General features: G+C 48.9%; 2 protein-coding genes across 2 annotated transcripts in view; both read left to right on the forward strand.

Annotated features, from left to right (window-relative positions):
• Positions 1-15998, forward strand: part of LOC129716094 (SKI2 subunit of superkiller complex protein-like) — a 35698-nt gene extending 19700 nt beyond the window's left edge. Inside the window, 9 exon segments of the mRNA XM_055665981.1 lie at positions 1117-1221; positions 4793-4958; positions 6481-6607; positions 8827-9037; positions 10491-10601; positions 12400-12618; positions 13811-13867; positions 13869-13952; positions 15777-15998. Coding sequence (XP_055521956.1) covers positions 1117-1221; positions 4793-4958; positions 6481-6607; positions 8827-9037; positions 10491-10601; positions 12400-12618; positions 13811-13867; positions 13869-13952; positions 15777-15977 — 1281 coding nt within the window. The 3' untranslated portion in view covers positions 15978-15998.
• Positions 15999-29949: 13951 nt separating this feature from the next.
• Positions 29950-50266, forward strand: LOC129716095 (probable G-protein coupled receptor 139). Its single transcript, XM_055665982.1, has 4 exons — positions 29950-30013; positions 32689-32824; positions 36474-37233; positions 50255-50266. Exons 1-4 carry the CDS (start codon positions 29950-29952, stop codon positions 50264-50266), a joined length of 972 nt encoding a protein of 323 aa, XP_055521957.1.
• The last annotated feature ends 21505 nt before the right edge of the window (positions 50267-71771 follow it).

Here is a 71771-nt window from a genome sequence, read left to right on the forward strand (position 1 = left end):
TGCACCTATTGTCTGTTGTTGGGGTGGGCTAGCATGTTGACAAGGTCAGGGGGACCCACTACATTGAGGAGGTTGGGGGCGAGCCACCATGTTGAGAAGGTCAGAGAAGGCAACCATATTGAGAAGGTCAGGGCATGGGCGCCACATTGAGAAGGTATGGGCAAGCAGCCATGTGGAGAAGGTCGGGGTGGGAAACCATATTGAGAAGGTCAGGGTGAGCCACCAAGTTGAGGCAGTCGGATGACCTGCAACGTTGATACATTTGGGGCGAGTAGTAGCCTTGTTGAGCAGATATGGGCGGGGCACCATGTTGACAGCGTTGGGGTGAGCCGCCGTATCGAGAAGGTCGGAGCAAAGCGGCCGTCTTGACAAGGTCGTGTTGAGAAAAGAATGCCAAGCCCCACCAAGAGAGGGTCGGGCTGGGCCGCCATGTTGAGAGGGTCAGAGAAGGCAACCATATTGAGAAGGTCATGTTGAGAGGGTCGGGGCGAGCCACCATGTTGAGAGGGTCGGGGCGAGCCACCATGTTGAGAGGGTCGGGGCGAGCAACCATGTTGAGAGGGTCGGTGCGAGCAGCCATGTTGAGAGGGTCGGTGCGAGCAGCCATGTTGAGAGGGTCGGGGCGAGCCGCCATGTTGAGAGGGTCGAGGAGCGCAACCATGTTGAGAGGGTCGGTGCGAGCCGCAACCATGTTGAGAGGGTCGGGGCGAAGCCGCCATGTTGAGAGGGTCGGGGCGAGCAACCATGTTGAGAGGGTCGGGGCGAGCAACCATGTTGAGAGGGTCGGTGCGAGCAACCATGTTGAGAGGGTCGGGGTGGGCGTCGGTGCGAGCAGCCATGTTGAGAGGGTCGGTGCGAGCAGCCATGTTGAGAGGGTCGGGGCACAGCCATGTTGAGAGGGTCGGGGTGGGCCACCATGTTGAGAGGGTCGGGGTGGGCCGCCATGTTGAGAAGGTCGGGGTGGTGATGGAGAGGGGAGGGGACGGACACGTGAGCTGGGGAGGGGTTGTCCTAGTGGCCGGGCTGGGTGACCGCTGCCCCGCGAGGTTGCGTACCCGTGTACGGGGCTGGGTCCCGTGAGCCGCGCTGAGTCCCTGCGTCCCGTTGACCCCGCAGAAGATGATCATGGAGTCGACCAGTGTGCTGAAGGCTTTGTCGGCGGGCCGGGTGGTGGTGGTGAAGAACCGGCAGCACAATAATGCTCTGGGCGTTATCCTGCAGGTAGGTGTGGGGGGGGGGGGGGGGGGGGGGGGTGAGGAGGATGGTGAGGAGGGGATGGGGATGGGGGTGGGGAGGCTGAGCGTAATGGATGAGATGTTGACTGTATAGGAAGCAAGGACACAATCTGTCTGTCGACACAAGATTCTGGAGCATTCACTCACTCACCCACTCACCCTCTCACTCACCCACTCACCCACTCACTCACCCACCCAGGAGAGAGTGGCCGGGGTGAGACTGGTCCTTGATGCTACTGGCCTTGCCGAGGCAGCGTGAGGTGTAGATGGAGTCGATGGAAGGGAGGTTAGTTCGTGTGCGATGCTCTGGGCTGCCTCCACAATTCTCTGCAGTTCATAAAACTGTTGTTTGTCATGTACATCAATGATCTGGATGATGGTGTGGTTCAATTGGATTAGTAAGTACTCAGATGATAAACACCAGATAGGCACAAAATGTTGGGGTAATCAGCGGTTTCAAAGTCTCTTTATGCCAGAAAGGAATGGGCTGAAAGATGGCAGGTGGAGTTTAATGCTGATACGTGTGAGGTGCTACACCTGGGCAGGACAAATCAAAATAGGACGTACATGGTAAATGGTAGGGAATTGAAGAATGTAGTTGAACAGAGGGATCTGGGAATAACCGTGCATAGTTCCTTGAAGGTGGAATCTCATATAAATAGGGTGGTAAAGAAAGCTTTTGGTCTGCTGGCCTTTATAAATCAGAGCATTGAGTATAGAAATTGGGATGTAATGGAAAAGGCCCAGTACAGGCATTGGTGAGGATTGGAATTCTGGAGTATGGTGTACACCGAATTTTGTCGCCTAATGCTAGGAAGGATGTCAGCAAATAGAGAGAGTACAGAGAGAGATTTACTAGAATGGGTGCCTGGGTTCGAGTCTGAAGAAGGGTTCGACCCAAAAGGTCACCCATTCCTTCAAGTTAGGGATTTATTCTTTGGAGCGCTGAAGTTACCCATAGGTACACTTGTCTGCTCCACTTTGAAATGATGAGAGGGATAGACAGAGGTTCACGTGGAAAAGCTTTTCCCCAACTGAGAGTAGGGTAAGATGTTCAACATGGGGACTGACTTAGACATTAAGGGACTGAACGGGTACTGGGCGGGAACTTTTTTACTCAGAGACCTGGTAGCTGTGTAGAATGAGCTTCCAGTGAAGGTGGTGGAGGCAGGTTCGTTTTTATCATTTAAAAATAAATTGGATAGTTATATGGATGGGAAGGGAATGGAGGGTTATGGTCTGAGCGCAGGTATATGGGACTAGGGGAGATTATGTGTTCGGCACGGACTAGAAGGGCCGAGATGGCCTGTTTCTGTACTGTTATTGTTATATGGTTATATGGTTATAAAACTGAAAATCCAAACTGTCCCAGGATGTCGAGGGTCAGTACGTTTCAACGAGGTGCCCACTCATCCTGCTAAACACCAGCGTAGGCACAAAATGTTGGAGTAACTGAGCGGGACAGGCAGCATCTCTGGAGAGAAGGAATGGGCGACGTTTCAGGTCGAGACCCTTCTTCACACTGATGTCAGGGGAGTGGGCGGGACAGGGATAGAATGTAGTCGGAGACAGTAAGACTGGTGGGAGAACTGGGAATGGGGAGAGAATGGAGAGAGAGGGAAAGCAAGGGCTACTTGAAGTTAGAGAAGTCAATGTTCATACCGCTGGGGCGTAAGCTGCCCAAGTGAAATATGAGGTGCTGTTCCTCCAATTAGCGCTGGGCTTCACTCTGACTGTGGAGGAGGCCCAGGACAGAAAGTGCAGGATTGGAAGGAACTGCAGATGCTGGTTTACACCGAAGACAGACACAAAATGCTGGAGTAACTCAGCCGAACAGGCAGCGTCCCTGGAGAGAAGGAATGGGTGAGGTTTCGAGTCTGAAGGAGGGTCTCGACCCGAAACGTCACCCATTCCTTCTCTCCAGAGATGCTGCCTGACCCGCTGAGTTACCCATCGGGGAATAGGTACATTTCGTCTGCTCCACAAGATATGCCTACAGAGGTTCACCTGCACCTCCTCCAACCTCATCTACTGTATCCACTGTTCAAGATGTGGACTCTTATACATCGGCGAGACTAAACGCAGACTGGGCGATCGTTTTGCTCAACACCTTCGCTCAGCCCGCCTGAACCTACCTGATCTCCCGGCTGCTAAACACTTTAATTCCCCTTCCCGTTCCACAGACTCACAACTCTCTGGGTGAAAAAGTTTTTCCTCATCTCCGTTCTAAATGGACTACCCCATATTCTTAAACTGTGTGGCCCCTGGTTCTGGACTCGCCCAACATCGGGAACGTCCTGTAGCGTTTCCAATCCATTAATAATCCGATATGTTTAATCCTATATTTAATCCTGTATCATTAATAATCCTATATGTCAATAAGATCCTCTCTCATTCTTCTAAACTCCAGAGTGGACAAGCCCAACGGCTCCATTCTATCAGCATGTGGTACAGTCCCGCCATCCCGGGAATTAACCTTGTGAACCTACGCTGCGCTCCCTCAATAGCAAGAATATCCTTCCTCAAATTTGGAGACCAAAACTGCACACAGTACTCCAGGTGTGGTCTCACCAGGGCCCTGTACAACTGCAGAAGGACCTCTTTGCTCTTATATTTAACTCCTCTTGTTACGAAGGCCAACATGCCATTCGCTTTCTTCACTACCTGCTGTACTTGCATGCTTACTTTCATTGACTGATGAACAAGGACCCCCATATCCTGTTGTACTTCCCCTTTTCCCAACTTCACAATATTCGGATAATAATCTGCCTTCCTGTTTTTGCTACCAAAGTGGATAACCTCACATTAAACTGCACCTGCCATGCACCTGCCCACTCACCCAACCTGTCCAAGTCAGCCTGCATTCGCATAGTATCCTCTTCACAGTTCACACTGCCACCCAGCTTTGTGTCATCTGCAAATATGCTGATGTTACTTTTAATCCCTTCATTATTGTATATTGTAAATAGCAGCGGTCCCAGCACCAAGCCTTTCGGTACTCCACTAGTCACTGTGGTCCCAGCACCGAGCCTTGCCTTGCGGTACCCCACTAGTCACTGCTGGTCCCAGCACCGAGCCTTGCGGTACCCCACTAGTCACTGCTGGTCCCAGCACCGAGCCTTGCGGTACCCCACTAGTCACTGCTGGTCCCAGCACCGAGCCTTGCGGTACCCCACTAGTCACTGCTGGTCCCAGCACCGAGCCTTGCGGTACCCCACTAGTCACTGCTGGTCCCAGCACCGAGCCTTGCGGTACCCCACTAGTCACTGCTGGTCCCAGCACTGAGCCTTGCGGTACCCCACTAGTCACTGCTGGTCCCAGCACCGAGCCTTGCGGTACCCCACTAGTCACTGCTGGTCCCAGCACCGAGCCTTGTGGTACCCCACTAGTCACTGCTGGTCCCAGCACCGAGCCTTGCGGTACCCCACTAGTCACTGCCCAGCACCGAGCCTGGTCCCAGCACTACTGAGCCTTGCGGTACCCCACTAGTCTCTGCTGGTCAGTGTATCGCACACGGTGCCTCTCCCCACCCTCACTCTGCCCCCCTCTCACCGCAGGTCTCCACGGACTCTGGTGGACGCACCTTCACCGCGCTGGTGCTGTGTGAGGCCCGGCGGGGGGCCGATGAGGGGGAGGACGAGGGGGGGACGCTGGAGGAACAGGAAGAACCCACAGCCCCCACCCCCGAACAGCTGCTGACCAGCAAGCTCTTCCTGCCAGAGGGTGAGTGGCTGGCACGCCGCATGTGGACCCCCCCCCCACCCTCACCCATCCTCGCCCGCCCCCCCCCACCCTCACCCATCCTCCACCCCCCTCACCCACCCCCCCTCACCCCACCCTCACCCCCCCCTCCTCCCCCCCCCACCCTCCCCATCCTCCCCACCCTCCCCCCCCCCCTCACCCATCCTCGCCCCCCATCACCCACCCCTCCCCCCACCCCACCCATCCTCGCCCCCCCTCACCCCACCCTCACCCATCCTCACCCACATCCCCCCCATCCCCCCCCCCCACCCTCACCCTCACCCCATTCCTCGACCCCCCCACCCCACCCTCCCCCTCACCCCCCCATCCCCCCCTCACCCCCCCTCGCCCATCCCCCCACCCACCCCCCCTCACCCTCACCCATCCTCGCTCCCCCCCACCCCACCCTCACCCATCCTCGCCCCCCCCCCCCCCACCCACCCCCCCCCTCACCCTCCCATCCCCCCCCCCCACCCCCCACCCTCACCCTCAGCCACCCTCATCCTCGCCCCCCCCCTCACCCCATTCCCCCCTCACCCCCATCCCTCCTCGCCCCCCCTCTCCCTCCACCCATCTTCGCCCCCCCCCCCCCCCCACCCCATTCCCCACCCTCACCCACCGCCGCACCCTCATCCTCACCCTCATCCTCCATCCTCATCCCATCCTCTCACCCCCCTCACCCCATTCCCACCCTCACTATCCCCCCTCTCCACTCCCCTCTCTCCCTCTTTCTCTCTCCCCTCTCCCTCCCTCCCCCTCTCCTCCCTCTCTCCCTCCCCCTCCCCCCCCTCTCCTCCCGTCTCTCCTCTCCCCTCTCCCCCCTTTTTCCTCCCCCCCTCTCTACAATCTCGTCCCCTCTCACCTCCTCACTTCCCCCCCAACCCTCTCTACCCTCCCTCTCTCTCCTCTCTCCCTCTCCCCCCTCCCCGCTCCGCTCCCCTCCTCTCCACTGCTCTCCCCTCTCCTCTCCTCCCCCTCTCACCCTATTTCCTCCTCTCCCCCACACTCTCTCCCCCTCTTCCCCTCCTCCTCCCCCCCCTCCACACTCTCCTCTCCTCTCTCCCCCTCCACACTCTCCTCTCCTCTCTCCCCCCCCCTCTACTTCCCTCTCCCCCTTTTCTCCTTTCCTCTCTTCCCTCTCCCCTCTCACCGTCTCGTCCCCTCTCAACCACTCCTATACTTCCCTCCCCTCCCCCCCTCTCTCTCCCCTCTCACCCTCTCATCCCCTCACCTCCCCTCACCTCCCCTCTACTTCCCTCCCCGCTCCTCCCCTCTCCCCCCTCCACCCCTCACCTCTTCGGAGGGGTATTACATTACGTCGGGCTTGTGGGGAGGGGGAGAGGGGAGAGGGAGGTGGTCGGCATGGCTGTGCGATCATGTGTGAATTGGTCAGTGGGGGGTGGCTGCCGTTGACCCGTGACCTGTGACCCCGGCCTGCTGCTGACCTGTAACCCCCGGCCGTTGCTGACCTGTGACCTCGCCCATTGTTGACCTGTGACCCCAGGGCCCTGCGGCCACGCGGTGGTGAAGCTGACCCCAGCGGACATCGGCAGCGTGACGGTCAAGACTCTCCGGATCAACGCCGACAAGATCATCGACGACTTCAAGAAGCGGCAGATCCCACGCTTCAGGTACCCGACCCCGTCAGCCAACCCACTACCCACACACCCACCCACCCACACACCCACCCACGCCCCCAGGGGCGGATTAAGGCTCACTGGTGCCCTAAGCACTGACCAATCTTGGTGCCCCCTCCTTTCCACACTGATCCAGTCCATTTTAGTTGTTGACCTGTCTGAGCAGATATACAATGCAGGTTGCAGCAGTACAAAAATGTATTCATATGATAACACAATATACTGTACAAACTAAGCCAAGCTTGGGCTACATAAAGTTCTACAAAAATGCAATACAACATCTATTTTAATATTTCACAAGTTAAATGTATCAAAGTTCCAACATTCATGACCTGAAAGGCATTTTTCTACATTTCATTTTCGCAAAATCACTGATAACATCCTCGAAATTAATACTTCTCAGAATGTCTGCTTGAATTATTAATATACACAGTGAGTCGAGTCTTTCTTGAAGCATAACTGATCTATTTGGGTTTTTTATATGTTTCAGTTGTGAGAAAGACCTCTCTGTTGTGCAGTTGGTGACCATTAATGTTAAACATATTCTTAAGGCAATTTCAACATTTGGAAAGGCACTCTCTAGTTTGTCTTCTGTAATTGTGTTGTAAAGTTCCATGTGAGTGAAAGATGTTTTCCTGGTTGTTTTAAACTTATGAGGAACATATGAATGGAACTGCTGAAGCTCTGTAGACAAAGTGTTGTTCATGTCATCTGGATAAACATCAATGAGTGTCTGACAAGTCTTTGAGTACCTTTCACTTTCTGATAATTGGGAATTAGCACCTTGTTGGGTGGCATTAGGAAAATCTGCAAGACAAGAGAATCTGTCTGCTATTTCAGTGACACCTTTCGTCTCCTCATTTCCGTTTCTAACTTTTCAACAATTACATAAAAAGTGGAGATACGGAATTTTTTACAAATCTTCATTCGTTTTTTTTTCTTTTCATCCTTTCCCCAACTTTGTGGTGCCCCCTTTGGCTCCTGGTGCCCTAAGCACGTGCTTAGTCTGCTTAATGGTTAATCCGCCCCTGCACACCCCACCCAGCCACACACCTGTGGGCGACTCAGTGGGTGGGTGAGTTGGTTTGGATGAGTGGGTGGGTGAGTGAGTGAGTGGGTGAGTGAGTGTGTGGATGAGTGGGTCAGTGGGTGAGTGAGTGAGTGGGTGAGTGAGTGAGTGAGTATGTGGGTGAGTGGGTGGGAGAGTGAGTAAGTGAGTAAGTGCGGGTGAGTGAATGAGTGGTGGGTGAGTGTGTCTGAAGGGGGTGTGAGTGGTGTGGTCTGAGGGGTGTGTGTGTGTGTGGTGGTGGTGAGTGAGTGGGCGTGTGTGTGTGGTTGGTGGGTCACTGGAGTGGGTGGGTGGGTGGGAGAGTGAGTATGTGGGTGAGTGGGTGGGAGAGTGAGTAAGTGAGTAAGTGCGAGAGTGAATGAGTGGGTGTGTCTGAAGGGGTGGGTGAGTGAGGTGGGTGGGTGTGTGTGTGTGTGGGTGTGTGTGGGTGGGTGTGTGTGTGTGGGTGGGGGGAGAGTCACTGGGTGGGTGAGTGGTGGGTGGTGAGTGGGTGGGAGAGTGAGTGGGTGGGAGTGAGTGGTAGAGTGAGTGGGGGGGTGAGTGAGTGGGTGGTGGGTGGGGGTGAGTGAGTGGGAGTAGTGAGTGGGTGGGTGGGAGAGTGGTGGTGAGTGGGTGGGTGAGAGTGAGTGGGTGGGCGAGTGAGAGTGGGTGGGTGAGTGTGAGTGTGAGTGGGTGGGTGGGTGGGAGAGTGAGTGAGTGGGTGTGTCTGTGGGAGGGGGGGGGAGTGTGAGTGGGGTGGGGAGTGTGGGTGTGGGGAGAGTGGGTGAGTGGTTGGGTGTGTGTGAGTGAGTGGGTGAGTGGGGGGTAAGTGAGTGGGTGAGTGGGTGGGGGAGGTGAGTGTAGAGTGAGTGGGTGGGTGGGTGGTGTGGGGGAGGGGGTGGGTGTGAGTGGGTGGGAGAGAGAGTGGGGTGAGTGAGTGAGTGAGTTAGTGAGTGGGTCAGTGGGTGGGAGAGTGAGTGGGTGGGTGGGAGAGGGAGTGGGTGTGTGAGTGGGTGAGTGAGTGGGGAGTGGGAGTGGGCGAGTGGGTAGGAGAGTGAGTGGGTGGGAGTGAGTGGGTGAGTGTGTGGGTGAGTAGGTGGGTGGGTTGCTGGTTCAGCTCCAGTGGGTGGGATTCTCACCCCGCTCTCTCTCTCTCTCCCCCCAGGAACGATGCCCCGGGCGCGTCAGTAACGGCAGCCACGCAGGAGCTGGTGAGGTTGGCGGAGGGCAGCCCGGGCGGGGTGGCCAGCCTGGACCCCGTCAGCGAGCTGCAGCTCCGAGACCTGGAGCTGGTGGAGGTTTATAGCCGAGCTCGGCGGCTGGGCGATGCCCTGAGCAGCTACAAGTGTGTACATAGCCCCCGCTTCTCCAGCGAGGTGGGTGTCCCCTCCCCCCTCCTCAGCCCCTCAACCCTCCGCACAGACCCATCTCTCCCCCACACCCACCCCCTCACCCAAGTCAAGTCAAGTCAAGTCAAGTTTATTTGTCACATACACATACGAGATGTGCAGTGAAATGAAAGTGGCAAATGCTCGCGGACTTTTGTGCAAAAGACAAACAACAAAACAACCAAACAAATTATAAACACAATCATAACACACATATTCTTTTACATAATAAATAATGGAAGGAAAAACGTTCTGTAGAGTTAGTCCCTGGTGAGAAAGGCGTTTACAGTCCGAATTGCCTCTGGGAAGAAACTCCTTCTCAACCTCTCCGTTCTCACTCCCCCCAACCCCTCCCCCCTCACCCCGTTCCCCCCGCACGGTGACACAGTGTGTACATAGCCCCCGCTTCTCCAGCGAGTTGGGTGTCCCCAACCCCCAACCCCCAACCCCCCCAATCCCCTAATTCCTCCCACACCCCCCCTCACCCCCCACACCCCACGACCCCTCACCCCCACTCCCCCTCACCGCCCCCCCCACCCCCACACCCGCCCACCCCCCCACACAACTTCACCCCCCAATCCCCTCCCCTCTTCCCCTCTCCCCCCCCCCTCACCTCCTCACCCACTCTCTCCCCCACACAGACCCATCTCTCCCCCACACCCCCTCCAACCGCCCTCCCCCCACCCCAATCCCCGCACAATGAATCGGAGTGTACATAGCCCCCGCTTCTTCAGCGAGGTGGGGACCCACACCCCAACACCTCCCTCACCCTCTCTCCCTCACCCCCTCTCTCCTCCCACACGGTAATCTCTCTCCCCTCGCACAGCGACCCATCTCTCCTTCCCCCGCCCCCCCACTCCACACACACACACACACACACACACACACACAAAATTTGAGGAAGGACATTCTTGCTATTGAAGGAGTGCAGCGTAGGTTCACCAGGTTAATTCCCGGGATGGCGGGACTGTCATACGCTGAGAGAATGGAGCAGCTGGGCTCGTACACTCTGGAATTTAGAAGGATGAGAGGGCATTCTCATTGAATCATATAAGATTATTAAGGGTTTGGAAATGCTAGAGGCAGGAAACATGTCCCCGATGTTGGGGGAGTCCAGAACCAGGGGCCACACAGTTCAAGAATAAGAGGTCAGCCATTTAGAACGGAGACGAGGAAACACTTTATCTCACAGAGAGTTGTGAGTCTGTGGAATTCTCTGCCTCAGAGGGCGGTGGAGGCCGGTTCTCTGGATGCTTTCAAGAGAGAGCTAGATAGGGCTCTTAAAGATAGCGGAGTCAGGGGATATGGGGAGAAGGCAGGAACGGTGTACTGATTGGGGATGATCAGCCATGATCGCATTGAATGGTGGTGCTGTCTCGAAGGGCCGAATGGCCTCTACTCCTGCACCTATTATCTAACCCCCCTCTCTCTCCCCCCGCAGTACACACGGATGCACGGGCGGATGGTGATCAAGGATGAGCTGGAGCGACTGTGTTACCTGGTGTCAGACCAGAGCCTCCTGTTACTGCCAGAGTACCAGCAACGCATCCAGGTGAGGGGGGGAGGGAGAGAGAGGGGAGGGGGGGGGGGGATGGGGGAGAGAGGAGGAGGAGATAGAGAGGGAGGTGGAGAGGGGGGAGAGAGATGGGGGGAGATAGAGAGGGAGGTGGAGAGGGGGAGAGAGAGGGAGATAGAGAGGAGATAGATAGAGAGGGAGAGAGAGAGAGAGACAGAGAGAGAGATAGAGGGGGAGAGATAGAGAGAGACAGAGATAGAGAGATATATGAGAGGGAGATGGAGAGAGATAGATAGAGGGGGGGAATGAGAGGAGAGGAGAGAGAGAGGGGGAGAGAGAGGAGGGAGGGGGAGAGAGAGGGGGGGGAGAGGGAGAAAGAGAGAGGGGGAGAGGGGAGAGAGAGAGAGAGAGAGGGAGAGAGAGGGAGGGAGAGAGGGAGAGGAGGAGGGAGAGGGGGAGAGAGAGGGAGAGAGATAGAGAGAGGGAGAGGGAGAGACAGGCAGGGAGACAGTACAGGAGAGAGGAGGAGAGGGAGAGGGAGAGAGGGGAGGGAGGTAGTGAGGGAAGGGAGAGAGAGGGGAGGAGGAGGAGGAGAGAGGAGAGGGGGAGAGGAGAGGGACGGAGAGGAGAGAGAGGGAGGGAGAGAGAGGGAGGGGGAGGGGGAGAGACGGAGGAGAGAAGAGGGGAGAGAGGGGAGGGAGGGGGAGAGGGAGGAAGGGGGGGAGACGGGAGGGGGAGGAGAGTGAGGGGAGTGAAAGGGGACACAGGTCACGGGGAGAACGTGACGCGAACTCCGTACAGACAGCACCCATGGAGGGAGGATTGAACCCGGATCACCGGCGGGTGAGGCAGCAACTCTACCCGCTGCGCCACCGTGGGAGGGGAGGAGAGGGAGGGGGAAGGGCTGGGTCCGACTGGGGTGGGGGGGGGGGGAGAAGGGGGGGGGGGGGGGAGAAGAGAGGGAGGGTTTTGAGGGGGAGTGAGTGAGAGAGAAACCCTACGGATCTTCTTCACTGCTTCTCGCTCTCTCTCTCCCATCTCTCCCCCTCTCCTCTCTCCCCCTCTTCTCTTCTCTCCCTCCTTTCTCTCTCCCTCTCTCCCCCTCTCTCTCCCCTCTCTCCCTCTCTATCACCCTCCTCTCTCCCTCTATCTCCTTCCCTCTCTCCATCTCTCTCCTTCCCCCTCTCTCCCTCCTTCCTCTCTTCCTCCCCTCTCTCTCTCCCTCGTTCCTTCCCTCTCTCTCTCTCCCCTCTCCCTCTCGCTCCGATATATTCCCCACTCTCTCCCCCTCCTCCCCCTCTCTCCCTTCCCTCCCCTCTCTCCTCTCTCCCTCTCTCCTCTCTCTCCTCCCCTCTCCCCTCCGCTCCCCCTATAGATCCCTTTCTCTCCTCCTCTCTCCTCTTCCCCCTCTCTCTCTCTCCCCTCTCTCCCCCTCTCTCCTCTCTCCCTCTCTCCCTATCTGTCACCCCTGTATGTCTCCCTCTCTCTCCCCTCTCTCTCCCTCTCTCTCTCTTTCCCCTCCCTCTATCTCTCTCTCTCTCGTCTCTCTCTTCTCTCCCCCCCCTTTCTCTCCCTCTCTCTCCTCCCCCCCCCCTCTCCCTCGTCTCTCTCCCCCCTCTCTCTCCCTCCACTTTCTCCTTCCATCTCTCCTTCCTCCCCTCTCTTCTTCCCTCTCTCCCCCTCTCTCTCCTCTCTCTCCCCCTCTCTCCCTCTCTCCTTCCCTCTCTCATCCTCTCCCCTTCCTTCCCCCTCTCCTCTCCCTCCCCCCATTCCCTTCTTCCCCCATCTCTCCCCCCTCTCCATCTCCCCCCCCTCTCTCTCCCCGCCCCCCCAGGTTCTGAAGCGTCTGCACTATGTGGATAGCAGCAGTGCGGTGCAGCTGAAGGGCCGAGTGGCCTGCGAGATCAGCAGCCACGAGCTGCTGGTGACGGAGATGGTGCTGGAGAACGTTCTGACGGAGCTGCAGCCCGAGGAGATCGTGGCCCTGCTGTCCTGCATGGTCTTCCCGCAGAAAAGCCAGCTGCAACCGCAGCTCAGTGCAACGCTGCAGCAGGTCAGAGACGGGGGGGGGGGGAGAGTGGGAGGGAGAGAAGGAGAGAGAGAGGTGGAGAGAGGGGAGCACAGAGAGAGAGAGAATCCAGCTACAGCCTCTCTGCGCCAGGGATCCCTGCCTCTAGCGTGTCCAAACCCTTAACAATCTTATATGTTTCAATGAGATCCCTTCTCTTCCCTTCTGAACTCCAGAGTGTACAAGCCCAGCCGCTCCATTCTCTCAGCATATGACAGTCCCGCCATCCCGGGAATTAACCTTGTAAACCTACGCTGCACTCCCTCAATAGCAAGAATGTCCTTCCTCAAATTAGGGGACCAAAACTGCACACAATACTCCAGGTGTGGTCTCACTGGGGCCCTGTACAGTTGCAGAAGGACCTCTTTGCTCCTGTATTCAATTCCTCTTGTTATGAAGGCCAACATGCCATTCGCTTTCTTCACTGCTCTGGAGCGTGGGGGGGGGGGGGGGGTGGGAGTGGAGTGTGTGTGGGGGGGGGGGAGAGTGTGTGTGGGGGTGTGTGTGTGGGTGTTGTCTGTGTGTGGGGGGTGTGTGTGTATGGGTGGGTCTGTGTTTTGTGTGGGGGGAGGAGTGTGTGGGGGGGGGGTATGTGTGTGTAGTGGGGTTGTGTGTGTGTGTGTGTGTGGGGGGAGGAGTGTGTGGGGTGGTGTGTGTGGGGGTGTAGTGTGTGGGCGAGGGGGGTGTGTGTGTGGGGGGATGTGGGCGGGGGGGTGTTGTGTGGGTTGGTGTGTGTGTGTGGGGAGAGTGTGGGTGGGGGGGGGAGTGTGTGTGGGGGGGTGTGTGTGTGGGGGGGTGGGTGTGTGGGTGTGTGTGTGTTGTGGGGGGTGTGTGTGTGTGTGTGGGCGGGGGGAGTGTGTGTGTGGGGTGGTGTGTGTGGGGGGGAGAGTGTGTGGGGGGGGTGGTGAGTGTGTGTGGGTGGGGGGGAGTGTGTGTGGGTGGGGGGGATGTGTGTGTGGTGTGGGGGGGGAGTGTGTGTGGGCGGGGGGAGTGTGTGTGGGCGGGGGGGGGAGTGTGTGTGTGGGGGGGTGTGTGTGTGTGTGGTGTGTGTGCGGGGGGGAGTGGGAGAGTGTGGCCGGGCAGGGAGAGTGTGTGTGGGGAGGGAGGAGTGTGGAGTATGTGGGTGCGGTGATTTCTCCCCGGGGGCTGACCCACCGTGTCTACCCCGTGTGGACAGGGCGTGGAGCGGATCCGGGCGGTGGCCGAGCGAGTGACGGCGCTGCAGCGGGACTGCGGGGGTGCGGGACACGGGCGAGGATTACGTGGAACAGCTGCGGTTCGGCCTGGTGCATGTGGTGTATGAGTGGGCCCGCGGCATGGTGAGGTGGCGGGGGGGGGGGGAAGTGGGGGAGATAGAGTGGGGGAGGGGAGGGGGGGAGATAGTTTTTTTTCACACAGAGAGTGGTGAATCTCTGGAACTCTCTGCCACAGAGGGTAGTTGAGGCCACAGTTCATTGGCTATATTTAAGAGGGAGTTAGATGTGGCTAAAGGGGATCAGGGGGTATGGAGAGAAGGCAGGTACAGGATACTGAGTTGGATGATCAGCCATGATCATATTGAATGGCGAATGGTGCAGGCTCGAAGGGCCGAATGGCCTACTCCTGCACCTAATTTCTATGTTTCTATGTTTAGAGAGAGGGGGAGGAGATGGAGGGAAGACAGAGAGGGGAGGTGAGGGGGGGGAGAGCGAGTGGGGAGGGGAGGGGGGAGAGGGGTGAGAAAAGGTGGGGAGAGAGAGGTGAGGGAGGGGAGAGGGAGAGGGGGGGAGAGAGAGAAAGAAAGAGAGGGGGGGTGAGGGGGTGGGGGGGAGGGGGGGGGGGGGGGGGGGGGGGGGGGGGGGGGCGGGGGGGGGTGGGGGGGGGGGGGGAGGGGGGGGGGGGGGGAGGGGGTGGGGGGAGTTGGTTTTACGCGACCAGAGGGATCGGGAAATGTTTGGGAGACAGACCCTGGTTTCCCCGGGGAGACAGATGGCTAGTGAGGGGGGTGAGGGGAGATGGGGAGACGAGCTTTCGCGTTTGAATGGGGGACTCTCACTCCTCTTCTCTTCTCTCTTTCCCCCCCTCTCTTCCCTTCCCCCTCTCTTCTTCTCTTCCCCCCCCCTCTTCTTCCCCCCTCTTCTCTTCCCCCCTCTTTTGTTTCCTCTTCTCCCCCCCCCTCTTTCCCTTCTTTTTCCCCCCTCCTCTTCCTTCCCCCTCTTCTCTCTTTCCCCTCTCTTCTCTTCCCCCCTCTTCTTCCCCTCTTCTCTCTTCCCCTTCTCTCTCTTCCCCCCTTCTCTTCTCTCCTCTCCTCCCCCTCTCTTCTCTTCCCCCCCCTCTTCCCTCTTCCCCCCCTTCTCTCTCTCTCCTCTTCTTCCCCCCTCTCTCTTTTCCCTTCTCCTCTTCTCCCTCCCTCTTCCCCCTTTTCTCCCCCTCTCTTCTCTTCCCCCCCCCCTCTCTTCCCCCTCTCCTCCCCTTCCTCCACTCTCTTCCCTCTCCACTCCCTTCTCCTCTCCCCTCCCCTCCTTCTCTCCCCCACTCTCTCCCTCTCCTCTCCCCCTCTCTCTCCCTCTCTCCCTCTCTCCCTCTCTCTTTCTCTCCCTCTCTCTCTCTCTCACTCCCCCTCTCCATCTCTCTCTCTCTCCCTCTCCTCTCTATCTCTCTCCCCTCTCTCTCTCCCCCTCTCTCTCTCTCCCCCTCCCTCTCTCACCGTACAATATACAGATGGCCGTGTAGAGAAGGCACTTGTTCAGTAGGTCCATAATGGCCGCATCAGACAGTGCAGTCGGCTCAGTATCTGCATCTCTCTCCCCTCTCCCCTCTCTCTCCTCCAACCTCCTCTCTCTCTCTCTCTCCCCCCCTCTCCCTCTCTCTCTCCCCCTCTCCACCTCTCTCCCCCCTCCCTCTCTCTCTCTCTCTCCTCCTCTCTCTCCTCTCTCTCTCTCTCTCTCCCCCTCTCCATCTCTCTCTCCCCCTCTCCCCTCTCTCTCCCCCTCTCCATCTCTCTCTATCCCTCCCTCTATCTCTCTCTCCGTCTCTCCCCCCTCTCTCCATCTCTCTCTCCCCCCCTCCCATCTCTCTCCCCTCATCTCTCTCTCCCCCTCACCTCCCCACTCCCCTCATCTCTCTCCCTCAACTCTTCACTCCCCCCTCTCTCCCCGCGGCAGCCTTTTGCCCAGATCACGCGGCTGACGGACGTGCAGGAGGGGATCATCGTGCGCTGTATCCAGCGGCTGAACGAGACGTGCCGGGACGTGCGCAGCGCCGCCCGCATCATCGGCGACCCCACGCTGCACGCCAAGATGGAGCAGGCATCGCAGCTGATCAAGCGAGACATCGTCTTCGCCGCCAGCCTGTACACCCAGTGAATAAACAAGCTCGTCCACACAGTCACCGCATCCTCCCCTCTGTACACACCGCGGAAATAATCCACTGCCTCCCCTGACTAAAATGATAAAATGGTAATTATTAAATATAAATAGTAAAGGACGGGAGAATTATGCTGACCTAACAGATCGATCTCTCAGGGAGGCATAATTCTCCCTTCCTTTTCATCCGCAGTACATCTAACACGGTAAAGTCTGTGCAGTCCACGTGCCGTCGATGCTGCTTCAAGCCGTTAATGATAGGAAGAACTGAAGGCAGGTGAAATTCTGCCTTTGCAGCGTAGATTTCCGTACTGCGCATGCACAGCGCAAGTTTCTTGGCAGGTTTTTCCAAACAAGGATTGTCATTATCTTAAGAGTATCTTAAGAAACAAAGAGAAGAATGGAGTCCGTGTACAAATAATGTGCTCAGTAGATTTCTTTGAGCTTTATGTTTTTAAATACTGTTTTTCCCGGCAATGATGACGCTATTTTTTACCCAAAAATAAGGCATGAAAATGTACCTGCATCTTGGAGGCCGAGGGTGAGGTTGATAGCCAAGAAAGATAGACTTGGCTATCCGTCAGTACAGCAACATCAAGAACAATATAACCATATAACAATTACAGCACGGAAACAGGCCATCTCGACCCTTCTAGTCTGTGCCGAACACATAATCTCCCCTAGTCCCATATACCTGCGCTCAGACCATAACCCTCCATTCCCTTCCCATCCATATAACTATCCAATTTATTTTTAAATGATAAAAACGAACCTGCCTCCACCACCTTCACTGGAAGCTCATTCCACACAGCTACCACTCTCTGAGTAAAGAAGTTCCCCCTCATGTTACCCCTAAACTTCTGTCCCTTAATTCTCATGTCATGTCCCCTTGTTTGAATCTTCCCTACTGTCAGTGGGAAAAGCTTTTCCACGTCAACTCTGTCTATCCCTCTCATCATTTTAAAAACCTCTATCAAGTCCCCCCTTAACCTTCTGCACTCCAAAGAATAAAGCCCTAACTTGTTCAACCTTTCTCTGTAACTGTTCAACCTTTCTCTGTAACTCTGTAACAATGTTGCTGTGTTGAGGGATAGTCAATTTTACTTCGGAGACTGCGTGTAGAGACACAGGCAAGTCTTATGTATGGAGAAAGGTGGGAGGAAGAATAGTAAGCGCACCGCAGTAAGCACTCTATAAGACAACGCGTCTGAGAGTAGCGGGTGCCCGAATAAAAAGTCGATTGTAAAGAAATAACTATTTTACACGGGATGGGAAAAGTCCCGTTGAAACTCCCATAGGGAGCAAGGCCATAAAGAAATCACAGGCCTGGAAGACTCGGAGGAGTCTGAACTATAGAATTTATAAACTAGAATTCCTCATGGGTAAAACAAACTCCAGAAGGAGTATAAAAGACGTGGGCTTAAAGAGCAACCGCATGGAACACCCAGAAGAGGTTCTGGGAAACGTTGGCCCAGATTTGAGCCAGCGACCAAAATGCCTGATGATAACGATGAATATATGGGCTGACCTGACAGGGAGGCAGCACCAGAAATGTCTGAAAGATACTACAGACGTTGGTCTACAGGAGACCCAGAATATGGAGCAGCACCCAAAAGTGTGCTGCCAATATACAGCTCAATGCAAGAGCTTGATGTACCCCAAAGAGGGACAAAAAAGCGTAGGCCTATCGTGGAGCCATCGCATGTAATACCTGATATGAAAATCCAGGTGAAACCCAATATGAGGAGGAATATCCAGAATACTGTGATAACGAATTGAGGACCAGAGCCAATGCAAAAAAGAAACGTGCCAGGGCTGGCCCAAACGTTCTCTAGTCCCAGAAACAAGGGACAACCTCTATCAGAGGAGATAGCAGAGAGTATAAATTACCTGCTTTCCCATCAGTTGGAAGAACCAACGATGGATGAAATTGTGAACAAACATAAAATCCCACAGAACTGTGCTCGGTTAGGAGTTCCAGCTGTTAACAAAGAAGTGTGGAATTATATGGGCACTGCAGTAAGAGCTCAAGAAATTAGATTACAGCGGGTATTAAAATTAATGGGGTCAAGCATTATGGCATTTGCCAGAGATCTGGAAGAAGGAAATGTGACAACATGTGATGGGACTGGTGTGTAATGCGCATTTTTGGAGTAAGTCTGTGATAACCATATAACAATTACAGCACGGAAACAGGCCATCTCGGCCCTACAAGTCCGTGCCGAACATCTTTTTTCCCTTAGTCCCACCTGCCTGCTCTCATACCATAACCCTCCATTACCTTCTCATCCATATGCCTATCCAATTTATTTTTACATGATACCAACGAACCTGCCTCCACCACTTCCACTGGAAGCTCATTCCACACCGCTACCACTCTCTGAGTAAAGAAGTCCCCCCTCATGTTACCCCTAAACTTCTGTCCCATAATTCTGAAGTCATGTCCTCTTGTTTGAATCTTCCCTATTCTCAAAGGGAAAAGCTGGTCCACATCAACTCTGTCTATCCCTCTCATCATTTTAAAGACCTCTATCAAGTTCCCCCCTTAACCTTCTGCGCTCCAGAGAATAAAGACCTTACTTATTCAACCTTTCTCTGTAACTTAGTTGTTGAAACCCAGGCAACATTCTAGTAAATCTCTGTACTCTCTATTTTGTTGACATCCTTCCTATAATTGGACGACCAAAATTGTACACCATACTCCAGATTTGGTCTCACCAATGCCTTGTACAATTTTAACATTACATCTGATTTATAAAGGCTAGCATACCAAAAGCTTTCTTTACCGCCCTATCTATATGAGATTCCACCTTCAAGGAACTAGGCACGGTTATTCCCAGATCCCTCTGTTCATCTGTATTCTTCAATTCCCTACCATTTACCATGTACGTCCTATTTTGATTTGTCCTGCCCAGGTGTAGCACCTCACATTTATCAGCATTAAACTTCATCTGCCATCTTTCAGCCCATTCTTCCAAATGGCCTAAATCACTCTGTAGACTTTGGAAATCCTCTCAATTATCCACAACTATCTAGGTATCATCTGCATACTTACTAATCTAATTTACCACACCTTCATCCAGATCATTGATGTACATGACAAACAACAAAGGACCCAACACCGATCCCTGAGGCACCCCACTAGTCACCTGCCTCCAACCCGACAAACAACCATCCACCATTACCCTCTGGCTTCTCCCATTCAGCCACTGTTGAATCCATCTTGCTACTCCTGCATTTATACCCAACAGTTGAACCTTCTTAACCAACCTCCCATGAGGAACCTTGTCAAAGGCCTTACTAAAGTCCATATAGACAACATCCACTGCTTTACCCTCGTCAATTTCCCTAGTAACCTCTTCAAAAAATTCAAGAAGATTAGTCAAACATGACCTTCCAGGCACAAATCCATGCTGACTGTTCCTAATCAGACCCTGTTTATCCAGATGCTCATATCTATTATCTATATAAGACCTAACATACATCCTAAGTTTGCAGGGCTTTGTAAAACATCTAATATATAATTGCCACACTTACTCTTTGGAGTGGTGCTTGCCAAAAAACCGAAGGTTCTCAACGAAGAAATAAATAACCATCAGAATGATGAAGCCACCGATGTTTGGCAGCACAGCTAGAAGGCAAAATCCATACTGAAGGGGAACTGAATAAAACCCCAGGACGTGGAAGACATGGTATTCCCACAAGGGGCAAGGTACAACAAGTAATATCGGTAAACCCTGAGGTAGGTGGTTCTGGTTCTGAAAGAAACATATCAGATGTGTCCTACTTACAAATTGGGGGTAGGTTACAATTTTTTTTTTAAAGAATGGAAACTAATAACATCTGATACATATATACTGTGCAGTATAATGAGGTTTAGAATTGAATTTTAACAAAATGAAATTCCCATACTCAACATATTCCAAAAAGTATTAAATTTTCTCTAAAGAAGAGATTATAAAATTCAAATAGAAATGGACATTTTGAGTAAAAAAGGGGTAATAGAGAAAACAACATAAAACACTCACAAATCTCAAACCTTTTTTGTACAGTATAAACATTTCAAAATGGTGATTTTACTAATGCTTTGTAATTAATTTCAACAGAATGCTATATGGCAAGCATACATCTCCAAGATAAAGATCGTAGAGATTTCAAATTTGTCTGGATGGCTCAATTGTGGCAATTCAAAGCATTGCCTAGTGTGTTAACTTCAGTTACTAGATTGTTTACAGAACTGCTGAAACCATTCTTAGCATTGTTAAGAGCTCAAGGCCATTTGACAATGGCTTATTTGGATGACGTTAGTGTGGGAGACACTGAAGACATGGCAACAAGCCTCAGTTTTAAAAGTTAAACTTACATTTCAATAACTGGACTTTGTGATTCACCGAGAGAAATCCAGACTGACACACAACAAAATAATTGATTACTTGGGATTCACGATTAATTCAAAACACAAGACAGTGAGCTTACCCAAGGACAAAAAGTTGCAAGTGATTAAGGGTTGTAAGAGCTAATTTCAGGCAAACAACCAACAACCAGGCAAGTGGCAAGTCTAATTGGCAAGTTAATTGCTTCATTTCCAGCTGTTCCGTTTGGACCACTGAATTATCAGCAGCTGCAGTGAGCAAAGATATCAGGATTGGGAAGACATGCTGGACATTTCGATAGGCCAATGCCACTAACTAACACAGCAATTGAGGATATAAAATAGTGAATTAAAAATGTGGATTACTCTTACAGGAAAATTCTGATTGAATCACGAGCTGTCATTTTACAAACAGATGCAAGTGCACTGGGATGGGGAGCTGTGGATGCCATCTCAAGCTGTGGAGATAGATTGAGTGCAGAGGAAGAACCTTTGCTCGAGACACATGGCATAAATTATCTTGAATTACTAAGTGTATTGCATAGGTTGAAAGCCTTTTGCCGAAAGGTACAAAATTTGCATGTACAGGTTCAGATTGACAACACTACGGCAGTGGCACATGTCAATCACATGGGTGGAATCAAGTCAGAAGCATGTGACAGATTGGTAAACATGATTTGGCACTGGTGCATTGAGAAAGATATTTGGCTTTCTGCAATTTGCCTACCAGGTAAATTCAACATAATTGCAGATACTAGGTCAAGAAATTTCAATGACAACACAGAATGGATGTTAAATCGTGACATTTTCCACAAAATTGTGAAAACATTTGGGAAGACCAGGGGGTAAATGAATGTACGTTAAATTGGGGGTGGAATGCTTGTATGCATTTTCTCCCTTTTGTCTCATCAATAGGTGTTTACAGAAGATCAAACAAGATTATGCCTCAGGAGTGTTAGTGGTTCCAGATTGGCCCACGCAAACATGGTATCCATTAGGGTTACAAATGGTGACTGAACCCATTATGGATGTCTTTAGACAAGAAAACCTACTTGTGCACCCTGTAACTGGTAAATTTCATCCTTTACATGATCGTATTGATTTGCAGATTCTAAAAAGGACCTAGAAGCAGTACATTTCCTATATTAAGAATTGGGAACAGTTTCTTCAACACAACATATTTCTTCCCACACTGCAGACGCTTCAGATGTTGTAGAAATTTGTCAAAATTACATTTTGATGATAATTTAAGCTATAGTGTGATCAACACAGCAAGGAATGCTTTGTCGGCATCCTTATCGAGACCATCGGAACATCAAGTTCTAGGATCACACCCTTTGACTTGTAGATACATGAAGGGCATCCTTAATGCTACTTAAGGATTGGGATCCTCTCTCAAATTTGTCATTAGACAAAATTACGATAAAAGTAGTCATGTTAAGGGCTTTGGTATCAGCTCAAAGAGTACAAACATTACACAAGTTAAGGATAGACAGAATGGGAATGAAAACAGAGGAAATTATATTCTATGTCTATGACCTGCTAAAACAGAGCAGACCAGGAATCCCGTGGGTGTAAATTGATTTTCAGCATATCCTGCAGATCAAAGACTTTGTGTAGTTCCATATTTAAAATACTACATTGAGACTTCCAAACATCTTAGAGGTGTAGAATCTGGATTATTCATCAGCCATAAAAGCCACACAAAAAAGTGACAACACAAACAATTTCAAGATGGCTGAAGATGCTATTGGATGCAGGAATTGATACTGACAAATTTAAACCTCATTCCACCAGGGCAGCGGCAACATTGGCGGCCAAGGATTTGGACATTCCAATAGCAGGTTGGGAAAATGAAAGTATGTTGCACAAGTATTATCACAAAGAAATTGGAGACCCTGGTGTATTTGGTGGTACTATTTTGAATTCAGTATTAAATGTTTTACCATAAAATAAATCATTAATTAATTAAACAAGTATGATGGTTTGCATGTTATTGACTGTTTTTCACTCGTAGAGTCAAGCAAAATGCAGTGACACGCCGTAACCCAATCTACGGCCTGAAATCACAGAAGCTTTAAAATCTTCACGTAGTCACTCACGTGACTCCGAAGTAAAATAGAAAGATTAAACGAGAACTTACCAGTTTGAAGTTTGATCTTTATTTTATGAGGAGTTACGTCGAGGGACTACGTGCCCTCCGCTCCCACCCTAATAAGATCAAAGGTAAGTTAAGTTTGTATCATGTAGATTACTATTATGCTTCGGAGTATATCATCTGTGATTTCACAACGCTGCTTTGAAGTTTGACGTGCATGCGCATGGACGGCCTTCTTCACGTAGTCCCTCGACGTAACTCCTCATAAAATAAAGATCAAACTTCAAACTGGTAAGTTCTCGTTTAATCTTACTAGTCTATCCCACATTGCTGGCAGTTGATGGCAAGCGGGGGCGGGGGGGGGGGAGTTCCTTTCACAGCATGTGGGGAGTCTGGCCTGGGGTAAAGTTGTGGGGAGGGCAGGAGCGTTGAGAAGGAGGGGATCGGGGATCATGCCAGCATCCAGCTCAAGAGCAGGTCAGGGGGCGATGGATAACAGGACAGCGGGCGTGTGTCAGTGGGAGTAACCTCAAAGATAAGATATCGTTTATTGTCGTTTATACCTGAGTTCAAATGAAATTGGTCCCTTGTTCGCGCTGACACAGGAGTAAGCTCCGCTGCCCACTGTTCTGTTATCCATCACCCGCTGACCCGCTCTGATCTTTGCTCTTGAGCTGATCCCTTCACTGTTCAGATGGAGAGCACTGCCAGAGGTGAGCAGGACGGCAGAGGCGCTGAGGTCCCGGCGGCCGCTCACAGCCACCCGAGCTACTTCCCTCCCCGGCCACAATGTGGTGGCTCCGCGCTGCGGCAGTGGTGAGTGAGTGAGTTACTGGCATGATCCCTGACCCCCTCCTTCTCAACGCTCATGCCCTCCCCACAACTTTACCCCTGGCACTGACACCCCACACGCTGTGAAAGGAACTCTTCCCCCCAATTGGTCCCTTGAACTAGTATTGTCGCTCCATAAGATCACAACTGATTCAACTTGTCCCGTGTGCTCCCGTTTTTCCCACCATCTCCACCTGCCGTCACCTTCCACCCCCCACCCATTCAGTAATTCAGCATGAAGGAGATTTGGCAACATTGGGCAAACTGAATTGTTATTTTCTTTATTTTTATTTTTACGGAGTGGAGAACAATCTGCGCATGCACGGTTTAAGATATTTTAAAAGCCGACCCTGAGTAATTACTCACGGCACGTGCCTGCTGTACTGGTAAATAAACCTCCGGCAGCGTTGAACTTTAACATCGGGAGCCTGGGATATCTCGCCGAGATCACCAGTGTTGGATCTCCGAAGTTGGCTTCGGAAGTCGCGGTCTCCAGTAAGGAGGCGGCCGTTCCCGGCATCCCAAGCCGCTGGGAGGGTTCTCCCGACGCCGGATCACCATCGTCTGGTGAGAAGGGCCTGAAACATCGAGCCCCATAGCGGCGACTGCGTAGGCCTCAACAGGCCCGACTATGGGTGGACAACAGAATGTGGACTGGACTTTGTGCCTTCACTCACAGTGGGAATCATTGTGTGTGTGTGTGTGTGTGTGGGGGGGGTGTCTTTATGTTTTATGTTAAATTTCTTTATAATGTTATGTTGTATTATCAATGTGCTGCAATGGCAACTCGAATTTCACCACACCAATTGGTGTATGTGACAATAAATGAACCTTTTGATAATAATAATAATAATAATAATAATAATAATAATAATAATAATAATAATTTTATTTATAGAGCACTTTAAAAACAAACATAGCTGCAACAAAGTGCAGTACATCACTAATCATTGACAAAAAAGTTAACACACACCAAAAATAACAATCAAAAGAAATAGTAGGAAAAGGCATGCAAAATAAAGAAACATCAAAAACACCACAAACAGAAGCAAAGCCTCAGGCATGGTCAAAAGCCAGGGAGTACAAATGTGTTTTAACACTGGATTTGAAGATGGCGGTTGTGGGCACATCATCGGGGCGCACAGGAGTCTGGTGGTAGCCGTGCACCAGATCCTCCTTGGAAAAAACGATAGCACCATCCAGGTGGGCCTAAATGTGTGTGACTATGCAGTGATCAATGGTTGTGATAGCGTTCAGGCAGCGGGAATCCCCACACGGTCTTCACCACTCAGGTGATTAATGGCTCGATGGTTCGATAGGGCGATGGCTCGATGATTCAATGGTTGAATGGGTTAGTGATGTACTGGTCAGTTGTTCAATGGTCAAATGGTTCAATATTGAATCTTCCAATGTTTCAAAGATTCAATGGTCAAATGCTTCAATGTTCCAATGGTTCTATATTCCAGACCTTCCACGGTACAATTGGCAATAGTTCAATGGTTAAATATTCCATTGGCACAATTCTTCTCACAGAGAGTGGTGAGTTTGTGGAATTCTCTGCCTCAGAGAGCGGTGGAGGCAGGTTCTATGGATGCTTTCAAGAGAGAGCTAGATAGGGCTCTTAAAATAGCGGTCAGGGGATAAGGGGAGAAGGAAGGAACGGGATACTGATTGGGGATGATCAGCCATGATCACATTGAATGGCGGTGCTGGCTCGAAGGGCCGAATGGCCTACTCCTGCTCCTCTTGCCTATTGTCTATTGTCTCTCCCTCGCACCATACCCTCTCTGTACCCTCTCTCTATCATATTATTAGTGAGTCATCTATATATTACTAAAACTCTGTTCTTGACTGCTTTTCTCGATCTGTGCTGCGATTTCCGAGAGAACGCCGCCACCTACGGCCGTCATTTTTGGCCACCTTGCTCAGAGCCCCACTCCGCCACATGTGTGCCGAGGATTTTTCCCGTCGATGAAATATGACCGAGATATTAATGTTTTTACATCATTCATGAACATGAACACGAACCATTTAGATTTACTAGAATGTTGCCTGGGTTTCAGCAACTAAGTTACAGAGAAAGGTTGAACAAGTTAGGGCTTTATTCTTTGGAGCGCAGAAGGTTAAGGGGGGACTTGATAGAGGTTTTTAAAATGATGAGAGGGATAGACAGAGTTGACATGGAAAAACTTTTCCCACTGAGAGTAGGGAAGATTCAAACAAGGGGACATGACATGAGAATTAAGGGACTGAAGTTTAGGGGTAACATGAGGGGGAACTTCTTTACTCAGAGAGTGGTAGCTGTGTGGAATGAGCTTCCAGTGAAGGTGGTGGAGGCAGGTTCGTTTTTATCATTTAAAAATAAATTGGATAGTTATATGGATGGGAAGGGAATGGAGGGTTATGGTCTGAGCGCAAGTATATGGGGCTAGGGGAGATTATGTGTTCGGCACGGACTAGAAGGGTCGAGATGGCCTGTTTCCGTGCTGTAATTGTTATATGGTTATATGGTTATTCCCCATTCTCTCTGCTGGCGGCAGGGGAGGGAGGGACTATAAAACCCGGAAGCGTCCCGCTTCTATCACTTTCTTCCCGACCACGAAGTGAAGTGGTCACGGCTATCTGAGCTGCAGCTCTACTCCCAGCTGATTCCCCTGCATGTGCTTTTTCAGCAAATTGATATGTATGTTGTTCACCATTCACCATGGTCTGAAGATTCTTGGCATTTTATTGGAAAGAGTTTGTATATTTGTATATTTATATTGTCTTTTGAAATGTGTATCGAACATGAAATGCATTTGTATATTTGTCTATTTATATTGTGTTTGAACTCTGTATTGAAAATATAAACCATTTGTTATTGTTATAAAGCGTTTGCAAATTTGTCTATCTATATTGTGTTTGAACTGTGAATTGAAAATAAAAACCATTTGTAAATTTGTCTATCTATACTGTATTTGAAATGTGAATTGAAAATAAAAACCATTTGTTATTGTTATAAAGCGTTTTCAAATTTGTCTAACTACATTGTGTTTGAACTGTGAATTGAAAATAAAAACCATTTGTTATTGTTATGAAGCGTTTTGCAAATTTGTTTCTCTTGGGTTTTAAAATGGTTGCACCGGTTTTCAGGTAACTAAAGCATGATGTCAATTGTGTTTGAAAAGGTGATGTAAATTGAAATGCATTTGTTGCAACGTTTTCAGGCGAGTAATGCGCGAATGAAGCTTTTTATTTCGACCAGATCTGTGTATAAATTTAATATGTCGGCGATTACGTCATTTCCGGTGATCGGTAAGCCGACGGCGATTATGTCATTTCCGGCGATCGGTAAGCCGGTGGCGATTACGTCATTTTCGGTCAGAGGCAAGATGGCGCAAATGACGTAATTTCCGGTCAGAGGCAAGATGGCGCTGAAGACGGAATGCACGAGGTGTTGAATAATTCTACAGAACTGGTAAGTGTTTGTTTGTTGCAGCCACGGCGGCAATTGTGTTTCAGGAAAAGCTGCAATTGTGTGTGTGTATGTGTGTGTGAGTGTGTGTGTGAATAATAAAAGGAGGAATTGTGTCCAGAAAATAACATGGGTGTGTTGGTGAGACGGAGATTTATATTTGTAGCTGCAATTGTGTTTCAGCAAAAGCTGCATTATGTTGCAGCATTGTGTTTCAGCCACAGACTACAACAGGATTTGAAGATTCGTTCAAATATTCGGCTGCTTTCTCTGTGGTAAGTCTGTTTGTTGGACGTTATTTAAAAGCAGCATTTTGTTTCAGCAAAAGACTCTACAGCAGGATTTGAATATTCGTTTTGCACAGTGTATATGTGTTGTGTGTAAATGTGAGGCAGAGGTTCACTTGCACCTCCTCCAACCTCATCTACTGTATCCGCTGTTCCAGGTGTCAACATCTGCACATCAGCGAGACCAAGCGCAGGCTCTGCGATCGTTTTGTTGAACACCATCTTAAGTTTAAGCAATATAAGTATCCTTTATTGTCATTCAGACATTTCAGTCTGAGCGAAATTGTATACCTTGCAGTTATAACATAGAATAAAATAACAAAACACACAGTTAACACAGTTTAACATCCACCGCAGTGAGTCTACCAGGCACCTCCTCACTGTGATGAAAGGCAAAAGTCTTAAAGTCCTTGACTCTTCCCTCCTCGTCTGTCTCTACGTTGAGGCGATCCTGGCTTCCAGTGTTGCCTCCCCAACCCCCCCACCGGGTAAACGGGCCGGTTCAAACTCCGCGGCCTGGGGCGGTCGAAGCTGTCGTTGCGGGAGCTCCGGAGAACAGATCACCAACCTGGGATCTGCGAGCTCCCGACATTGTCGCCCACTGGGCCCGCGGCCGAGCCTCCGAGGATCCAAAGTCGGGTCGTCGCCGCCGCTTCGCGATGGTAAGTCCTGGCTCTGATTTATCTCGGAGCCTCGAGGTCGGCCCCAGTTGTAGGCCGCCAGCTCCGCCATTAGGCGTCAGCGCAGACGGAGACGGAGACTGGGATGCGACAAGAAAAGATCGCATCCCCCCCCGAAGGGGGATACTAAAAACAATTTATCTCTGCCCCCCCCCCCCCCCCCCCCCCCCCCCCCCCCCCCCACCCCCCCCCCCCCCCCCCCCCCCACACACACACACACACTAAAATAAAATAAAAATAAACTAAACAACAGGACATAAGAAACAACAACAACAAAAGAAAAGACAGAAGGACTGCAGGTGAGAGGCAGCTGCTTGGGCAGCGCCGCCACTTCCGGACATCGAAATCTGATAGAGCCAGGGCCGGATTTACCTTTAAACTGGACAAGTTTAAGTTTAGGGCCTCGAGGTCTAGGGGGGCCTCCGGCCAAGGCAGGACACCTACCGTTCAACTCTGGGCGGGCCCCCCCTCTCTATCTCTCTCTCTCTCTCTCTCTCTCTCTCTCCATCTCCCCCCCGCTATCCGTGTCTGGGCTCCGCTCGCTCCTCATCCGCCGGCACGGCAGGCCGCCTTGCGCATGCGTATTGCTGCGGCCTGCACGTCCTCACCCCTGCACATGCGCACAATCACGGCCAGCACATCATCGGCCACCCTACGCATGCGCACTGCAACGGCAACTGGTCGACGCTGGGCACTTTCTCCATCGCTTTGAATTGTGGGAGATTTGGCCGCCATGGCGGACCGGTCGCTGCCTCGCCGCCAGCGATGAAAACCAACGCGGAGGGGGCCTCACAAGTGGAACAGCTTCATCTAAATCAGGCCCTGGATAGACCAAGGGTCACCTAAAGGGTAGATAGTAGTTCAGGACTGCTCTCTGGTTATGGTAGCGTGTATCAGTCGCCTAATAACAGCTGGGAATAAACTAATAATAATAATAATACATTTTATTGTAATTGCACATCAGTGCAACGTGATTTGGTATGCAGCTTCCATCCGATGTCAAAAAATAGTTCGAACAGTCCATTACAAGGGTGTGAGGAGTCTTTATGGATGCTGACGGCCTTCCTGAGGCACCGTGTGTGGTAGATGCCCTCCAAGGCTGGTAGCGGTGTCCCAATAATCCTCTGCGCTCTGTGGACGACGCGCTGAAGAGCTCTCCTCTCCGCCTCCGTGCAGCTGAGATACCACACAGAGATGCCATACGTTAATATGCTCTCTGTGGTGCAGCGGTAGAAGGTTGTCAGCAGCTGTTGGGGCAGACCAGTCTGTTTTTAATGTCCTCAGGGAGATCAGTCGTTGCTGTGCCTTCTTGACCAGCGCAGCGGAGTTGATGAACAATGTGAGGTCCTCTGAAATATCCTCTGAAACTGTGCCTGAATGTGATGATGTGCCTTTTTCAGATCAAGTTTCAGATCAAGTTTCCGAGCTGTATCACTTAACAAAACTAAAATAAACAAATCTAAACAGGCTAGATGCAGGAAGAGTGTTCCCGATGTTAGGGACGTCCAGGACAAGGGGTCACAGCTTAAGGATAAGGGGGAAATCCTTTAAAACCGAGATGAGAAGAACTTTTTTCACACAGAGAGTGGTGAATCTCTGGAACTCTCTGCCACAGAGGGTAGTTGAGGCCAGTTCATTGGCTATATTTAAGAGAGAGTTAGATGTGGCCCTTGTGGCTAAGGGGATCAGGGGGTATGGAGAGAAGGCAGGTACGGGATACTGAGTTGGATGATCAGCCATGATCATATTGAATGGCGGTGCAGGCTCGAAGGGCCGAATGGCCTACTCCTGCACCTAATTTCTATGTTTCTATGTTTCTAAACTAAACTAATCTAGACTAGACTAGACTAAACTAAACTCAATTAAACTAAACTAAACTGACTTAGCTAAATTAAATTAAACGAAACATAATGAAATGGAACAAAACTAAACAAAACTAGACTAATGATAACATAACTAATTAAAGCAAACTAATACACTAAAGTAAACTAACTAAAGCAAACTAACGAAATTAAATTAACTAAAGCACACTAACTAAACTAAACTAAACTAGTGATGTAATGACTGGTGCCTGTGAGTGCAACGTTTTCTCTGAGGATCATTAGGTCTCATTAGTGCTGGTTTGCGAAACCTTGCGTTGAATATTTGCTCTGGTTACTGACATGGATGTCGCAAGAGACCATCTGCTCACATATAAATCCTACCGTTTCCAAAGCACCCCATGCATAGAGCGCCTCCTTTCATCAGAGGATGGGAGCGTACGCACTTCACATCGAGATCTTCTACCCGATTATTGCAGTCATTGGTGTGCCTGGTAAGTCATTTCATGGGCTGAAAGATGGCAGATGGAGTTTAATGCTGATAAATGTGAGGTGATTTGGCAGGACAAATCAAAATAGGACGTACATGGTAAATGGTAGGGAATTGAAGAATACAGTTGAACAGAGGGATCTGGGTATAACCGTGCATAGTTCCTTGAAGGTGGAATCTCATATAGATAGGGTGGTAAAGAAAGCTTTTGGTATGCTAGCCTTTATAAATCAGAGCATTGAGTATAGAAGCTGGGATGTAATGTTAAATATGTACAAGGCATTGGTGAGACCAAATCTGGAGTATGGTGTACAATTTTGGTCGCCCAATTATAGGAAGGATGTCAACAAAATAGAGAGAGTACAGAGGAGAGTTACTAGAATGTTGCCTGGGTTTTAACATCTCAGTTACGGAGATAGGTTGAATAAGATAGGTCTTTATTCTCTGGAGCGCCGAAGGGTAGGGGGGTGTTTGATAGAGGGCTTTAAAATGAGGAGAGGGAGAGACGGTGGTGATGTGGGCAAGCTTTTTCCTGGGAGAATAGGGAAGATGCAAACAAGAGGACATGACTTCAGAATTAAGGGACAGAAGTTTAGGGGTAATATGAGGGGGAACTTCTTTACTCAGAGAGTGGTAGCGGTGTGGAATGAGCTTCCAGTGGAAGTGGTGGAGGCAGGTTCATTGGTATCATTTAAAAATAAATTGGATTGGCATATGGATGAGAAGGGAATGGAGGGTTATGGTATGAGTGCAGGCAGGTGGGACTAAGGGGGAAAAAAAATTGTTCGGCACGGACTTGTAGGGCCGAGATGGCCTGTTTCCGTGCTGTAATTGTTATATGGTTATATGGTTATTTAATGTAGCGGTGGTTTTCTCTCCGCCCCTCCCCCACCCTAGTTGTCGTACTAGTTTCACTGTCGTCTTGTTGGGTTTCACTGTCTGTATAACTCGGTATCGCCTCGCCCTCAGCCAACAATGGACCATCATGGGCTCTCATGGCCTTGATCATCGTTACTTTATGCATAGCTTTCATTCATTTGTTCTTTATCTCTCTCTATCACCGACTATATCTCTCGTTTCCTTTTCTCATTACTAGTCTGAAATAAAGGTCTCGACCCGAAATGTCACTTTTTCCTTCTCTCCAGAGATGCTGCCTGACCCGCTGGGTTACTCTAGCATTATGTGCCTATTACCAGAATGATACCTGCTTTAGCGGGAATCAGCTACAAGGAGAAGTCGGACAGACTTGGATTGTATTCTCTGGAATACCGGAGGTTGAATGGAGACCATCTATGTCTCTTCATTGTTTTTGACTGCAGAGTTGATTTCTCTGCACCCATTGTTTCACTCGGTGGTCAGAGTCAGGGCAACGATGAGATTGTTTACCTTTGTGCTCTTGGTTTCAATTCTAAGGGAAGACGGATTGCTTCTCTCATTGGGCAGGTAGTCGCTGGTCTGCGCAGACCCGACGGGCCGAAGGGCCTGTTGTCACGCTTCACCTCTTATTGTGTAAAATTAGTGCACAGTGGCGAAAGACCTGGGTTCGATTCTGACCACGGGTGTTGTGTATGGTCTGGATGGGGTGAATGTGAAGAGCCCGTCAAGTCTACTCTAACATTCAGTCGTGGCTGATCTATCTTCCCCTTATCACCCCCATTCTCCTGCCTTTTCCCCGTAGACTCGGCTTGTACTCGCTAGAATTTAGAAGATTGAGGGGGGTGGGGGGGGGGGGGGGATCTTATAGAAACTTACAAAATTCTTAAGGGGTTGGACAGCCTAGATGCAGGAAGATTGTTCCCGATGTTGGGGAAGTCCAGAACAAGGGCTCACAGTTTAAGGATAAAGGAGAAATATTTTAGGACTGAGACGAGAAAAACATGTTTTACACAGATGGTGGCGAATCTCTGGAATTCTCTGCCGCAGAATGCAGAGGCCAGTTCATTGGTTATATATAAGAAGGAGTTAGATGTGGCCCTTGTGGCTAAAGAGATCCGGGGGTATGGAGAGAAGGCAGGTACAGGATACTGAGTTGGATGATCAGCCATGATTATATTAAATGGCGGTGCAGGCTCGAAGGGCCGAATGGCCTACTCCTGCACCTATTTTCTATGTTTCTATATTTCTATGTAACCTTTAACAAACTTATTGATCAAGTACCTGTCAATCTCCGGTTTAGAAATACCCAATGACTTGGCCTCCACCGCCGTCTGTGGCAATGAATTCCATGGATTCGCCACAATCTGACTGAAGAGATTCCTCCTCATATTTCTCAAGGAATGTCCGGAATTCTGAGGCTGTGCCCTCTGGTCCTAGACTCTCCCACCAGCGGAAACATCCTCCCCACATTCACCCGATCTCGCCTTTCATTATCGCATTCAGTTCAGTTGAGTTTAGTTCATTAGCACGTGTACCGAGGTACAGTGAAAAGCGTTTGTTGCGTGCTAAGAAGTGAGAGGAAATACAGTCAGTGTACACATACATGTTGAGGGTATAACGTTCAGTGCAAGGTAAAGTCCATCAAGTTCCGATCACACATAGTGCGAGTGCGCCAATGAGATAGAAAGTAGTTCAGGACCTCTGAAATTCTAGTTAAATGTATTGCCAGAAACTGTAGATGCAGTTCCCTGCGTCTCTATCCCATTTCCCCCTTGCTCCTCGCTGTTCTGTGCTTCCTTACAGCCAACTTGATGTCCTTGGTGATCCTGTTTCGAGGAAAGTGCGGTCTCTCCAAAGACATCACCTGCTACATGATTGCCATGGCGATGGGTGATCTCATGGTGTTGGTCTTCAACGTCATAGTCAGCCAGATAGTCAGGTAGGTACTGGATACCTGCTCCAACCTCATCTACTGCATGTGTAGCAAGGAACTGCAGATGCTGGCTTACGCCGAAGATAGACACCAAATGCTGGAGTAACTCAGCGGGACAGGCAGCATCTGCGGATAGAAAGAATGGGTGACGTTTCGGGTCGAGAGCCTGCTTCAGACTGAGAGTCTGTGTAGGGGGACACGTAGAGATATGAAAAGGTAAGGTGTGAAAAAGAGACATCAAATGGGACGTTGTTACCATACAATACGATATAACATTACTAATCCCCGGAGGGGGTTCAAATGTGATCTGCCAGCAGTCATTAAAAAACCAGTAGGAGTAAACTCCCCACATTAAATTGCCTTTCAGAAGTGGAGTTTAGTTCAAGTAGTGAGACCGAGGTACAGTGAAAACAAATGTTGCGTTGAGAGAGGAATTCAGACAAATACACATCCAAGTGTTTTTATTAATTGGAGGGCATATTCTGTGAGAATGTAGGTGCCTCTCCTCTGATGTCCCCTAGTGGCACAATGAGATTACCTTCAACTTCTAGTTTAATGTTGAAGATGTTTCGAGATGCTTTTTCTCTTTATACATTTCATTTCCGATTATTATCACATTCTCATCCACTCCCCATTCAGGTGTGCTTAAAGAAAGCCAATGGCATGTTGGTTCATAAAGCCCTGTTTCCCAGGAACGTCTGGAACGCCCACCTAACGTCAAAGACACCAAATGCTGGAGTATCATGCATCGCATGTGCATTTAAATTAGGCATCTTCAGAGTCATAGTTCAGATGTCAGGTGTCTTAGGGGGACATATGGGTTTGTACTCATGTAATCTCATCAAGCATGCGTAGTTGAGCGTGACTTACGTCGTGTCCCTAGGATAGATCGTTCTAATTGTTCTGTTGGGGAAGTCCAGGACATCTCACAGCTGAAAGTCTTTCTAAAACCGAGATCTTTTTTCATCTAGAGAGTGGTGAATCTCTGTTCTCTGCCACAGAGGGTAGTTGACTTTCTATATTTACTAGGGAGTTAGATGTGGATTGTGGCTGGGGATCAGAGGGTATTTCTTTCAGGTAAGGATACTGAGTTGGATGATCTATCATAGTCGGTGCAGGCTCGAAGGGCCGAATGGCCTACTTAACCTAATTTCTATCATATGAAAGGGATTGGGCCAGCATGTGCAAAAAACAAGATTTACATTAAATTGACGATTGGGAGGTGGGGGGGGGGGGGGGGGGGGGGGGGGGGGGTGGGAAGGGGGGGTGGGGGGGGGGGGGGGGGGGGGGAAATGTATTCTGATCAAGGGAAAAGTAGAATAGACCACTGTTAGCTCGGGGAAGTGGACAACGAAGCAAAGAGAGATACAATTTAATAAAGGGACAGTCAGACTGGTCGGAGAATTAGGGTGGGGAGGGATGGAAAGAGAGGAAAAGCAAGGGTCACTTGAAGTTAGAGAAGTCAAGCTGGGGTGTGAGCTGCCCAGGCGAAACATGAGGTGATGTTGCTCCAATTTACGCTGGGCCTCACTCTGACAATGGAGGAGGCCCCTGACAGAATGGGTAGGTGTGGGAATGGGAGGAAGAGTTAAAGTGTTTGGCCACCGGGAGTTATCCCAGTTCCCGATGTGGCCTCCTGTACATCGGCAAGACAATGCGTAGACTGGGCGGCAATTTCGCGGAACTTTACATGCGCTCGGTCCGCCAAGACCTGTTGGATCTCCCGGTTTTTAACCATTCCCTGCCCGTTGCCACACACTGACCTTTTTTATCCTGGGCCTCCTCCACTGCCAGGATGAGGCTCTGGAGGAACTGAACAGCATCTTACAACCCAACGGTATGAACATTGAATACTCCGATTTTAGGTAACCTTTCATAGAAACATAGAAACATAGAAATTTAGGTGCAGGAGTAGGCCATTCGGCCCTTCGAGCCTGCACCGCCATTCAATATGATCATGGCTGATCATCCAACTCAGTATCCCGTACCTGCCTTCTCTCCATACCCCCTGATCCCCTTAGCCACAAGGGCCACATCTAACTCCCTCTTAAATATAGCCAATGAACTGGCCTCAACTACCCTCTGTGGCAGAGAGTTCCAGAGATTCACCACTCTCTGTGTGAAAAAAAGTTCTTCTCATCTCGGTTTTAAAGGATTTCCCCCCTTATCCTTAAGCTGTGACCCCTTGTCCTGGACTTCCCCAACATCGGGAACAATCATCCTGCATCTAGCCTGTCCAACCCCTTAAGAATTTTGTAAGTTTCTACAAGATCCCCTCTCAATCTTCTAAATTCTAGAGAGTATAAACCAAGTCTATCCAGTTTTTCTTCATAAGACAGTCCTGACATCCCAGGAATCAGTCTGGTGAACCGTCTCTGCACTCCCTCTATGGCAATAATGTCCTTCCTCAGATTTGGAGACCAAAACTGTACGCAATACTCCAGGTGTGGTCTCACCAAGACCCTGTACAACTGCAGTAGAACCTCCCTGCTCCTATACTCAAATCCTTTTGCAATGAAAGCTAACATACCATTCGCTTTCTTTACTGCCTGCTGCACCTGCATGCCTACCTTCAATGACTGGTGTACCATGACACCCAGGTCTCGCTGCATCTCCCCCTTTCACCAACCTCCCCCAAAATCCATTCAATTCTACCCCACACCACGCCTCTGTCTTCTTCACGCACCCCCCCCCCCCCCCCCCCCCCCTGCCCGCTCCTGTTCCCCACACAGCACGAAAGACCTGGGTTCGGCTCTGACCGTGGTGTGCATGTGTGTAGTTTGTACGTTCTACCTGTGACTGCGTGGGTTTTACCCGGGGGCTCCGGATTTCTCCCACACTCCAAAGACGTGTTGGCTTGTAGGTTAATTGGGTGCTGTACCCCCCCCCCCCCCCCCCCCCCCCCCCCATCCCGGTGTGTTTGCAAAAGTGGGAGGAAACCGGAGCACCCGGAGAAAACCCACGCAGTCACGGGGAGAACGGCCAATCTCCGGACAGACAGCGCCCGCAGTCAGGATCGAACCAGGGTCTCCGGCACTGTGAGGCAGCAACTCTACCGCTGCGCCACCGTGCCGACCCGCTGCGTTACTCCAGCGTTTTGTGTCAATCTTTCCTCCATTTGATGCCTGGCCCGCTGCGTTACTCCAGCTTTCTGAACAAGTTAGGGCTTTATTCTTTGGAGCGCAGAAGGTTAAGGGGGGACTTGATAGAGGTTTTTAAAATGATGAGAGGGATAGACAGAGTTGACGTGGAAAAGCTTTTCCCACTGAGAGTAGGGAAGGTTCAAACAAGGGGACATGACATGAGAATTAAGGGACTGAAGTTTAGGGGTAACATGAGGGGGAACTTCTTTACTCAGAGAGTGGTAGCTGTGTGGAATGAGCTTCCAGTGAAGGTGGTGGAGGCAGGTTCGTTTTTATCATTTAAAAATAAATTGGATAGTTATATGGATGGGAAGGGAATGGAGGGTTATGGTCTGAGCGCAGGTATATGGGACTAGGGGAGATTATGTGTTCGGCACGGACTAGAAGGGTCGAGATGGCCTGTTTCCGTGCTGTAATTGTTATATGGTTAAATCTATATGGTTATATGGTTTTGTGTCTATCTTTCTCCTCCAGAGCCGCTGCCTAATCCCCGGCGTTTCTTGTTATTTCAGGTACCACTTCCCCGGGTCTCCGCTCCGCTACACGCCAGTGTGTCGGCTCAGTTCCTATCTGCAAGGCTTCAGTTTCCAGCTCAGTACCTGGTTCACCGTATCCTTCACGTGTGACCGTTTCGTGGCTATCTGTTGCCAGAAGCTGAGGCGCACGTATTGCACCGAGAGAACCGCGGCCATGGTGCTAGCGACGGTAGGAATGGTCAGCGTGTTGACCAACGTGCCCTTGCCGCTCCGGTACCGGCCCTGTTACACCGTTCACCGTGTGGCCTACGGTTGCTGCCCTGTGCCGGGTCACTTGGAATCCCCGCTGTGGTCCGCCCATGGTTGGGCCTCCAACCTGCTCAACACCTTCCTCCCCATCCCAGCCCTGCTGCTGCTGAATTCGCTGACCGCCAGATACATCCTGGGGGCCAGCAGGGCCCGGCTGGCCTTGAAGGGCCCTCGCCAGGTGGGCGGTGACGACGACCCCGAGGTCAGGAGCCGGAGGGCGTCGGTCGCACTGCTCTTCGCCGTCTCCGGGAGCTTCGTGGCGCTGTCCGTTCCCATCATGGTGATCGACGCCTGGGTCGGGGTGAGCGGGACGGTGATGTTCCGCGGGCCCCGCTCGCTGTACGCGGCCGTGCAAGTCGCGATGCTGCTGAAGTGCCTCGGTTCCTGCACAAACACCTGTGTGTACGCGCTCACCCAGAGCAGGTTCAGAGCGCAGATGATCGGCCTGCTCACACCCCCCTTCGCTGGTCTGTGCATAGGTGTGAAGGTGAGGGGAAAAGATTCACGAGGAACCTGAGGGGTACCCTTCAGCCAAACTTGCTCACAATGGCAACCATGCTCCATCTAGAATTTAGGAGATTGAGAGGGGATCTTATAGAAACTTACAAAATTCTTAAGGGGTTGGACAGGCTAGATGCAGGAAGATTGTTCCCGATGTTGGGGAAGTCCAGGACAAGGGGTCACAGCTTAAGGATAAGGGGGAAATCCTTTAAAACCGAGATGAGGAGAACTTTTTTCACACAGAGAGTGGTGAATCTCTGGAACTCTCTGCCACAGAGGGTAGTTGAGGCCAGTTCATTGGCTATATTTAAGAGGGAGTTAGATGTGGCCCTTGTGGCCAAGGGGATCAGAGGGTATGGAGAGAAGGCAGGTACGGGATACTGAGTTGGATGATCAGCCATGATCATATTAAATGGCGGTGCAGGCTCGAAGGGCCGAATGGCCTACTCCTGCACCTAATTTCTATGTTTCTATCTACGCTAATCCCACCTGCCTGCATTTGACCCATATCCCTCCAAACATGTCATATCCAAAATGCAGGAGCAACTCAGCGGGTGAGGCAGCATCTATGGAGCGAAGGAAATAGGCAACGTTTCGGACTAATGTGAGGATGGTGGGGGAAGAAGAAAGGAAGAGGCGGCGACTGAGGCTGAGGGAGAGCTGAGAAGCGGAGGAGAAAGTAAGACGACAGATGGCACAATGAGCTAAGTGTTCGGCTGGCGACCAGAAGGTAGCCGGTTCGAATCCCGCTTGGAGTGCATACTGTCGTTGTGTCCTTGGGGCAAGACACTTCACCCACCTTTGCCTGTGTGTAATGTAATGTTATTATGTGAAGCACTTTGGGGTCAATGCAAGTTGACTGAAAATGTGCTATATAAATAAGATGATTAAAGTAAGGACCACCTGAAATTGGAGAAGTCAATGTTCATATCGCTGGGGCGTAAACTGCCCAAGCGAAATATGAGGTGCTGCTCCTCCAATTTACGGTGGGACTCACTCTGGCCGTGGAGAAGGCCCAGGACAGAAAGGTCGGATTCGGAATGGGAGGGGGAGTTGAAGTTCTGAGCCACCGGGAGATCAGGTTGGTTATTGCGGACCGAGCGAAGGTGTTGGGTGAAGCGATCGCCAAGCCCACGCTTGGTCTCACCGATGTAGAGCAGCTGACACCTAGAGCAGCGGATGCAGTAGATGAGGTTGGAGGAAGTGCAGGTGAACCTCTGCCTCACCTGGAAAGACTGCTTGGGTCCTTGAATGGAGTCAAGGGGGGAGAGATGCCGACTTTGAAGAAGTTCTCCTCCTCAAGGTATGTCATATCCATGTACTTGTCTCAATATTTATTGAACGTTGTGATAATGTCCTGTTCTTAAAACTTGGAACCTATCACTGGAACACAATGTCCGTGCCAAACGCGATGGCAAGATCAGCTAATCTCTATGTGACCGCGTGGGTTTCCTCTCGGTGCTACATGTCCTTCCACATCCTAAGTATTTTGTAGGATAAGTGGACTCTCCAAATTGCCCATTAGAGTATAAGGATTTCTCCCCTCTCTCCTCTTCTCCCCTCTCCCATCGTGCAAACGGTATAGAAATATGAAAACGCACACCTCCAGTTTCAGGGATGGTTTCTTCGCAGTTGTTATCAAGAAACTGAAGCATCCTACCACAGCCAGTGAGCAATGCTGAACTACTATCCACCTCATTGTTGACCCTCGGACTATTTTTTAATCGGAATTTACTAGATTAACCTTGCACGAACGTTATTCTCTCCATAAGAGACCTGGGATATCCCCTACTGTGGACGGCTAAAGTTCATCATGTAACTCCTCTCCAATTAAAACATAGCACATAGAAATGGCCTCAACTCCCTACTCGTGGCAGAGATCACAAATAAGTTTCACCTACCACTGTGCTTCGACTAGGAAAAATAGTTCTTTTATTCATCCAGATTTTTAAAAAAATCCAATTTCCCCTTATAAAGTTTAAACAGTTGACCCCCTTCCTGGACAATAAAAACATCCAAAACCAAACAATCTTCGGAATATCATCTAGCCTGAACTAACCCCTTAGAAGATTTTGTAAGTTTCTATAAGATCCCCTCTCAATCTTCTAAATTCTAGAGAAATGCGCCCACACAAACAAAAAAATCCAGTCTTTCTTCATAGACAAATCCTGTTTGATCCCAGGAATCAGAGATGGTTTCCTCCCAGTAGTTATCAGAAAACTGAGACCATCCTCCAAAGACAGGTCTATGTTTCTGACCTATTACCACCTGATTCTTGACCCTCGGACTATTTTTTTTAATCGGAATCGGTACAGGATTGGTAACGAACGGTATTCCGTTATCATGTATGGTACACCTGTGGCGGAGCTCGAATGTAATCATAGAGCGATTGTCCCTTTTTCCTTGACTGGGTAGCACGAAGTGTTCACTGTTCTTCCGTACTCGTGACTCACAAACCTAAATTTCTTATTCCAACACTGTGCTGCGACTAGGGAACGACTCTACGCGCATAGACTTTTTTCCTTGGTCCAGATTTTAAAGCTAAAAAAACATGGATTGGTAAGTTAGAAAACAGTTGGTCATGTCTGCGGAGGGCGCTCAGCATCGCCAAATTTACTGCTTATAACCCAAAAAAAAAACTTTTTAAAAGGAATTTACTATATTAACCTTGCACGAACGTTATTCCCTTATCATGTATCTGTACACTGTGGACGGCTCGAGTGTAACTCAGTATTTGTCTTTCCCCTGACTGGGTCTCACGCAACAAAAATTGTCCACGTCACTGTCCATCCCCCCCCCCCTCCCCCCACCCCTTATAATTTTTTATTCAAATCGTGTGCTATGTCGCTCTTCAAGGGAGATGCTAAATGCATTTCGTTGTCTCTGTACTGTACAAAAACAACAATTAAATTGAATCTGAGAGCTGATTGGAGTCCTGCAGTCATTAAAGAGTAACAATTCGTATGACGTTTCACACAATGCGTGACATCTCCCACGAGTTAAAACCAGATCAAGATATGTGTAGGAAAGAACGGCAGGTGATGATTTAAATCGAAGATAGACACAAAAAGCTGGAGTAACTCAGCGGGACAGGCAGCATCTCTGGAGAGAAGGAATGGGTGACGTTTCGGGTCGAGACCATTCTTCAGACTGGCTGAATGAGTTAACAGCAAAAGAATTGTATTGATTCAAACGTCGGGTTCATGTGGTGACAGACCCATTAAAACCTACAGCCCAGATGAGTGGGGCACGGTGGCGTGGCGGTAGAATGGCTGCCATACAGCGCTAGAGACCCGGGTTCGATCCTGACTATATAACCATATAACAATTTACAGCACGGAAACAGGCAATCTCGGCCCTACAAGTCCGTGCCGAACAATTATTTTCCCCTAGTCCCATCTACCTGCACTCAGACCATAACCCTCCATTCCTTTCCCATCCATATACCTATCCAATTTATTTTTAAATGATAAAATCGAACCTGCCTCCACCACTACCACTGGAAGCTCCCCCACAGCCACCACTCTCTGAAAAGAAATCCCCCCTCATGTTACCCCTAAACTTCTGTCCCTTAATTCTGAAGTCATGTCCTCTTGTTTGAATCTTTCCTACTCTCAATGGGAAAAGCTTGTCCACGTCAACTCTGTCTATCCCTCTCATCATTTTAAAGACCTCTATCAAGTCCCCCCTTAACCTTCTGCGCTCCAAAGAATAAAGACCTAAGAACACCAAAACAAAACTCGAAACTGGTGCGGAAAATGAGGAAGAAAAGTATAGATAAAGCCTAAATATAACGTTGCTGCCCGAGGGGAAATGAAGCCGATTCAATTGGGGAACCGGAAAGAGGAACGAAGGGAGGAGTGTGTCAAAGTGGAAGTGGCGAGAAACGGAAAGAGAAAGTTTCAAGGTTCGATGTTTCATGGTCAGTTTATTGTCACGTGTACCAGTAAAGTACAGTGAAATTTGAGTTACCATACAGCCATACCAAGAGAAAAGCAACAAAAGAAGATAGGCACAATATGCGGGATTAATGCAGCGTGGCAGGCAGCGTCTCTGGAGAGATGGGTGACGAATCGGGGCGAGACCGAACTAAATCATTGCTTCATCTGTTTGTTTAAAGTACCATAACTAATGCTAGTCATTTGGCAACGTCATTGTCCCACTGGAGGTTTTCCTGGGGTACAAATAAGGGATTGGATTGAAGTCTCTTGATCAGACCGTGTTTCTACGGCATCCAATTGCTCGGGAAGATGGGTCGATCAATCCTGGGCGAAATTAGATTGATTTACTATCCAATTCTCGTGGCGTTTGGCGTTCCAGGTGAGTCCTTGTTACCGCTTGTTCATTGGGACTTGATGTTTTCAAATTTCACCACCCGATTTCATTCGCGGTTTGTTTTGACTTATTGGCATCGTGTGCTCAACCTAAGTGCACAATTCTCAGGACAATTATGGTTCCTCTCCCCTTTCAACAGTCAAGAATTTCAGACTCTTTAATCGAAATTCCAGTGTATTGGGAGATAGGAACATAGAAACATCCAAACATCGAAACATAGAAAAATAGGTGCAGGAGTAGGCCATTCGAGCCAGTACCGCCATTCAATATGACCATGGCTGGTCATCTAAAAGCATTACCCCGTTCCCGCTTTCTCCATATATCCCTTGATTATTTTAACCCAAAGAGCTAAATCTAACTGCCTCTTGAAAACATCCAGTGAATGGACCTTCATTGCCTTCTGCGGCAGAGAATTTCACAGATTCACAACTCCCTGGGTGAAGTTTGTTTTCTTCATCTCAGTCTTAAATGACCTACCCTTTATTGTTAAACTGTGACCCGGACTCTCGGATTTCGCTTTGTGATGACAATTAAAAGAGATCCTCTGGCTGTCGTTTGCTCCCGCTCTGGGCTCTGGCCCTGGCGAGAAGGCGGCTCGCACAGAGCCGGGAATCAATATGCATCTGTATCCGAGCAGTGAAAGGCCTGGATAGAGAGGATGTGCAGAGGATGTTTCCACTAGTGAGAGAATCCAGGACTAGGACTAGTCATATCCTCATACTTAAATTACGTTCATCTGGAAAGGAGATGAGGAGGAATTTCTTCAGCCAGAGGGTGGTGAATCTGTGGAATTCTTTGCCACGGACGGCTGTGGAGGGCAAGTCAATGGATATTCTTAAAGCAGAGATAGATAGATTCTTGATTAGTGCGGTGTCAGGGGTTATGGGGAGAAGGCAGGAGAATGAGGTTAGCAGGGAGTCATTAAGACGCTGTTTGGCGACTATGGACTACCTGCAGGTGTTATCACGGGGATTGTTGGTGGAGATTTGATTAAACTGCAGGGTTAATGGCGCGGTGAACGGGAAACCATGGACCAGGAACCGGGACTTCACCTCCGCCACTGATAGTCTGAGAATCTGATCACGGTGATAGAAAACAAGCGGTGAAAATTCCAACAAAATCGGCACCTTAATACCGCACTGTGGTGCAGCGATAGAGTTGCTGCCTCACAGCGCCAGAGACCCGGGTTCGATGCTGACTACGGGTGCTGTCTGTACGGAGTTTGTATATTTTCCCCGTTACCTGCATGGGGTTTCTCCGACATCTTCGGTTTCATCCCACACTCCAAAGACGTACATGTCTGTAGGTTAATTAACGTGGTGTAAATGTAAAATGTCTCCGATTAGAACGGACTCCGTGGGCCGTAGTTAATAGTTTCTGCGCTGTATCTCTAAACTAAACGAAACATTCTGTTAACAGTAATTCACTGACATTGAAGCTGCCGCACTATTAAACATCTGTCTTATATGTTCCCATCCAATAATACCTATATTGACCTCGGCAATTTTGAACGACAACTTTTGGGGGAACTTATACTTTTCCATAATTAGTGTAAAGCTAAAAGAATTGTGGAAACTGGTTCATAAGTTCACAAGTTCATGCACGATAAGAGTAGAATTTGGACATGGGGTTTTCTCCGCCATTCATAGAAACATAGAAACATAGAAATTAGGTGCAGGAGTAGGCCATTCGGCCCTTCGAGCCTGCACCGCCATTCAATATGATCACGGCTGATCATCCAACTCAGTATCCCGTACCTGCCTTCGCTCCATACCCTCTGATCCCCTTGGCCACAAGGGCCACATCTAACTCCCTCTTAAATATAGCCAATGAACTGGCCTCAACTACCCTCTGTGGCAGAGAGTTCCAGAGATTCACCACTCTCTGTGTGAAAAAAAGTTCTCCTCGTCTCGGTTTTAAAGGATTTCCCCCTTATCCTTAAGCTGTGACCCCTTGTCCTGGACTTCCCCAACATCGGGAACAATCTTCCTGCATCTAGCCTGTCCAACCCCTTAAGAATTTTGTAAGTTTCTATAAGATCCCCTCTCAATCTCCTAAATTCTAGAGAGTATAAACCAAGTCTATCCAGTCTTTCTTCTTCATAAGACAGTCCTGACATCCCAGGAATCAGTCTGGTGAACCTTCTCTGCACTCCCTCTATGGCAATAATGTCCTTCCTCAGATTTGGAGACCAAAACTGCACGCAATACTCCAGGTGTGGTCTCACCAAGACCCTATACAACTGCAGTAGAACCTCCCTGCTCCTATACTCAAATCCTCTTGCTATGAAAGCCAACATGCCATTCGCTTTCTTTACTGCCTGCTGCACCTGCATGCCTACCTTCAATGACTGGTGTACCATGACACCCAGGTCTCGCTGCATCTCCCCCTTTCCCAATCGGCCACCGTTTAGATAATAATCTGCTTTCCCGTTTTTGCCACCAAAATGGATAACCTCACATTTATCCACATTAAACTGCATCTGCCAAACATTTGCCCACTCACCCAGCCTATCCAAGTCACCTTGCAGTCTCCTAGCATCCTCCTCACACCTAACACTGCCCCCCATTCAATCGTGGCTCTGCCTCCTAACCCCATTCTCCTGCCTTCTCCCCACAACCACCGACACCCGTACAAATCACGAATCTATCTGTCTCTGCTTTAAGGATTTGTGCCTATGACGAGTAGAAACGTGTTCACATTCTCGCCTGGTGTATCTCATATCTCACACCAACTGTTGACATAGTTGTCTGAAGTGTCTCTGTCTGTCCCTTGTCTATTTGGGCAGCGATGGGTGGACGGTGCATTCTGTGTCAGTGTAAGTGTCCACACATAATGTACCCAGCGGCATTAACCATATACCATATAAACATAACAATTACAGCACCGAAACAGGCCGCCTCGGCCCTACAAGTCCGTGCCGAACACTTATTTTCCCCTAGTCCCATCTACCTGCACTCAGACCATAACCCTCCATTCCTTTCCCATCCATATACCTATCCAATTTATTTTTAAATGATAAAATCGAACCTGCCTCCACCACTTCCACTGGAAGCTCATTCCACACAGCTACTACTCTTTGAGTAAAGACGTTCCCCCTCATGTTACCCCTAAACGTCTGTTCCTTAATTATCAAGTCATGTCCTCTTGTTTGAATCTTCCCTACTCTCAATGGGGAAAGCTTATCCACGTCAACTCTGCCTATCCCTCTCATCATTTTAAAGACCTCTATCAAGTCCCCCCTTAACCTTCTGTGCTCCAAAGAATAAAGACCTAACTTATTCAACCTTTCTCCGTAACTTAGTTGCTGAAACCCAGGCAACATTCTAGTAAATCACCTCTGTACTCTCTCTCTTTTGTTGACATCCTTCCTATAATTGGGCGAACAAAATTGGGCGACCACTCTCGACTTATTCTCCCAAACGCCCATGTTGTCTCTTGATGTGTCCATTTACTCGCCCTCCTACTTGCCTTCTTTCTCCGATTGAAATAGTTTCTTTACCGCTGTAATGCCCCAGGCATCAAATGTCTCTCTAGAGAAGGGAAACCAGCCGAACCGGGAGATGTGAAAAGAGAGAGTGTCACAGCATCTAAATGAAGTGGTGATGGTGAGAAAAGGGGATAGGAAGCGAGTAAAGAGCTTTGTTGGAAGTTAAGGTGTCTGCCCATTGTCTACTTGGGCAGCGAGGGATGGACATTGTAAGTAATCTTACTTTGCCGATTCCCACGAACATCTTCTGCAGCTGGCCAAGCGATAGATGCCACTTGTCACATCCAAAACACCCTTTCGTTACCTTGTTCAAATCCAATCAAAATTAAATAAGGAATGGTATTATTTTTTCTTTATGATCTTTATGCCCAACACTAATGGTAAGAAAGAGTATTAATATTTTCACTTATTAATCATTTACAAAAATTGAGGCATATATTTCCGATTGTACTTTTGGTTGGAACCCATCCTTGAGCTGGCAAAAGAATACCCCCTTGTGCATTCGAGGGGATATTGGCCCAAACCCAACATTATAATCAGATAAGGAAGTTTGTTTTTTTTCGTACAGCAGCGAGTTCACTGTGTTCTGTGTGGAAGTTGTTCGTTAGATTTCATATTTCATCTTTTACCTTCCTCTTGATTCTTGTAACTATCTAGATGCCCCACTTCACCCTCATATTCTCTCTGGTCCCACACAATGTTAGTATATCCATAAGTATTTAATACTACAAATATAGCTAATAAGGAATATGTATACATATTGACACAATTTCTATCACTACAAAATGTTATGGTTTTTGGATTTCCTTTTCTTCGACGGTTTCGTCTGAGTGGTACAGTTTACATCTGGTGGCGTGTACCCAATCGTGTTTTTCTTTTACTTTTACTGCTGTTTGTGTTGTTAGCAGCAAGAAATATGGTCTCTTCCATCTAGGAGAGAAAGAATGATAGGTAGACAGACAGACAGACAGACAGACAGACAGACAGACAGACAGACAGACAGACAGACAGACAGACAGACAGACAGACAGACAGACAGACAGACAGACAGACAGACAGACAGACAGGCAGACAGACAGATACTATATTAATCCCCTCAGGGAAATTCAGAGTTTTTCGCAGCACACCATTAAAAGTAAGACGCCACATTAACAAAGAATTGAACATAAAACAAGAATAACCCCCGACAATGGTTCCCACTGTGAGGAAAGGCACAAAGTCCAGTCCTCTTCCCCTTGTTCACCCATGGTCGGGCTGATTGAGGCCTCCGCAGTCGCCGCAACGGCGGCCCGATGTTCAGATTCAGATTCAATTTTAATTGTCATTGTCAGTGTACAGTACAGAGACAACGAAATGCATTCAGGCCCTCCCGCCGGATGATGAGGCTTGGGCTCATTGTGGAATTGCCAGCGGCTGGGAGCGTCTAGAACGGCCGCTTGCTGCCAGAGACCGCGGCTCCCGAAGTCCACAGGCCGCGCTGGCCGGAGCTCCAACACTGGCGACCTCGGCGAGAGATCCCAGGCTCCGTGGTGTTCAGAGTCAGCGCCGCCGCGGCTGGAAGCTCCGTAACGACAGCTCCGCGATGTTGGGAGTCGGCGGTCACGGCACACCGGAGCCCACCGCACGGCGACCCGGATAGCGCCGCCGCCGAAGTCCAAGTTCTGGCCGGTCCCGGCAGAAACGCCGCTCTAGTCCCGGTGGTAGGCCGCGAGGAAAGGGCGAAGATACGGCCCGGAGAAAAGCCGCATCTCCGACCAGGTAAGGACTGAGAAAAATAGTCCCCACCCCCACCCCACCACATGAAAAAGATTAGATCTCCAAACTGACTTTTTTTAAGGGTGAAAGGGCGACATAAACCTGATCCCCTGGTTTAAACGGGTGCATATTTCCTTCTGCCGGAGGATCCGCTGCCTGTTTAACGTTCTCATAGATTTTTACCAGCTGGTTTACACATAGGTTGAGCATATGTTAAGGATTTTTTACAATTCCATATTCGAACTACATTCTCAGGAGTAATCGCGGGTCGGGTTCCTGTTATCATGGATTTCAACACCCCATCAATATCTCGTGAGGTGTTCGGTCCGTGTTTCTATGTTAACCATATAACCATATAACAATTACAGCACGGAAACAGGCCATCTCGACCCTTCTAGTCCGGGCCGAACACATAATCTCCCCTAGTCCCATATACCTGCGCTCAGACCATAACCCTCCATTCCCTTCCCATCCATATAACTATCCAATTTATTTTTAAATGATAAAAACGAACCTGCCTCCACCACCTTCACTGGAAGCTCATTCCACACAGCTACCACTCTCTGAGTAAAGAAGTTCCACCTCATGTTACCCCTAAACTTCAGTCCCTTAATTCTCATGTCATGTCCCCTTGTTTGAATCTTCCCTACTCTCAGTGGGAAAGCTTTTCCACGTCAACTTTGTCTATCCCTCTCATCATTTTAAAAACCTCTATCAAGTCCCCCCTTAACCTTCTGTGCTCCAAAGAATAAAGCCCTAACTTGTTCAACCTTTCTCTGTAACTTAGTTGCTGAAACCCAGGCAACATTCTAGTAAATCTCCTCTGTACTCTCTCTATTTTGTTGACATCCTTCCTATAATTAGGCGACCAAAATTGTACACCATACTCCAGAATTGGCCTCACCAGAGAAATGTTAGCAATTTCTCTGGACATACATCACCATGGGCAATGGTGCCTGGCCACAACAATCTATTGTGCTGGCATACTTTAGCCAAAGTAGCGTTTATCTCACCATTAACTCTGTCCACCATCCACAAGGTTGATATGGTTGGTATAATTTCCACTGGCGGTATTGTTGCTAGTCGGCAGACCTGTGGTGCTGTTGCCCGTCTCGAAACGAGCGTAAAAGGAGTTCAGGTCATCAGCTAGGGAGGTGCCGGCACTTCCTGTTGAGGGGGGGAGGGGCTGCTCCGGTAGTTGGTTACAGTCCGTAGCCCCTGCAACAGGCGTCTGGTGTCCTGCTGCTCCATCTATGACTCCATCTTGTCCCTGTACCTTTTTGCATCCTTCACCGCCCTTCGCAGTCGGTAGGACTCTGCCTTGTAGACGTCCATGTTTCCTGATGCCAGGCCCGAGTTGTAGGCAGCCGTGAGAGCATTCAAGGCAACACGAACGGGAACGGGAACGTGGGGACGATGTTGTCGGTTATTGTTGCAATGAAGTCCGTGACTGCTTCACCCACTCCACTCTCCAACACATTCCCACACAAGAGATAATACTCGAATCGTATGTTGCCAATTCCCGCGAACGTCTTCTGCACGTGGTCAGGCGTGAGATGCCAGTTGTCACATCCAAACACCCTTTCGCTACCTTGTTCAATTCCAATCAAAATTAAATAAGGAAGGATATTCATTTTATTTCACAACAACATAATGTGTAAACATAGTACTCTGTAAACATCATAATAAACGAAAAAAACCAGTATATATACATTATACACACATTGACATATAGTATGTAAACATTATAATGAAAGGAAAAAAAATAGTATATGGATATGTATTTTTACAGATATCAAGTTCAGTGTATTGCAGCATATTACAGTCTACAAACGGGTGTCGACCCGAAACGCCACCAATTCCTTCTCTCCGGAGATGCTGCTTGGGCCGCTGAGTTACTCTGGCATTTTGTGTCCGCCATCAATTTAAACCAGCATCTGCACTTCTTCCCAACATTTCCTTCCAACACATAAAGTACAGAGCAGTTACAGGTCCTTCGGCCCTCAATGTCCATGCCAAACACGGCGCCATGTTAAGCCAATCCCCTCTGCCTGCATGCGATCCATATGCCTCCAGTCCCATGTGCCTCTTTCACAGTCTCTTAAACACCTCTATCCTATTTGCTCCCACCGCCACACCTGGCAGCGCATTCCAGGCACCCACCACCCTCTGTATCAAAAAACCCTGCTCCTCAACACTCCTTTCGTGTGTGTGTGTGTGTGTCAATAGTCAATAGTCAATAGTCTATTTAATTGTCATTTGGACCCCTGGAGGTCCAAATGAAATGCCGTTTCTGCAGCCATACATTACACACAAATAGACCCAAGACACAACATAATTTACATTTTACATAAACATCCATCACATAGCTGTGATGGAAGGCCAAAAAAAACTTATCTCTCCATTGCACTCTCCCCCCCCCATGTCAGAGTCAAAGTGAAAGCCCCCGGCTGGCGATGGCGATTGTCCCGCGGCCATTGAAGCCACGCCGGGTGGTGGTGCGAGGTCGCACACCGAGTCTTGGTGTTAGAGCCCCCGGCATGCGCTCGCAGAGTCCCGCGGCCATTCCAAGCTGCGCGGGGCGGTGATGTCAGGCCCCGCTCCAGGAGCTCTTCGACCCCACAACTCGGGCGGGAGAAGTCGCCGTTGCAGGAGCCCTGAAAAGCGGGGTCTCCCTCCAGGGACCCGCGGGCTCCCGGTGCCGCCGTCCGCAGACCCGCAGTAGCAGCCTCCGCATCAGCAGCAGCAGCGGCATCAGCAGCAGCAGCAGCGGCAGCGGCAGCGGCAGCGGCAGCACTCCTCCACCGCTCCACCCGCTCCGGTCTCGGCCAGCTCCGCGACGGTGAGGTGAGTCGGCACCAGAGTCCCCGGCTTCTTCTGTTGGAGGCCGCTCCTCGTTGCAGCCCCAACGACAACTGAGACCCGACGAGAAAAGGTCGGGTCTCCAGTGCAGGGAGAGATTTAAAAAGTTTCCCCCTCCCCTCCCACCCCCCCCCCCCCCCCCCCCACACACACACACACCCAAACACAAAACATGTGTGTGTGTGTGTGTGTGTGGATATGGACGTGTGTGCGCGTGTGTGTGCGCGCGCGTGTGTGTGGCTATATATCTTCTTACATTTAACGTTTGCATTATGGTCAAGAACAGCACGGGCATTGGAAGACGGAGACATTTCCCCACCCGGAATCATGTTAGTGACAATGAGGAGGTTTTACGATAGTTCAGTAGTTCAGTATCCACAAGGGCTTTAATTGTTTTTTTATTAATCAATTGCACTTAAAAATTCTTGTCGTTTTAATGAGATTTAAACTGGGAGAATGCTGATCCCATGATAGACTTCCATAAATGTCAGACGCTTTCTTCTTCACCCGTCCCAGCCACTAGTTCCGGGACCACGTTCCTCACGTTTCCATTTCTTCCTTGCAGCGAACATACTGACGATGGTGGTTGTGCTCCGGGGAAGGTGCGGACTCTCCAAATGCATCAGCCGCTACCTGTTGTCCATGGCACTCGCCGACCTCATGGTCTTGGTCGTGAACATCACTGTCGCTCGGATTAAGCCCATGTACTTCCCAGGGTCACTCCTGGACATTACTCCAGTCTGCAGCATCATCTTCTACCTGGGTGTGGTGGCCATTGACTGTTCCGTCTGGTTTACTGTTCTCTTCACCTTCGATAGGTTTATCGCTATTTGTTTCCAGAATTTTAAAGTGAAATACTGCACCGAGAAAACCGCGACTGTGATTATAACATCAGTGTGTGTGATCAGCCTTGTACTGAACGTTGGTTTTTACTTCATATTTGAACCGGCAAAAGTAATCGACAATATACCAATGTTCTGTGTTATAAAATCCACCTTCTACACATCGCCTCTCTGGGTGGCTTATTACTGGCTGCGGGTAGCATTGACCCCGTTGGTTCCGTTTGTGCTGATCGCGCTGCTCAACGCTCTGACCATCAGACACATCACCCGGGCCAGCAGAGTCAGGAGGGAACTCCGGGGCAGCGGGAAGGGCGAGAGTCACAGTGACCCCGAGATAGAGAACCGAAGGAAATCCATCGTTTTACTGCTCGCCATCTCGGGCAGCTTCATCCTGTTGTGGGCCGTGAATGTGGTGCATAAAATCTGCATCGGTATCACCGCTGCTGTATTCTTCCAGAAAGATATCAACAACATCTTCAGCATCATTGCGATTATCGGGGTCATGCTGCAGTCTTTGAGCTCCTGCACCAACACGGTGATTTACGCGGTGGCGCAGACCAAGTTCAGAGATGAGATGGTGACTCTGATCAAATCCCCCTTCGTTCTATTGGCTAAACTCTGTGTAAAGAAATAAATCTGAAATATAATTGTGTGTTTTAACACAGTTGACTGCACAGAGCTGCTTTTTTTCACCAGCACTGGTCATTATCTTAACTTTGGTGAGATCTGGCGGCAAAGACATTTTATTCGTTGCGATTCCATGAAGGTAGTTTGGCCACTGCCGATGAAGAACCACACCACGCCTCAACCTCACACACATAGACACGTTGGCAAGGTGGCGCAGCGGGTAGATTTGCTGCTTCCCCCACAGTCCAAAGACGTACGGTTTGTTGGTTAATTGGCTTGACCAATTACTATAAATGTAAATTTGTCCGAAGCGTGTGCAGGATAATGTTAATGCGCCGGGGTGGATGGTCGGTGCGGATTCCGTTGGCGTATTCCAAATACTTCATTCAGATGCATTTGGGACACCACCTATAGACTATAGACCTGCACGGAAAGGTGGACGCTCCCGCCCCCACGAGTCTCGGGTAGATGGGGCTCGTCAACCTGGGAAGGCGGTCCATCTAGGAGAGGGAAAGCGCTGATTTAAAACCTCCACTGCCTTGTGGCCACATCCAGTCATTGAAAAGGCTCCTGGAGTAAACCTCAAGAAAATGCTGAATGGGAGCCCCTAAAGTTTGTCATTGACCACAACCTCGCTCTGGCAGCTTCAGCGACGGCGCTGCTGCCAAACTGTAACGGCCCTGCTGTTCCTTTGGATCGAGCAGCGAGGTGGAGAGGAGAGGGGGGACGTTATGGATGGGCTCCATATGACATCGCCCAGGCTTACATCCAATCACACATCTCCTGCAAACTAGGATGCATCACCCATGGTCAGTCATGACCGAGGGGGTCCTACTAACATTCAGGCCGAATATCGACTGGGAATGCCATAGAGCTGAGGGCCTGGACTGGGTAGAATTTGTTAGGTGTTTTCAGGAGCATTTTGTCAACCAATGTGTAGATGGGTCTACAAGAGCGGCAGCAGAAGTAGAACTCCCCTGCGGAAACAAGGCTTGCATGTCAATGAAGTGTTAGAGATTGGGAACATTGGGTGGTGAAGCTGTGGAATTCTTTGCCTCAAAACTCTGTGGAGGTCAAGTCAATGGATATGATTTAAGCCAGAGATGGATAGATTCTTGATTAATAATAATAATAATAATAATAATAATAATAATAATAATAATAATAATAATAATAAATAATAATAATAATAATAAAAAACTTTCTTCCGGAATAAAGGTGCAGACAAGGAACAAAATTACGTAACATCTTAGCATATCTTCTTATATATTACTAAAAGTCTGTTCTTGACCGGTTTTGGCCATCTGTGCTGCGATTTCCGAGAGAACGCCGCCACCTACGGCCGTCATTTTTGGCCACCTTGCTCAGAGCCCCCCTCCGCCGTATGTGTGCCGAGGATTTTTCCTGTCGATGAAAAATGACAAAGATATTAATGTTTTTACAAAATTCCCCATTCTCTCTGCTGCCCCCGCTGGAGGCAGAGGAAGGGACTATAAAACCAGGAAGTGGTGTGCCTCAATTAGTCTCTGCAAGCTGGAGCTCTGTCAATTAGTCTCTGTCACTCTGAGTTCTGAATGACACTGAACAAATGGCTACAGCACTGTGAGTACCCTTAATTTGGCTTGAAAATGAAAATATAGTTAGTTTGAAGTAAAAAAAGCCCTGCCTGCAAATTGTTGTTTGGGTTGAATTAAAAAGGCTCTCTCTCTCTCTTCTCTCCTCTCCTTCTCTCATCCTCTCTCGCTCTCTCTCTCTCTCTCTCTCTCTCGCTCTACTCTCGCTCTCTCCTCTCTCTCTCCTCTCTCTCCTCTCTCCCCCCTCTCTCTCCATCACTCTAGTCTCGGTCTTAGAGAGATCTTCTCTCAAAAGTCATACTCCTCTAGTCCTCTCCTCACCTCTCTCCCTCTATCTCCTCATTCTCCCCACTCTCCTCCTTAAACCTCTCTCCTCTCCACTCTCCTCCTCCAGCCCACTCTCACTTCTGCCATTGAGACTATCAGCTCCCTAATCTTACCCTACATCCCCATCACACCGTAAGCGCTTCTCCTCTCTCTCCTCTCTCCTCCAATCTCAAACTCTCCCCTCCTCCTCTCCTCGAACGTCCTCTCTCCCTCCCCCCTCTCTCTTTCCCCCCACCCTTCCTTTCCCCCCTCTCCTTTCCCCCTTCTCTCCTCTCCCCCCTCTCCTCTACCATCCACCCCCTCTCCACTCCCTCTTCTCCTCTTTTCCCCCCCTCTCCTCTCCTCTCCTCCCCTCCCCCCCACCACGCCCGCCTTCGCCTCTCCCCCCTATCCTCTCTCCCCTCTGTTCTCTCCTCTCCTCCCTCCTTCTCCTCCTCCTCTCTCCCACACTCCTCTCCCCCTCCCACTCTCACTCTCCCTCCCCCCTCATCCTCCCCCTCCTCCCTCTCCCCCTCTCCTCTCCCCCACCTCCTCCTCGCCACCCGTCCTCCTCTCCCCTCTCTCCTCTCCCTCTCTCCCCTCTCCTCTCCTGCTCCTCCCCCCTATCCTCCTCCCCCCCCCTCTCCTCTCCCTCCCTCTCCACCCCCCCTCGTCTCCCCCCATCTCCTCTCCTCCCCTCCCCCCCTCTCTCTCTCTCTCCCCTCTTTTTCCTCCCCTCCATCCAACTTCTAAAGTACTGACTCCTGCAGCCAGAAACATGTTACTAGCACTACATCATCTCGGTTTCCTTAGCAGTGTTCTCACGGCCTCATTATATGACACCTTTATGCCCCTGTCCCACTTAGGAAACCTGAACGGAAACCTCTCGACACTTTGCCCCCCACCCATGGTTTCTGTGTGGTTCCCGGAGGTTGCAGGTGGTTGCCGGAGGTTGCAGGTGGTGGAAGCAGGTAGGGAGACTGACAAAAACCTCAGAGAACTGCACGGAAACCTTGGGTGGGGTGCAATGTCTCCAGAGGTTTCCGTTCAGGTTTCCTAAGTTGGACAGGGGCATTAGTCTCTGCAAACTTGTCTTTCTATAGTTCGACCACAGGCGTGCAGTATAGAGTGTTGTGCAATATGCTCTAAACAGCGACATCTTCATCACATCTGCACACGCACCAAACTTACACAAGAAGACATTCGCCTGTACATACAGCATGCGTCGTTGCCTATAAATATCCTCATCATCTGTCATTTGTTCTGTAATAAAATGCCCTAGATATTTTACCTTATTACAGACACTAAGATTATTGTCAGACAATTTAAAATCAGGAAATTTTTAGACATTTATCCTCTTTGGTTCTACGGATCATAACAGCGCTCTTACAAGCATTATATTAAATATCATGTTCCACACCATACGCAGAACATATAGTAAGAAGCTGCTGGAGACCAGCGCTAGATGGTTCTAAGAGTAAACCTAGCAATTATAGACCTGTTAGTTTGATTTCAGTGGTGGGCAAATTAATGGAAAAGATACTTAGAGATAATATATATAAGCATCTGGATAAACAGGGTCTGATTAGGAACAGTCAACATGGATTTGTGCCTGGAAGGTCATGTTTGACTAATCTTGAATTTTTTGAAGAGGTTACTAGGGAAATTGACGAGGGTAAAGCAGTGCATGTTGTCTATATGGACTTTAGTAAGGCCTTTGACAAGGTTCCTCATGGAAGGTTAGTTAAGAAGGTTCAACTGTTGGGTATAAATGCAGGAATAGCAAGATGGATTCAACAGTGGCTGAATGGGAGAAGCCAGAGGGTAATGGTGGATGGCTGTTTATCGGGTTGGAGGCAGGCGACTAGTGGGGTGCCTCAGGGATCTGTGTTGGGTCCTTTGTTGTTTGTCATGTACATCAATGATCTGGATGAAGGTGTGGTAAATTGGATTAGTAAGTATGCAGATGATACCAAGATAGGGGGTGTTGTGGACAATGAAGATGATTTCCAAAGTCTACAGAGTGATTTAGGCCATTTGGAAAAATGGGCTGAAAGATGGCAGATGGAGTTTAATGCCGATAAATGTGAGGTGCTACACCTTGGCAGGACAAATCAAAATAGGATGTACATGTTAAATGATAGGGAATTGAAGAATACAGTTGAACAGAGGGATCTGGGTATAACCGTGCATAGTTCCTTGAAGGTGGAATCTCATATAGATAGTGGTAAAGAAGGTGGTAAAGAAAGCTTTTGGTATGCTAGCCTTTATAAATCAGAGCATTGAGTATAGAAGCTGGGATGTAATGTTAAAATTGTACAAGGCATTGGTGAGACCAAATCTGGAATATGGTGTACAATTTTGGTCGCCCAATTATAGGAAATATGTCAACAAAATAGAGAGAGTACAGAGGAGATTTACTAGAATGTTGCCTGGGTTTCAACAACTAAGTTACAGAGATAGGTTGAATAAGTTAGGTCTTTATTCTCTGGAGCGCAGAAGGTTAAGGGGGGACTTGATAGAGGTTTTTAAAATGATGAGAGGGATAGACCGAGTTGATGTGGACAAGCTTTTCCCTTTGAGAATAGGGAAGATTCAAACAAGAGGACATGACTTCAGAATTAAGGGACAGAAGTTTAGGGGTAATATGAGGGGGAACTTTACTCAGAGGGTGGTAGCAGTGTGGAATGAGCTTCCAGTGGAAGTGGTGGAGGCAGGTTCATTGGTATCATTTAAAAATAAATTGGATAGGCATATGGATGAGAAGGGAATGGAGGGTTATGGTATGAGTGCAGGCAGGTGGGACTAAGGGAAAAAAAGTTGTTCGGCATGGACTTGTAGGGCCGAGATGGCCTGTTTCCGTGCTGTAATTGTTATATGGTTATATAATATATGTGTGCGTTTTTGCATCTTCGCCAAAAACCGATGAAAATTTTACAGAAAATATATGTGTGTGTGTGTGTGTATTCACACACATTGAACTTTTTGTCTCATTCATTATATTGTGTACAGAGTACTAGAGTATGTTTATGTATTCTGTTGTATTGCTGCAATGAAGAATTTCATTATTCTGTCTGGAACATATGACAAGAAAAACACTCTCTCTCTTACAGTATTCCCTGAGATTTCTCACGCTATATTTTGAAAGAGACAGAGTCCATCTACACAGAAACAGGTTTTTGGCCCATCTATCCCATGTCCCTCTGCACTAGTCCCATTTGAACCATATCCCCTACACCTTTCCAATCCACATACCTTTCCAAATGTCTTTTAAATGCTGTTATAGTACAACCCTCAAAATTCTCCTCTGACAGCTCATTCCATATACCCGCCACCCTCTGCGTGGAAAGGTTGCCCATCAGGTGATCGCTGGTCGGCGCGGACTCGGTGGGCCGAAGGGCCTGTTTCCATGCTGTATCTCTAAACTAAACTAAATTTGTCTTTCACATTTTGGAATCGAATGAAATCATCGTCGTGGAAAACCAAATTTTATTGTCATTTCGGATTGGAAGGCAGCGGGTTTAGAGAAAAAATAAAGACTTTACACACACGAACGTGTCAGGAAACAAGATGCAGAAACATCGAACTTAACAAATTGTTATTAGAAGAGTCGGCATTTTCCACGCATTAAAGTCGAGCCACAGGGTTAAACTGAAGGGAGGGCGGCACTGCGGGGGCTGGAGGGTCAGAGGGGGGTGGTGGGTGTGGTGGAAGGGGGAGGGGGAGGAAGGTGGAGAGAGGTGGTTGATTGTGCAAGAAAAGGGAGGGAGGGATGTGGGGCGTTCGGGGAAGGGGAAGGGCAAGGTAGTGAGGGGGGTGGGAGGGAAAGGGAGGGACAGGGAATTTAGAGGGAGAGTGGGTGTTAGACGGTTAATGGGGAGGGAGAGAGTTAGAGGGAGGGCATCTGGTGGAAGGAAGGGAGGAGGAGGGTTGGGAGGATGAGGGATGGGTCGGGGGATCTGGGGAGGTGGAGGGCGGGAGAAGGAGTTAAGTGGAGGAGAGGTAGGGGAGGAGGGGACAGTGATGGGAGTTTGGGGGGAGGGGTGAGAGAGAGGTGGAGGGATGTGGAGTGAGTTGGAGGGAGGGAAAGGGGGGTGGGTGATGGAGTTACAGTTAGGTTGTTCTACCTCCGCCCCATCCCAACTATACAGAGAGGGGGATGGGGCAGCACAGAACGGTGTGTTGAGAGAAGGCTAAATGTAGACATTGACCCTACACCCACCCCTCCATTACCTGATGCCACCCCCCACCCCTCCATCGCGTTCCTCCATCCCAGCCCCCACCTCCCCCCCAATCCCCTTCCCCTTCCATACCCCTCACATTCATTGCTCATATTTAGGGGGCAGCACGGTGGCGCATTGGTGGAGTTGCTGCATTACAGCGCCCGAGACCCGGGTTCGATCCCGACGACGGGTGCTGTCTGTGCGGAGATTGTCCGTACTCCCCGTGACCTGCGTGGGTTTTCTCCGAGTGCTCCGGTTTCCTCCCACACTCCAAAGACGTACAGGTTTGTAGGTTGATTTGCTTCTGTAAATTGTAAATTATCGCGTGTGTGTGTGTGGGACAGTGTCCGTGTGTGGGGTTCGCTGGTCGGTATGGACTCGATGGGCCGAAGGGGCCGTTTCGCTAAACTAAACTGAACTAATTTTGAAACAAGCAAATTCTTGTGGGAAGAGGATAGATTTGCAAAGAAGCGATTCTCAGGACCATGGAATGATGCGATGCTGTTTTATCCAGAGGTTGCTTCCTGCGGGAATTGTTTGATCACAAAGCAGCCTCGTGCTGGAGAGGAAGGATTTACAGCTTTGACAATGGTCCTGCAAGCAGCCTGTTCAAAGATAATTAAAATATATATTATTACCATGATACACCCTGATGTGTATGCACCTCCCTGGTTAACTCATCCCTTCCCACCCAAACCACCTGCTCCCCAGGTACCCTGCCCTGCAACCGCAGGAGATGCTACACCTGTTCTGCTTGGGACGGCATGGTGTTGCAGTGGTAGAGTTGCTGCCTTATTGCTTACAGCCCCTCGTACTTTAAACCTATGTCCGATCCATCTATCTGTCTGGTTTAGTTTAGTATTAGTTTAGTTTATTATCACGTGTGACGAGGTACAGTGAAAAGCTTTAGTTGCGTGGTAACCAGTCAGCAGAAATATATGATTACAATCGATCCATTTACAGTGTACAGATACATGAGTTTAGTGCAAGGTAAAGCCAGCAAAGTCCAATCAAGGTACACAAAAAAGCTGGAGAAACTCAGCGGGTGCAGCAGCATCTATGGAGGAAGGAAATAGGCAACGTTTCGGGCCGAAACCCTTCTTCAGACTGATCGGGGGCGGGGGTGGGCGGGGACAAGAAAGGAAAAAGGAGGAGGAGCCCGAAGGCTGGGGGATGGGAGGAGACAGCAGGGGGACTGAGGAAGGGGAGGAGACAGCAAGGACTAACAAAATTGGGAGAATTCGATGTTCATGCCCCCAGGATGCAGACTCCCCAAACGGAATATGAGGTGCTGTTCCTCCAATTTCCGGTGCTGCTCGCTGTGGCCATGGAGGAGACCCAGGGCAGAGAGGTCGGAGACGGAGTGGGAGGGGGAGTTGAAGTGCTGAGCCACCGGGAGGTCAGCTTGGTTATTGCGGACCGAGCGGAGGTGTTCGGCGAAACGATCGCCCAACCTCCGCTTGGTCTCACCGATGTAGATCTGCTGACATCTAGAGCAGCGGACGCAATAGATGAGGTTGGAAGAGATGCAGGTAAACCTCTGTCGCACCTGGAACGATTGCTTGGGTCCTTGAACGGAGTCGAGGGGGGATGTAAAGGGACAAGTGTTGCATCTCTTGCGGTTGCAAGGGAAAGTGCCCGGGGAGGGTGTGGTACGAGAGGGAAGGGAAGAATTGACAAGGGAGTTATGGGAAGAAAGTTCAATCAAGGATAGTTTGAGGGTCATCAGAGAGTTAGATAGTAGTTTAGGACTGCTCTCTGGTGTGGTAGGATGATTCAGTTGCCTGATTACAGCTGGGAAGAAACTGCTTCTTAAATGCTTCTGAAGAAAAGCATTCTTAATGGGAAGAAAATCTAGAAAGAAAAACATTCTTAAATGCTTCTGAAACATTGCAACTGTACCCGACTCAAATACCTCCTCCGGCAGCTCATTCCACACACCCACCACCCTTTGTGTGAAGAAATTGCCCTTCATATTCCTATTAAATCTTTCCCCCCTCATCTTAAACCTATTTCCCCTGGTTCTCGATTCCCCTACTCTGGGCAAGAGACTCTGTGCGTTTACAAGATCTATTGCTTTCATGATTGTGTACACCTCTATAAGATCACCCCTCATCCTCCTGCGTTCCAAGGAATAATGTCCTAGCCTGCCCAACCTCCCCCTCGAGCTCAGGCAGCATTCTCGTAAATCTTCTCTGTAAACTTTTCCAGCTAAAATGTTAATTTAGTACAACATGCTTGTTATGACATGATTGTGGACCAGGTACACGTTACCTTAAAGTTAATACTTCATGTGACGGTTGTGAATGGCCCGACATTCTTTCATGGAGGATGTGAAGGTTTCGAAGACGCACGTGAACACATCTACAGCAGAAGTGAAATAAGAGACAGAATCATTGCAGAAACCAAGTGCATCCAACACAATTAATGTTGTCCATCTTTCAATAGTGGTCACAAATAGCAGGAGTAACTCAGTGGAACAGGCAACATCACTGGAGAGATGTGATGGGTAACGTTTCGGGTCGAGGCCTTTCCCCATGAATTTTTGAGTTACATTGTGGTCCCAGCCTCATGCAGCCACAAATAGTACCATCCCACTGCCCACACCTTCCCCACTCCCCACCCATCTTGTTCCCCAGTCCAGCACTCATTCACAACAACTCTCACCAACTGCTACAGATACACCATAGAAAGGTGTATCTCAGCTTGGTTTGGGAACAGCTCCATCCCCGACTGCAAGAAATTGCAGCGAATTGTGGACGCAGCCCAGACCATCACACAAACCAACCTCCCTTCCATCGACTCTATCTACACCTCAGGCTGCCTCGGCAAGGCCAGCAGCATAAACAAGGATGAGTCGCACCCTGACCACTCCGTCTTCTCCCCTCTCCCATCACGTAAATGTATAGAAGTGTAAAAACTGGCAACTGAACCATTCCCCCTGCCCCTTCCCTCCACCCTCACTCCCTCTACCCACTTCACCCTCTCTTTCCCTCAGGTAACTGAACCATCCTACCACAACTAGCGAGCAGTGCTGAGCTACTATCTACCTCATTGGTGACAAGTGCACTATCTTTGAATTTGCTGGCTTTCCCTTGCACTAAATGTTATTACCTTGTGTATCTATACACTGTAACTGGTTCGATTGTAATCATGTATTGTCCTTCCACTGCCTGGTTAGCATGCAACAAAAGCTTTTCACTGTACCTCAGTACACGTGACAATAAACTAATCTAAACACACTGTATCTTCCCCTTTGCACCACATTCAGACGGGGCGACACAGTGCCGCTTTCGTTTAGTTTAGAGATAAGTCAAGTCAAGTCAAGTTTATTCGTTACATACGCATACGAGATGTGCAGTGAAATGAAAAGTGGCAATGCTCGCGGACTTTGTGCAAAAAGACAAACAACCAAACAAACTATAAACACAACCATAGACACACACATATTCTTTTACATATTAAATATTGGAAGGAAAAACGTTCAGTAAAGTTAGTCCCTGGTGAGATAGGAGTTTATAGTCCGAATGGCCCCTGGGAAGAAACTCCTTCTCAACCTCTCCGTTCTCACAGCATGGCAACGGAGACGTTTGCCTGACCGTAGCAGCTGGAACAGTCCGTTGCTGGGGTGGAAGGGGTCTCCCATGATTCTATTGCGTGATACAGCATGGCAACAGGCCCTTCGGCCCACAGAGTCCTCGCCGACCAGCGATCACCTCTTTCACATGAGTTCTACATTATCCCACTTTCTCATCCACTCCCTACACACTAGGGGACAATTTACAGAGGGCCGATAAACCCACAAACCAGCATGTCTTTAGACGTGGGAGTAAATCGGAGCACCTGGAGGAAACCCACTTGTCACAGGGAGAACGTAGAAACTCCACACACACACAGACAGCACCTGAGGTCAGGATCGAACCCGGGTCTCTGGCGTTATGAGGCAGCGATTGTACCAATGCATCACTGTGCCTTATAGTGCCAGAGACCCAGGTTCCATCCTGACCTCAGGTGCAGTATATATGTGCGGAGTTTGTACTTTCTCCCCGTGACTGCGTGGGTTTCCTCCGGGTGCTCTGGTTTCCCCCCACATCCCAAAGACGTGTGGGTTTGTAGGTTAATCGGCCCTCTGTAAATTCCCTCCAGTGTGCAGGGAATGGATGAGAAAGTGGGATAATGTGGAACTACTGTGTGAACCTGTGATCGATGATCGGCGTGGACTCGGTGGGCCGAAGGGCCTGTTTTCCTGCTGTATCTTCCAAACTAATTCGATCAACCGACCAAAAAGCTTTACACTGTATCCTGGTGTAGAGGCCACAATAAATCTGAAGCTGAACCCAACATGTTACAGGTTTCAGAGATTTGAGTCAGTGCTTACCTATAAAATGATAGTCATCGCCATCGCCTTCAGTGGTTTCTTGTGATGAGATGGTATCATGTACAGAAGGGAAAATGACACAACAAATGGCAGGTTATTTCATCTTTTGAAATATCAGTTGCAGTTTAGGGCAGGTTGTTCATGAGGGAGCTTTAGGATGAGGAATGAATTGAGAGGAGTACTGGACCGGCCGAGTGACAGTTATTCTTCTCAAACTGGCCTTTTAATAGTATACCAGACAAAGTATATATATATATACTAGACTAAGTGGGACCCGTTGGGTCCAAGTCACATGGGAAGCCTGGTCCCCCAAAGCAACCCATTCCCCAACACAATATTCCAACACTCACCTGCTCCCCAATGCAACATGTTCCACCACTCACCCATAGCTCCTAACTGCGCAGACGCAGCTTATTTCCCCTGAATATCCAGTTTCAGGAACAGCTTCTACCTACGGCTATCAGGCTATCAAACCATATAACCATATAACCATATAACAATTTCAGCACGGAAACAGGCCATCTCGGCCCTACAAGTCCGTGCCGAACAATTTTTTTTTCCCCTTAGTCCCACCTGCCTGCACTCATACCATAACCCTCCATTCCCTTCTCATCCATATGCCTATCCAATTTATTTTTAAATGATGCCAATGAACCTGCCTCCACCACTTCCACTGGGAGCTCATTCCACACCGCTACCACTCTCTGCGTAAAGAAGTTCCCCCTCATATTACCCCTAAACTTCTGTCCCTTAATTCCGAAGTCATGTCCTCTTGTTTGAATCTTCCCTATTCTCAAAGGGAAAAGCTTGTCCACATCAACTCTGTCTATCCCTCTCATAATTTTAAAGACCTCTATCAGGTCCCCCCTTAACCTTCTGCGCTCCAGAGAATAAAGACCTAACTTATTCAACCTATCTCTGTAACTTAGTTGTTGAAACCCAGGCAACATTCTAGTAAATCTTAGCTCATGAGGGAGCTTTAGGATGAGGAATGAATTGAGAGGAGTACTGGACCGGCCGAGTGACAGTTATTCTTCTCAAACTGGCCTTTTAATAGTATACCAGACAAAGTATATATATATATTAGACTAAGTGGGACCCGTTGGGTCCAAGTCACATGGGAAGCCTGGTCCCCCAAAGCAACCCATTCCCCAACACAATATTCCAACACTCATCTGTTCCCCAACGCAACATATACCATATAACCATATAACAATTACAGCACGGAAACAGGCCATCTCGACCCTTCTAGTCCGTGCCAAACACATAATCTCCCCTAGTCCCATATACCTGCGCTCAGACCATAACCCTCCATTGCCTTCCCATCCATATAACTATCCAATTTATTTTTAAATGATAAAAACGAACCTGCCTCCACCACCTTCACTGGAAGCTCATTCCACACAGCTACCACTCTCTGAGTTAAGAAGTTCCCCCTCATGTTATCCCTAAACTTCAGTCCCTTATTGTCTCATTGTTCAGTCCCATCAACCATTCCTCCGCCCACCCGGCCAATCGATCCAGATCCTGTATGACTATGGCCCTATGAATACATGAATCTATGACTGGATTTCCCCTGGTCAAGGAAAATTTCTCTGCAAATTCCCTTGTTGCACTTTGCGAATTTGTCTTGGAACTGAGAAAAATGGCTTTGTTGCTGGGTCAGAGGCCCCAGCTCTCTCCCCTCAAACGGAATTGTCAAAAATAACAAAATACAAGGTGTAGGAGACAGCAGCTGTGGAGGGAATGGACAAGTGATGTTTTGTGTCAAGGGATCGACTCAAAATTCTGGAGTAACTCAGCGGGACGGGTAGCATCTCAGGAGAGAAGGAATGGGTGACGTTTCGGGTTGGGACCCTTCTTTAGGCTGAGAGTCAGGGGAGAGGGAGAAGCAGAGATATGGAAGGGTAAGGTGTGAAAATTACAGATCAACGCGTGACGATGTGCAAGGAAAGATCGAATGGTTCATTGTTAGCTGAAAGGAAGGTAACAACAATACATACAATCAGTAAAATTAATCAAGAGGACTGTGAAACTAGTCGGAGAACTAAGATGCAGAGGGATGGAGAGAGAGGGAAAACAAGCGTGACTTGAAGTTAGGGAAGTCAATATTCATACCGCTGGGTTGTAAGCTGCCCATGCAAAATATAAGGTGCCGTTCCTCCATTTTGTGTGGGCCTCACTCTGACAGTGGAGGAGGCCCAGGATAGAAAGGTCAGTGTGGGACTGGGAGGGGGAATTAAAGTGTACAGCAACCGGGAGACCTAGATGGACTGAGCGGAGATATTCAGCGAAACGATGACCTTGGTTTTTGCGATATTGTTGGGATTTCTTCAGACTGTTTTGTTTAGTTTAATTTAGAGATACAGCACAGAAACAGGCCCTTCGGCCCACTGAGTCCACATTGACCAGCGATTCCCACACACTAACACTATCCTACACTAGGGACAAAGTCGACTTTGGAAGCCGCCGACTCCGGTAGGAGGGGCCGACTCTGGTGTCCACGCCGCTGAGGACGTCCCGCAGCCCCGACGTCGGACTGGTATCATCCCGGCGAGCGGTCCTGGACATCGGGCCGCCAGTAGCTGCAACTGCGGAGGGCTTGGGGAGACCCTGACCACGGGGAACAGTGGAGGAAGAGACTGACTTTGGTGCCTTCCCACACAGTGGGAAACTTCGGTTCTGCTGTGTGGGGATGTTTTGTGTTGAATTCTATAGTGTGTTGAGTCCTGTTTATTTTTATTGTATGGCTGTATGGGAATTCATTTCACTGTGCCATCTGGCACACGTGACAATTAAATTCATCTTGTATCTTGGATCTTGTACATTGATACCAAGCCAATTAACCTACAAACCTGCAGGCTTTTCGAGTGTGAGAGGAAACTGAAGAACATACAAGGCAGCACCCGTAGTCGGGATCGAACCCGGGTCTCTGGCGCTGTAAGTGCTGTGAGGCAGCAACTCGACTGCTGCGCCACTGTGCCGCCCCTGTTCAATAAACACTTCTTACCATTCATCCACAGCGAATCAGTACCATCAATACAGGGTTTCATTTCATCAAACCACCGATCTAACGAGCACTCCAAAAAATCTGTACATATAAAGGAGAAAGATGATTTTTAAAGCATCAATCACCATCAAATACAGCAGAAAAGCAGGCATTTTATCTCAACATGCTTTAGTTCAGAGATATAGCATGGAAACAGGCCATTCAGCCCACTGAGTCCACGCCGACCAGCTATCCCCGTACACTAGCACTATCCCATACATTAGGGATGATATACAATTTTAACCAAAGATAATTAGCCTGCAAACCTGCACGTTTTGGAATGTGGGAGGAAACCGGAGCACCTAGGGAAATCCCACGCAGGTCACGGGGAGAACATGCAAACTCCGTGCAGACAGCACCCGCTGTCAGAATCGAACCCGGGTCTCTGGCGCTGTGAGGCAGCAACTTTCTACCGCTGCGCCACCGTGCCAAACACTTCTATCCCTTCTATCTCGCGAGAATTTAGAAGATTGAGGGGGAATCTTATAGAAACGTACAAAATTCTTAAGGGGTTGGACAGGCTTGATGCAGGAAGATTGTTCCCGATGTTGGGGAAGTCCAGAACAAGGGTCACAGTTTAAGGATAAGGGGGAAATCTTTTAGGACCGAGATGAGAAAAAACTTTTTTCACACAGAGAGTGGTGAATCTCTGGAATTCTCTGCCACAGAAGGAAGTTGAGGCCAGTTCATTGGCTATATTTAAGAGGGAGTTAGATGTGGCCCTTGTGGCTAAAGGGATTAGGGGGTATGGAGAGAAGGCAGGTACAGGATACTGAGTTGGATGATCAGCCATGAGCATATTGAATGGCGGTGCAGGCTCGAAGGGCCAAATGACCTACTCCTGCACCTATTTTCTATGTTTCTATGTATCTATCCCTTTGTCCACTCCATGGGCATTAGCGGCTATTCACGTGGGGGGGGGGGGGGGGGGGGGGGGGGGGGGGGGGGGGGGGGGGGGGGGGGGGGGGGGGGGGGGTGGGGGGGGGGGGGGGGGAGGGGGGGGCGGGCGATATCCTACCAACCTGCACGTCTTTGGGTGTGGGAGAGAAACGGAGTGCCTGTTTGTCAGGGGTTACGGGAAGAAGGGCAGGAGAATGGGGTTGGGAGGGAAAGATAGATCAGCCATGATTGAATGGCGGAAGTAGAGTTGATGGGCTGAATTCTGCTCCTAGTACTGATGAACATGAATTGAACTCACCATGAGTGGTTTTGCTGTTCAGGACAGGATAATTAGGATCATCTGCAAAAGAGATAAAGAAGGCACATATCCGATTAGACTTTGCCGCCCACCTTATTTTCAAGAATTAGTTCCTCTGCGGTACTGTTCTAATTCATGGCAGCTAGCATTGACACAGTGGGTTGAAGGACCTGTTTCTGTGCTGTCAACTCTATGATTCTGAATCTATGAATCGATAATGTTTTATTATTAATGTTTAATGTATTATGTGTCATTCCTAACTGTCACTGTATGTCATGTTGACATTTACGGGAGGAGCACCAAGGCAAATTCCTTGTATGTGAAAACTTGGCCAATAAACATTCATTCATTCATTCTATTCCCCATAGTGTCCATATCTCCCCATTCCCCTTTCCCCTGGCTCTCAATCTGAAGAAGGATCTCGACCCCGAAACGTCACCTATACATTTTCTCCAGAGATGCTGCCTGTCCCACTGAGTTACTCCAGCACTTTGTAATGTCCTGCATGCCTTCCTTCCCTACCCCCCCCCCCCCCCCCCCCCCCCCCCTCCCAACCCCCCCCCCCCCCCCCCCCCCCCCCCCCCCCCCCCCCCCACCCCCCCCCCCCCCCCCCCCCCCCCCCCCCCCCCCCATCATACTCATTCTACTAGTTCCACTGTTAACATCCATGTATATCCTCTTCCCCAGCCAACAATGGGCCATCCTTGGTCAACTGTTGCCGGCCCTGCTTTGTTCTGGCCTTTTCCAACCTCCAGTTCCCTCCCCTCCACTTTCAGTCTGAAGAAGGATCCCGACCCAAAACATCACCCATCCTTTTTCTCCAGAGATGCTGCCTGACCCAATGAATTACTCCAGCACTTTGCGTACATCTTACATTTGGTTTAGTTTATTTCAGTTTCATTTAGTTATGGGGTTACGGGGAGAAGGCAAGATAATGGGGTTGGGTGGGAGAGTTAGATCAGCCATGATTGAATTGAATGGTGGAGTAGACCTGATGGGACGAATGGCCTTATTCTATTCCTATTCCTTATGAGTTTATGTCTATGTTCCACTTACCGAAATAACCGTACAGCTTCAACAGAGCAGGTTTAATGCACACCTTCATCTGTATTAAAGCTTGGTGAATGGAACAGTCTGGAGAAAAAAAAAACATTCGTCCACTTTCAAAGAAAAATAATATATAATTTTAGTTTAGAGGTACAGCTCGGAAGCTGGCTGTTCAGTCCACCTAGTCCGCGCCAACCAGCGAACCCTGCACACTTGCATTTTCCTACACACACGCACACAAGGGACAATTTACAATTTTTACCAAAGCCAATTAACCTACAAACCTGCACGACATTGGGATGTGGGAGGAAACCGGAGGACCCGGAGGAAACCCCTGCGTGGTCACGGGAAGAACATACAAAATGACACAAAGCTGGGTGGCAGTGTGAACTGCGAAGAGGATGTTAGGAGGTTGCAGGGTGACCTGGACAGGTTGAGTGAGTGGGCAGATGTGTGGCAGATGCAGTATAATATAGGTAAATGTGTGGTCCACTTTGGCGTCAAAAACAAGGGGGCAGATTATTATCTCAATGGGGTTAGGTTAGGTAAGGGGGAGGTACAGCGAGATCTGGGCATCCTTGTACATGGGTCACTGAAAGTTGGCATGCAGGTACAGCAGGCAGTGAGGAAAGCTAATGGAATGTTGGCCTTCATAACAAGAGGATTTCAGTATAAGAGTAAAGAGGTTCTTCTGCAGTTGTATAGGGCTCTGGTGAGACCACATCTGGAGTATTGTGTACAGTTTTGGTCTCCTAATTTGAGGAAGGACATCCTTGTGATAGAGGCAGTGCAACGTAGGTTCACAAGATTGATTCTTGGGATGGCAGGACTGTCAATTGAGGAAAGATTGAAAAGGCTATGCTTGTATTCACTGGAGTTTAGAAGGATGAGGGGGCATCTTGTAGAAACATATAAAGTTATAAAAGGACTGGACAAGCTAGATGCAGGAAAAATGTACCCAATGTTGGGCGAGTCCAGAACCAGGGGCCACAATCTTAGATAACGGGGAGGTCATTTAAGACTGAGGTGAGAAAAAACTTTTTCACCCAGAGAGTTGTGAATTTATGGAATTCCCTGCCACAGAGGGCAGTGGAGGACAAGTCACTGGATGGATTTAAGAAAGAGTTAGATAGAGCTCTAGGGTCTAGTGGAGCCAAGGGATATGGGGAGAAGGCAGGCACGGGTTATTGATAGGGGACGATCAGCCATGATCACAATGAATGGCGGTGGTGGCTCGAAGGGCCGCATAGCCTCCTCCTGCACCTGTTTCTATGTTTCTAACTCCTGTTTCTACAATAACATGTTTCTACAATGAGAACTGGAGTTCAGGATGGAACCCGGGTCACTGGTGCTGGAGACAGCAATTCTACCACTGTGCCACCGTGTCGCCCAATTACGACTTTACTAATGTATATACATTAAAACATATACTAAAAAATTATATATATAGTCAAATTTAATTTTTTACCATTTTCCATTGCATTCCACTATGGAGTTCAATGCAGATAGTGAGAGGTGTTGCATATTGTCCATGCTGTATGGGTGGGTGACATTTCGGGTCTTCACCATGTTCTCCAGAGATGTTGCCCGACCCGCAGAGTTACTCCAGCACTTTGCGTCTTTTTTTACAAACCAGCATTTGAGGTTATTCCTTTTATCGCTTATCTCTACACTGTGGACGTCTCGATCATAATCATGCATTGTCTTTCCTGCTGACTGTTTTTTTCACATTGGCGCGCGTGACCATGATACCACCAGGGGGCGCCATAGCATGGCAGCCTCACCAACCCCCTATGTGTCTTTTCGCCTAATTTTTGTTATTTTTGGTGTGTTTTAAAAATTTGTTTTAATGTTCCCTGGTTTGTTTTATGTGGGAAGTGGGGGAGTGGGGAGTGGGAAACTGTTTTTCAGTCTCTTACCTTGCCGGAGATGCGATTGTTTTCTGGATCGTATCTGCGGTCGCTCTGCGGCCTAACCTCATGGACCTGGCAGCCTTGGTCGGGACAGACTGTGAGCCTCACCGAGAGGCCGTGGACTTACCATCCGAGCCTATGATCCCTTGCCTGGGATCGACGCTCCATCGCCTGCTGATTTCACCATCGAGGAGTTTGCAGTCTTGGGTAGAGACAATTTTTTTTGACAAAGCCGATAAACCTACAAACCTGCAACTCCTTGGGACATGGGATGAAACCGGAGCACCTGGAGTAAACCGACCCGCTCACAGTGAGAATGTACAAACTCTGTACAGACAGCACCCGAGGTGAGGATTGAATCCGGGACTCTGGCGCTGTGAGGCAGCAACTCTGCCACTGCACCACCTTTCTCTCTGCACAGAAGATGCATTTTTTTGTTTTTGCTCTTTGCAAAAGTTCAGCATGAGAAACAGTCGGCTCACAGAAATCGCATGCACCAAAAATAATACTTACCCGTATCATGGTTCGAAGCACAAGTCATTAGATCCAATTGAGCCCGCATGTAGCACCCTGTGAATATAATAGATTGTTACTGCATGGGATAGAGGCACTGGCTATCTAATACGCAAAAGGACACAAAGTGCTGGAGTATCTCTGTGAAATTTACACAGATGTAATGCTGAGGCTCTATAAGGCACTGGTCAGGCAGCATTTGGAGTGCTGTGAGGAAATTTGGGGACTATATCTGAGGAAGAATTTGCCGGCTCTGGAGAGGGTCCAGAGGAGGTTTACAGGAATGATTCCAGGAATGAGTGAGTTAGCATATGATGAGCGTTTGTCGGCACTGGGCCTCTACTCGCTGGAATTTAGAAGGTTGAGGGGGACCGCATTGAAACTTACAGAATAATGAAGGTCATAGATGGAGAGGATGTCTCCACTGGTGGAAGAGTCTAGGACCAGAGGACATAGCCACACAATTTTTTTTTTTTTTTTTTTTAAATTAGAAGTACAGTAAATTACAATAATACACATCAGATATATCTGATTACATTTGTTGTACCACTTCGTTTTTCGAGCTTTAAAAAAGATAGAAATAAAAGTGAGCAAGAATCGTGAAGGTGCAGGAAAGTGTTGGGGAAAGAAAGCCCCTTAGGGAAGAAGTTAGAGAAGGAAGTAAACAAAGGAAATAAGACCCTAGAAGGAAAAGAAAAAAAAGGAAAAACAATCGCTCTATTATAACACAAAACTCCGCAAAAAAGGATATACCATTTAAATTTTTTTTTTAATTTTATACCCCCCTGGTATCATTTAAATTTTAAATTACTATTGCACCTTATGCTTGTAATAGTTCCATAAATGCAGACCACGTCTTTTGGAAGTGGTCTGCTTTGCCTGCTAGGAGGAGTCTTATTTGTCAGCACTGGGCCTCTACTCAATGGACCGCATTGAAACTTACAGAATAATGAAGGACATAGATGGAGAGGATGTTTCCACTGGTGGAAGAGTCTATGACCAGAGGACATAGCCACACAATTAAGGGGCACTCTTTTAAAAAGGAGGTGAGGAGGAACGTCTTTAGTCAGAGGGTAGTTAATCTGCGGAATTTATTGCCACAGGCGGCTGTGGAGGCCAAGTCAGTGGATATTGTAAAGACAGAGATAGACAAATACTTTTTTTTTTTGTTTTTTTGTTTTGTTTATTTTATTAGAAGTTAATACAGCACAAAACAGTACAGTGGAACCTAATTTTAGGTGCCAACTATGTAATACTGTAATCCATTCTATGTACAACCTCTAGTTTTATGTTATAAGAAGGAAGTAAGCAGGACAAGAAAAAGAAAACAATAGAAAGGGGAAAAAGTGGAAAAATAGATAGTAGAGTAGAAAAACGTGAAATGTGTATATAAAAAATAAAAAAAGAAAGAGAGAAAGTGGAAAGTAGAAATAGAAGAGAAGGCCCCTTAAAAGAGAATTTTTCAAATCTGTATTCGGAGATGTAGATCTATCCGCGTCATGAACTGAAATCAGCAATCCTTACGGTACCGCTGCATCACATGATTCCAAAAAGTCGATGAAAGGAGACCAACTCCTTAAGAATTGGTCATATTTATCTATTAGTCGGAGTCTCATTTCTTCAAGGCGTGCTATGTCCATCATATTCCTAATCCACATTTTAACAGTTGGTGTGGTTGTATGTTTCCAAAATTTAAGTATCAATTTCTTTCCAATTATTAACCCATAATTAAAAAAACCATTTTGATCTTTATTTAAATTGGTATCTTCTCCTACTATTCCAAGTATAATCCATTCCGTTTTGGGTTCTATTCTTGACTTGAAAATCTTTGTAAATATATCAAATATATCACTCCAAAATGTATTCAACTTTGTACATCCTACAAATGAATGTGTTATATTAGCGTTTTGAAACAAACATTTATCGCATCTGGGAGAGACGTTTGGATAAAATTTATTCAACCTCGTTTTTAGAGATAGACAAATACTTGATAGGAATTGATGTCAATAGTTATGGGGAGAAGGCAGGAAAATGGAATTAGGTGGCAGAGATCAGGCATGATTGAATGGCGGAGTAGACTCGATGTGCCGAATGGCCTAATTCTACTCCTATAAATTGTGAACTCAGCGGGTCAGGCAGCATCTCTGGAGAACTTGGATAGGTGATGTTTCGGGTCGGGACCCTTTAGTTTAGAGATGCAGCGTGGAAACTGGCCCTGCGGCCCACCGAGCCCATCACGACAAGCGATCATCCCGTACACTGGTTCTAGTGGTGAAACATAGAAACATAGAAATTAGGTGCAGGAGTAGGCCATTCGGCCCTTCGAGCCTGCACCGCCATTTAATATGATCATGGCTGATCATCCAACTCAGTATCCCGTACCTGCCTTTTCTCCATACCCTCTGATCCCCT

The sequence above is a fragment of the Leucoraja erinacea genome, unplaced genomic scaffold (assembly GCF_028641065.1).
Source record: "Leucoraja erinacea ecotype New England unplaced genomic scaffold, Leri_hhj_1 Leri_166S, whole genome shotgun sequence".
In the NCBI taxonomy this organism is placed as follows: Eukaryota; Metazoa; Chordata; class Chondrichthyes; order Rajiformes; family Rajidae; genus Leucoraja; species Leucoraja erinaceus.

Excerpts from the sequence above, each read along its gene's own strand:
- LOC129716095 (XM_055665982.1), top strand. The coding sequence starts at position 29,950 with ATGGGAGCGTACGCACTTCACATCGAGATCTTCTACCCGATTATTGCA. Across the intron at positions 30,014-32,688 it reads TGCAGTCATTGGTGTGCCTG|CCAACTTGATGTCCTTGGTG; the intron begins GTAAGTCATTTC and ends GCTTCCTTACAG. Across the intron at positions 32,825-36,473 it reads ATAGTCAGCCAGATAGTCAG|GTACCACTTCCCCGGGTCTC; the intron begins GTAGGTACTGGA and ends TTGTTATTTCAG.